The sequence below is a fragment of the Girardinichthys multiradiatus genome, chromosome 1, assembly GCF_021462225.1.
Source record: "Girardinichthys multiradiatus isolate DD_20200921_A chromosome 1, DD_fGirMul_XY1, whole genome shotgun sequence".
Lineage (NCBI taxonomy): Eukaryota > Metazoa > Chordata > Actinopteri > Cyprinodontiformes > Goodeidae > Girardinichthys > Girardinichthys multiradiatus.
This window is the reverse complement of record NC_061794.1, coordinates 24,095,598-24,167,686: the sequence shown is the minus strand read 5'-3', so window position 1 is coordinate 24,167,686 and position 72,089 is coordinate 24,095,598. Positions and strand designations below refer to the sequence as shown.

Here is a 72,089-nt window from a genome sequence, read left to right as displayed (position 1 = left end):
TTATATCACTAGTATGAATTATTATCTAAAATTTTAAATTGCACAGTTCAGATGACTATTTTTAAAGTGACCTTTTAGCTTGTGAAATCACAGTTGGAAAGATACAAACAATGCTAAAACCATAGGTTTCCCAGGGGGTTGTTTGGCTCAGTGGTAGAGCAGGTGCACTATATATGGTGTCTTTAGTCCTCGACACAGCTTTTCCGGGTTTTATTTCTCACTCTGGGCCATTTACTGCATTTGTCTCCCTCAATCTGACCTTCCCCCTCTCAAGCTACTAATGACTAAAGGCCACGAGTTGCATAGAATACTAAAAAAGCCTATTTGGAAACACTGAATAATAATTTACCTTTGTTGTACAAAATATGCATCCTGCATATTCTCTGTTTTGTAGCGATGCAAATTCAAACCTATACAAATACTCTTATTTCATTTTAACGTTGCTCAAGTTAGATCAGAACTTCTGTGCTATAACTCAGTAATTTTCACTGTAATAAACGAGTAGAGCTGACCATGTGGTCACCTTTTAGCCTTCCTTTATTTCACAGAGCACAATATATCACAGAGGTTTAAATTTCACACTGAATGAACAACTGAACTCTTGGGTACATATTTGTGTTCAGATCTCATGCCAGCACAGAGCCGTTTAGTATACACTTGTTACAACTTGCCTCATCAGCATGCAAGTTGTGACCCATCAAGTAATTTTTTGCTTGTGGTAATCTTTTTTTTATTTTTGCTTGTGGTAATCTTGTTGTGGTTAAACAAGCACTTTTAAAACATATGTTCTCTTTTTTGATCGCTGTAATGCAATAACATTATTCTGGCATAATATTTCCATGTTTGTCAGCTTGTCCAGCAGTGGGCAGTATTGTTTGGCGAAAGATTAAAGCTGTTTCTTGTCAGAAGGCCTTTGACTTTAAATCCTGCAGTGAAAGTTTGGGGTGATTTGTGTGGAGTCTAAAGTGAGTAGGATGAATAGGACTGCTCAGCATTTTTCTTAACAGCAGTAAATGTCTTTAAATACCAATGAGATTGGTCTTTACATTATTGCTTTCCCTCAGTAATGCAAAATCGGGTCTTTCCATTTCCTATAACCAGTTTCTGATGTTCCTGGGGCTATCTTGACAACAGGAATCCTTATATGTACATTGGGACCATCTAAAATCCACAAAGAAAGGTCAAGGCTAAGATCTGAACCCAGGACATGCTGTCTGCTTTCAGGGTGTACGTCCCTGGTTGTCAGACCTGTCCATGCTGGCAGACTATTTTCTATACCATGGAGTGGCTGATTTTAATTAATTCTTTTCAGATCTCTTTAAATCCTTTACCAGACTCATAAGATGCTGCACTCCTCTTTTGGAAGGCTTTAAACAACTCTTTTAACCTCTCCATGGTGTTTGCTCTTATTTCAGCTGTCAGGAGCACACCAACCTAAATGTCTGAGGTTTAATCAGGAAAAAACCTCCTTTTAAATGCTGAGTAACAATGTTCTCATCATGTGTGCCTGATGTGATACACCTACTGTATGTATACTACAGCCATTTTAAATGGGAATGAATAAAGTGGTACCCTAACGTATTCCTGACCAGAAATTATTTTTTGTTTACATTTTTACAGAACATTTTAAAAGATTGTTTTTCAATTTTAATTGTTTACCTGAGCTTTTCAGTATTGGCAAAGTAATATTAAATATCCACATGTGCAAATATGTTAGAAAAACACAGGCTTTCATATGGTGTAACTTTTCACATGACTGTAGTAATCTAGTCTGTTAAACATTCAAAAGCTTATTGGAGAAACTATCTTAGAAAGTGTGCATTGAATAGAGCTAAAACAAACCCAAACATGCTGATGTGTTTGAAGCAGAAACAAAATGGGTAATTGTAAAAATTTAGCCAGTTTGACAGGAGCTAAATTTTGATGGCTGGGCGGCTGGGTCAGAGCATTTCCAAATGTCCAGCAAATGTGGAGTGTTCCAATATCAAAAATGGTCCAAGAAGGAGCAGTGGCGAACTGGTGGCAGCGTCATTGATACACTTGGGGAGCAAAGACTGGCCTGTAGGGACTGATCCAACAGCCGAGCTAATGTAGCTCAACTCTTGAAGAAGTTGATGCCACTTCTGATAGAATGAAGTCCAATCCATGCAGGCCCCACCTGGCAATTTACAAGATTTGAAAGATATGCTCTAAGGATTTTGATGCCAGAAAAAAACAGCTCAGGAGTCTAGTGGGGTCTGCGACTCAGTGGGTCAGAGCTATGTTGGCAGCAAAGTACACTAGTGGACAGGTAGTCATAATGGTATGCCTGATCAGTTTATCATGTAGGGCCTCAAAATAGGAGCAGGCCATAATTGGAAATGTCCCGCCACAATAAAGGAAGTGACACACAAGAAGAAAAAACATATAGAATGAGATGAATTTGTTTCTTTTAAGGTGAAAAGGCACACAGGAACTCTGATATGACAATGATTTAATGTGTAGATGCTTCCGTCTGAAGGCTCCCCCTCGGTGACCCTGCAGCCTGCTCTTTGTGTAACTTTGTCCTGCTGTTTCTGACATTGACAGCATATACGGATATAAACCACTGACAGCAATGGTCGATTGGCCCTGTGTAAATGGAGGAGATTTTACAGGATGTTGGAGGATGGAGTGCCGTGAAAGGGAAAACCAAGAACATTTTCCTCCTGTTCCCGTCTGACCGGACAACTTTAGCCTGCGAGAACAAGACATAACTAAAAAAAGAAAAGCTTTATGGAATTACAAAGCAAAAAAGATATTAAGCTGTAATTATTTGGTAAATTGGTAAATTCTTCATACAATAGACACAAGGTGGCTGAACTTTCCATTAGGTCCTTCAAGTGCTACAATATAAGAAATAAAGAAATGATTCAAAATTCATTTAATAAACAAATATTTAAAATGTAAAATTCTTAAAATGTGTTAAAAGCATATGAAATAATTCAGTATTTAAATTCTTCATAGTTCCTGTGCTGCAGAGTACTTTATAACTTGAACTATCACTGCAGCTCTTTAAATAAACCCTAACATTTGCTTGGTTGACCCGAACTTCTGCCCATTTATATTGAAAAGAGCAATGGTACCCCTGCCCACCGACGTAAATGGGTAAGAGTTAAATAAAACACGTTCATGATGTGTTGCACTATGTTCTTATGATTTTATTAGTTAAATAGTGGAATTATTATTCAAGCTTTGTAATAAAATGTTAATGAAATAGATATTTTTATTGACAACATAATAAATAATCTAAGTTGAATTTTACAGGAGCTGGAAATCAGTTAAATTAAGAATCAAATTTATTATCAATCAATATCTATACACTACTAATTAACTAAAACTAAATAAACCAAACAAACAGCACTGATTCTAATCCTCACAAAACGTATTAAAGTTGAATCAGTGACCAGGAAACAAACACTCAAAACTGCAATAATTAAGACTGATTAAGCACCTAAGAATTACCAGGAGCGGCTGGTTGCTAATACTGTATGAAAGGGAACCCAGGTTAAAATAACCTGGCTGAGAGCGCCTCCATGATGTATGGAGAGAAATGTAGTCTATCCAAACTTAGGGAATGGGTAAAAAACTTGTTTCCCCATCCAGGAGAAATCGTTCTGTTTCAGTCTATAGACTGTAGCTCAGCAAAAGAGTTCACTTTCAGGTTGGGGTAATACAGAGGCAGTTGGTCCACCAATCAGAGGCAGACTTGGGGTACCTTGCAGAATAGTTTACATCATGTATGTAATGACATATATAGTTAAGCAGTTAAGCCCTGAATTATTCATACCCCTATTACATTTAAATAGAAATTAATCTTTTATTTTTATCAACATGGTCTTCTGGGGCTGCGAAGTGGTTTCTGCACAGATGTTTTTAAATTCTGGCCTGGGGTCTTTCTGCATGGAGTTTGCAGTGGCCCAATCAGAGTCCGTAACTTGAATCTGTTAGAGAATCTATGAAGGGAGCTAAAGATTAGGGTGATGGCATGAGGTCTTCTACCTCAGACTTGCAAGTTCATCATCACAAGGAGAAACATCTAAAAAGCTAGTCAATATTTTAAGAACGGTTTGGTTGCTATGATTCCAACAATGATTTTTCTATTGATTATTAAGAAAAGTATCAATAATTTGTGGCAGGTAATTTTTTTAATAAAATCTATATGTAAACAGACATTTTTATTTTCAGAAATGAAACTCCTTTTACATTTTTATTATCTTTTGAGAGATGCTTGTCTCATTTCCCATCAGAGGCTAACTTACTGGTGGAATAAAACTAATTTCAAATCTAAATCTGCCAGGGGTATCAATAATGTTGCACTTATCTGAATAGCTGACATTATTTGTGTGTCTTTAAAGATGTAAGCTTCACAACTGTCAGATATAGCAACAATCAATCATGTTAGCAATATTCCACATTCAGCTGTCATCCTGTTATAATGAGCATGTGATAACATCATTGAACAAAACAGGATTGGCAGCTGAACACCATTAATAATCAACAATTAAACGTAAGGTTAAGGGTGAATTATTTTAAAGCTTTCAACATTTCTAAGTCAACAAAATCAGCAAATAAATCTTGATAAAACTATAAAAAAGAGCAATTTCCGCATGTACTGTCAGTCATTCAGTTAACAATTTTAAAATAACACTTTTAGACTCCTTATGCCAAATACAGGGTCTCCTGCAGCATAGGGAAGAGTTTGCTTTGACTAAATCTACGGCTCTACGAGGCCGTTTGGAGTGAGCAGCAAGAACATGTGTGTTTGTTCTTTGCTACATATTTCTAATACATTGAAATAATAATTTGAATTGTTTATTTATTGAATTGTGACACGTTCGGATCCCTATAAAGGTTCAGCTTGATGGGTCACGTTTTATTTATGGATTCACACCACTGAGAAAAAAAAAACTGCTTTGAATTAAATGAGTTGTGGCACAGGTTGAGGTGGGCAGACATCATCATATTCTACTCAGATTCAAAAACCAGGAATCTGACATGACATTACAAAAATCCCCCCGAAGACTGAGAGAAGAGGGTCGGTTTTTGCATAATTTATTGGAAATGCCGTAATCCACCCGTGTGTCCGTGCGTGGAGATATGACTTTGTGTACAAGCCATTGATCATGCCGTGGATCAGAAACTGGAGATTTCACCGCACAGATGCTGATGGAGCTCCACGTCTCAACATGCAGCGCTAAGGAGGAAAAAAATGACGTTTTTCTCCTTTTCCGTATAAAATATTACCAAGAGACGCGGTGCTCGGTTTTTAGCTGACGCTTTTTACCGTGACAGTTAAACAATTGAGTCTTTTTTCTTTCGGCCAAGTTGAAGAGTGGTGCTGGAGGAGATCCCCGTTAACTGCGGATGTCCCTGACCAATTCAAGCGTCTTCCTGCTGAACGAGGTGGGCTGATTTCCTCTTCTCTTAGAGCTTCCAGAAAATTAAGCAGTGAAGGAGATTTCTGCAGTCTTTGACCATTCTACAGTAGCTACAGACATAAATGTGCGGCGATGGTGGGAGCGTCTCTGTGTGGGTGCTGATGTGTAGGTACATGAGACAACCTGGCCTCACCGGGAGTCTTTCACTTCCTAATTTTGACTTTCATTGGGGCTGTCACAATGCCAGCTGAAATTAGGGCCAAATGAGCTGCCTTCATAGTATTTTAACATAAGATATAGAAGAGCGCAACAGATACTTTCACAGAAGTGCGGACACAAGACGAGCAATTTTCATTACACCTATAATATAATAATAATTCAGTCTATGCTATAGCCTGTCAAACTGCCATAAAGCGAATATATTTATAGAATAACATTTAGAGGCATTTTTTGAGCAATTTAGGATGAAAAAAATATGCTAATCCGTCACCCATCTGAGACTTGTGATGATGAGCGCAGAATGAAATTAAAATTGCGCAAACATATGCTTGACTTATTTAAACGCAGAGGTTAATCTTAGGTGACAAAATATTTGTTTCTGTTTCTGTGTGTGAATTTTAGTCAGTTTTTCAGGAGTTTAACTCCATCCAACCCACCCTTTCTGTTAATCGACCGATATAGTTGCTGGCTTCACATGGACCAAATATTTCATAGATAAAAAAAAGGTCGAAAAGAATGGAATTTATTTTGAATAGTAGTCAGAATAATAGTTGTCAGTCACAACAATAGCAACAATTTATTATTATCTCACTTTACATCTGTCTACAAATGAAGACTGCACCTACTGCTTAAATACTGTGAGCTATTACACAATTGCACTGCCTTAAACAACCTTGTTAAATAATTTGATGTGAACAGGACTTAATAAGGTCTGAAGATGGTTGCATCTGCAATCTGAACAGAGAATATGTGAGGGTTTGTTCACTATTCTCTGTGCCCACTGAAGGACAAATAAAATTATAGTGACAAATATATTTTGAATGCAAATACAGAGTTGCAATACTGTTTAGAAATTTTCACCTTAGTGACCTTTTCTTTTTGCAGAATGTCTGTTTGTAACAGCTCACTGTAACAGTGAGGAATAGCTATCACCTCCCTTTCCAGAGTCAACTTCTCATTCTTCTCCGCTCAGAACCTTTGCCAAAATGACGTCAGAATTTCCTCTGTAACATGTAACCTCGATTCTACCATATATTTGATAATTTGTTTTAGTTTTATTTTTGCAGCAACTATTTTGTTGAATAATATTATTATGGATTCACTGTAGGCTGCCCTTTCCATTCAACCTGTGGCACTGCAATACTACCAAAGAACGAAATGATTACAAATACTAGTTGTTGCAGGTGTATCTCTGATCTGCTTACAAACAGTTACACTGTTTTACCTCAGCTCAGACACCATCTGCAGACACGATTAAATGAACATTAAAATATAACGCTGGTAACTGTCAAATCATGAATATTTTCCTACGTATGTGGTGGCTTTGTAAACTTGTCCTGTGTGAATTCCAGAGCTCTTGGGCCCTCAGACCAGAAGGGGGCCCCAAGCAGTCACAATGTTTGCTAATACCTCAGGCTGGCTCTGATTAAATATACTTTTAGCTTTTGAAGAAAGAATAAAAAGAATCACATCATCTGCAGAACAATGTGATGAAACAACAATGCAATAATTAATTAACTGAAAATCCTTTCATCTTAATTACAGTAGGTTGCTTCTTTTTGTGTTTCCTTTGAGACTCGGGGTTTAGTGACTTGCTTCAGTCCCTTAAGTCAGACTTGTCTTTTTTTAACAATCCAAAACAACACCATTCTATTACCTATTCTTGGATATCTGCATTTGATTGGCAGATAGATAGTTGCTATATCTTTTCTAAAATCCAAACACAGATGCTTGAGGTTTGAAAACTAAAGGCTGGTACTGAGATGATGAGATAATCCACCATCTTAGACACCATCAGGGCATCCATCTGCATCTCTGTGAGCTTGTCCCAACAACCCCCCCTCCACCCCCAGAGGGCCTGGACTGTGTTAAAGGTGATGAAAAAGTCACCAAGGATGACCTTACTCTGCTGCCAGCATGCCAGCTTGGAAAAGGTCCATCCTTTGCTTCAGTGTCTTTGTGTTAGGCAAACTGCAGAGTCTCTGCACCACACTCAGTGTGAACAGCTCGCAGAGGTAGAATTAACCTTTACAAATAAAATGAACTCACTGAACTGAATAGTATGTGCAAATATTAGACTACTTTACTTGATTTCCTGCTTTGATGAGATCATGAGGTGCTAAAACCAATCCAGTTTTTTCAGTATTTCCGTCCATCTTGCATTGTATGTAAAACAGAATATTCAGACCTTCAGCTTCATGCTCTCATACAAAAAGTTTATGTTTGTGAATATGTAATCACATATTTTGCATGTTATTACACAATATAATTACTGCATGTAAAATACAAGCTTAATATGTAATATCCTCATTTGAAACACATGGAAAAACGTTTCATGTGTAATTTTGCACTCAAATTTTAATGAATTTTTGTGTAAAAGGACATTGCTAGTGCAGACCATACCTAATAGTAAAGGTGAGATAGAGTAGGAAAAGGGGGGAACTTTTATGTTTTACATTTGGCTGGAGTTCAGGGTAGTTTTGAGAAGAGACTGAACCCTAAGTCGACTACCGATCTGTGAATGGATGTTTAGGTGTTTCTAGAGTGAAGCTGGGTGAGCAAGACTTACATTGGCAATATGCTTTGGGAGGTTAATGTGACAGAAAATGTGTTTTATAAATTCACTCAATTTACTATTTCACATGTTTATGTTTCTTTTATTTAATGAGGGGCATTGCATATTAATCAACATGAGTACATTAGACATGCAAATGTGCCAGATTTAGCCACAAGGGCTAATTTTCACTTGTAGTCCTGTTAATAGTAAAGAAAAAGACAAATGACAAGCATGGAGACACATATAGACAACAGGAGATAACATTTACCAAAGAAAACAAGGTTGGTTAAAATTAAAACAGGTTAGCAATTGTAAGAACATTCTATAAACTCTAAAGAACATCACATGCACAAAAACCAGCACAAAGTAAAATCTAGATATTTGTTAATTCATAAAACATGTTAATCTAGATCATGAGCGCAATTTTGACTATTGAAAAACCACTGTGTGTTAAGGGATATCATACTTGTGCACGATTATAATATCTGAACAGATAATCATCTTGTCCCAGTTCAGAAACCTATATTTACTTAATATTTTACAGATGTTTTAACATGAATTAGATGTTTTATTCAGAATTTTTAAGGTCTTTCTATTCACATTTCTATTGGCTGTATTGTGGTCCTACTCCTTTGGGTGCAGCTCTTCATGCAGTAATTTATGTGAGAAAGAATTGTGGCACTTAGGTATAATTTTGAAGCTTCTGCAGTCAGATTATTTCGAAGATGTCTAAAATTCCATAAATTATATTGATCTTTTTTTAATTTTTTAACATGAGTTTTAAATGAAAGTTGTGATTATAAATATTTATACTCCCGTACTGGTGTTAATGTTTGCCCAGCAACTGTAATGATAGGGTCTTGCTCTATACTTTATGCCCTTTGAAAAAAACATGCAGACAGTTTTACTAACAATTAGATGCAGACTTGATTTTTTTAACCAATGGCAAACTGACACCATTACTGATGACAGTTTCTCTGCAGCCTGTTGGTTTTTGCATGCAAATAAATTGCTGTGTCATCTGCGTATAATTGGCATGTCACATCAGGAGGATAGATATCTAAGTCCTTGGGTTTCACATGGGCCTCACCTTTCATCCCAGGGGTTTCAACAGGAAACTAAAATGGGCTTCATCTTATCTCAGAGGTTTTCCATTTGTTTTCATGATATTCCATAGATTTCACATGGGCTTCCCATGTTATCTTGTGGGTTTTACTGTGTAATTTACTCTCAGAATGTTCCTAAACCATGTTTCCCATGCGTCCAACATGTTGTATTCACATATATCTCATCCAATTTTAACATGTTAAATTTCACATATGGTTATTCACATTTGCAAATAATCAGGTGTTCTGTAATGTTACATTGCCTATTTAAAATTAATCATTTTAAAATCTAGTATATTAAATGCAACAATACTAATTATGGTGGAGTGTCCCTCATACAGCAGTAATATTTGTATTTACAGCCTAAACTTTGCCATGCATCTAAATCAGTATACAGTATTACTGTCATTACTGCATGAATTGCGCTACGTTTGAAGTTCTGCTTGGTGACACAGTCACTTCAGTGGGATCCTGGTCTGTTTACCTCCCGCTTCATGCACTGTGTGCTTCAAACAGGGATCACACTCTGTACCTGCATGTCTGAGCCTATCAAGGGCTGTACATACTCCACGAAAGGGCTTGGCAGCAGTCAGGTATCATCTCCTTCCGCTCAAAAATCAAAAGGCAGCTTCCCCAGTGTCTTAAAATAGCCCCTCATCCATAATTCACCAGCAGCATCTCTGCCCACAGAGGCGCTTCATTCGGGACAGCCTGACAGACATCTGCACTCAATGCTTGGTTGCAGCTCCTAAAGCTCCTGTCTCTCTCTCTCTGTCTCTCTCTCGCTCTGCTCTTCTCCTGCTCAGTGCAAAGCAGAGTGAAGTTTAACTTTCCAAACTTCCTTCATTCATTCATATTTTATTCACATCTTCTGCTCATGCAGAATTTGAGGGGTTGCCTTATCCGTCTACTGCTCTACTTTGTTTTCTTTCTCTCCTCTGCTCCTCTGTTTCCTGCAACATCTTAAATGAATTATGGATCTCAGCCATACTGGAGAATGTCTCATCTTTTAAAGCCATGGTTTTGTGAGGTCACAGCAGTTGTTGATTAATGTTTAGGTATATTATTGCAAGGTGTTTATTAAGTAGATGGCTCAAATTTGAAATTTGAAATCCAGTCGGCTGCATTATTTTGGGAGACCAGACATGTTTTCTATTCACATTCTGTCCTTGTGTCTGTAAGTCAGACTTAGTGAGTAATTTCAATTCTCTACAGTAATCTGGCACCACTGTGGTTTCTGCTTTCCTGGTTCTGCTGCTGTGTCTGCTCCAGGCCTTCCTGGTTCTTGTGCTGCCAGTGATGCTGCTCTCCTAGTGTCTGTCTGCCAGTCACCCTCTTCTAAGGGTGAAGGGATGCATCTGCTGCCTGTGCCAATCCTCCTGTCAGAAAAAGCTGCATCTAGATTGGTAGTTCAGTTCAGTTCCATTTTGGGTAAATTGCTCAGGGTGCAATCAATTCCCAAAGAGCATACAACCTTGTAAATGCAACCAGTGCAAAGGAAAACAAAAGAAAAAACTTGCAAATGATTTGCATTCATTCAGTGACATACTGTATATAAAAATATTACTGTTTTCCTTTATCCCATGTTTCCCTGTATTTACATTTAGTCATTGCGCTTACTTGTGCTTAGCTGGCTCTAGGTTCCTGTTTTTCAAAAGCTTTAGCAATCACCCTCACAGTATGTAAAGCTCTAGGTCTCCTCAGTCTTTGTCAGTTCCACCCGTTATGCTCTTGGACTTCTTGCCTGTTCACTCTGGGATTCATTCTCTTCGTATGCAGTACCAGTTTGTTCCCCTGTGGCTTTTGCTGGTTTTTGTTTTCCTTCAGTGTATCGTCCTGGTTGAGCTAAATTAGCATTTCTATCAAATAATTTTCTGAACCATCCTGCTGGACTCCTGTTGGCCTCCTGCCTGCGTTTGGGACCAGCATCACTCTGAGTAACGACACTGTGGATTTGAGAAAATTCACAATTCAAACTCATGCACACAAATTACTGAAGTGTTGTCTCATGTCATCATTTTTCAAGGTAGAAGAAAAGTTCAAATAAATGTATAGAACCCCAAAATTAATATGAGAATCATGCCAATGATGAGTTGATTTAAATATCTGACAAAAACAGCCACCTGAACCTCTCATGATCGTCTTAAACTGCGTTGTGGTCTGTCAGGATGGAGTCGTGAATAAACTTAGAACACGTTCTGGGTGGACAGCCCTATTGGACAGAAGATAGAGAGTTTACAGCGAGTAGGGGAGTGGAGGAGAAGGGTGGGGAGGATGATGAGCTCCTCAATGACGTAGCAAGAGACTGAGTGCTGAGAGTGGTGGAGAAAAAGAGAGAGAGTGGGGTGTTAAGACAGAGAGAGGGATAGAATGCTTACAAGTATGCTACAGTACATTTCATTGTTACCCAAGAGAGAGCACACCATGACTGACTAGCAGAGAGAGCAGTGAGACGGGGAGAGTCATCTCCTACCTCCATCTGAGTAAGTACTGCTTTCTCCTCTGAATCTGATCTGTTAACTGCTGAGACACCTTCCACATCCAGAAAATACATCTGCACATTCTTTCTGATGGATGCCTGATTAGATGTTTGTGAATTTGCAGAAATTTGTAACATCCTAAACTCTGCTTTTTAAAATTAACACTCAAAGTTAAAGAGATTTTGAAGAAAGTGAAGCATGGCATCATTATGATGATATTTGTCCAAATGTGATGCACAACCAAATTCCTGTCCCTCGGCATTGACATTTCTGTAGAAAGTCTGAGTTGCACTAAAGCAGAAAATGGCATTTAGGCACGGGAGCAGTGGTGGGAAGCTGTGGGTGCACTGGCTCGTGCTTTCTCCGGCAATGGGGGGAAGGAGTGCATTTGGGACTGCTAGGCTTCCTGTGCGAAGTCAATTAAATACTGCATGAGACAGAGCACTAAAAGCCTGTCCCGTGAGGAGCAAAGTGCTTTGTGTGTGCGCGTGTGTGTGTGTGTGTGTGTGCGCGTGCGTGCGTGCGTGTGTGTGTGTGTGTGTATGTGTGTGTATGGTGGTACATAAGTGTGCAAGCTTTGATTAAATTTGATGACCAGCAATGTTGAGAAGATCGAAAAGCCTAAATCCAGCCCTTAGTTCCTGTTCAGAAATTCTTGCAGAATGAAAAAAGTGGGTTTTACACTTGAATTTATGTTCATATGTGTTATAAACTAAGATAAATGACAGATACACCACCATAATCATCTCCAGTTTAATTCAGTTTTCTAACCTAACATCTTTATTTAGAAACTGTGCACGCACAGAAAATGTTTAAGACTCATCTGTAAAAACTGGGATGGTTGAATATGTAGGACGCTATCGCATATTAATAAGGCTGACATTCCCACAGTTAGCTCAGTCAAGATGCACCAATTATGCCCGACTCAAACCCAAAGCCCAAATCAGGTCAGCTCCGAACAAACGTGTGATTTGATAAAGCATTCAATGCAATCCTACGTTCTACTCCAGGTGGACAGCTCTATGTGGGTTGGCTCCAAGCTCTCTGTGCTTTGAAGCAGTTTGGTGAAGTCAGGAAGTCAGGTTGAGGGATCCCCGAGGGAGGAGAAGAGGCTACAAATGCCAAGTGTAGCCGACAAGGCCACGTTTAACAGTGAGTGTGGAAAGAGATCGCTGATCAGGTTTGCTGCATCCTTCTTCTCTGTCAGCCTATCTGAGATAAGAAACATCTCTCCATCATCAAGCCCGCTATTGAGCTGCTTCTGTGACCAGCAGCTTCTTTTACAGGCTTTCAGCTGTTTCTTTTTAATGAAAAAATATATATATTGTGAGTTGTGCAAAAACAGCTTTCCATTCCTCTCCACTGCCGCTACATGCATGCTCAGTATGAGGGATTGCTTCAAAGTCAACGCCAGTGACTGTCCACTGTTTCTACATGCTCATCTTGGAGGAGGGAATGCTGCAAGTCAGTGACTCGATGCAATCTGCTGGGTTTCCTTAGATAGAAAAACGTTTTATCCAATTTGAATAAATAACTGAATCTGACTGCACTGTTCAATGATTAGGATTAATTGTAATGTATGTACCTGACTTTGTGAAGTACCTTGAAACGACGTGTTGTGAATTGGCACTATATAAATAAACTGAATTGAATTGAATTAAAAGGTGAGGACTGAAATAACTAAGAAGTAAAATGGCTGCAGGGAGAGCATATCCTGAAGTTACATTAGAGCAGGAGGAGGGTGGAGCTGCTGAGGACAGTGTGGAGTATCAATCTGGGTGGCTCTGGTATTGATCCACTCTGCCCTACTCTGGTTGCACTCTTGCCTGTGTAGCTCTGAAACATCCACCTCTGTCAGAGATGCTGCCTCAGCTACTGCTGCACACGTGCTGGATTTCAATGTCTTTTCACATGTTTACAAGCTTGAGAAGCAAACTTCTAAAATATGTAGGGAGGAACAAAAGGTGAACATGTTGGGCTTTTTCTGGCATATCCCAATTTTAGTTTTTTTGTTGTTCGGCAAGTGAGAAAACAAGTGTCCTGAGAAGTGTTTGATAGAGGTAATAATCTGCATTGAACCATATAATGATTATCAAAGTTCTAAGTTTTAAGTTTGTGATCTGCCAATGATTGATCAAGCAAGGGCAATTTGGTTGAGGCCTAATGCTTCAGATCTGTTTAGAAGATTCATTAATCTGTTAACCCTTAGTTGTCCGCTGTTACTTCCTTGGAGTAAGTACAATAGTTTGAAATTGCTTGCAGACAATACATTTGGGTGATTCTGGATTGACTTGCAGTTTTTGCAAGATGTTGCTAGAGTTGCGTATTTGTTGGGTCATGTGGTGGTTGTGCTGAAAGGAGCCAGGGAATGCGTTGATAAACAGGTGCCTATAGTGAACCACTACTTATGATTTGAAATGAAAACAACATTTAATCTGAAACTGTCCCATGAGTTGTCATTATGTTATTTTATTTACATCTGCAGAGAGCATGATGAAGTCTCTAGATGTTTTCCTTTTTTCCTATTGGTCAAGACGACCGGTTTGGTAATGAGCAAAAATATGAAGATGCTAATGGTTTCTCTTGTTCAGCAGATTAATTGTTTATGCCTTCATTTTCCCAGTCTATATTTCATTTATGGGAATAAATAAAGATCATCACACAATTTCTTGAGTTCCATGATTTGTTTTCCTCTGTGTGAGAAATAGATAGTTCAGGATTTTTGAAGTGACAACCGAGAAAAGGTTATCAGCAGTTGATATCTAACTTGCTGTAGATAACTCTCTTGTCATTATCATTTAGCATGAATCCAGATTACCTGGTCAAAGAGGATGAAAATAATGAATTTTCAAAGAGGATTTTCAACTGACTTTCATGTAATGTCTGCATAGAATTTCCAGAGTGAAAACACACTAATATCACAAGCAATTTCTTTAGTTTCCGTTAGTTGTCTGGAAATGGTTATGAATTTTTTTATTTATTTATTTTTCTCTTCCTGTTTCGTAAACATGAGAATGACTCGTTCTTCTCAAGAATGTTTCACCTCGTAAAAGTTTCGATTTGTTTTGAAACAAAATCAGTTGTTATTCCATAGATTTTTATTAAACTTAATATGTTAGTCTCAAAGTCATGTAGGTTTTGTAGCTTTAAACCAATTTTATTTAGTAGGAGTGGCAGCAAAAATGGCTCTTTGGATGGTACAGGATGTCCTCCTGAAGTTTAAAGGTTTTATAAAGGTTTTACAAAAACCGCTATGCCGTTTTTCAGATTGGAGTTGTTTTAAGATGACAGAAGTCCACTCGTTTTGGCTCCTTCAGGACTAGCCTCTGGGACCAACTAATCGTTATTTATACTAACTAAAGACACAATCAGACCCATCTAATGCAGGTAGCCTTCAACAGACACCTGCATAGAGGCATGCATAAATCTGCATCTTGTTTTGTGATATATATGTAAAATTTGGGTCACAACAAATTTAGTTTAGAGGAGGATGAACTTGTGCGCAAACATGAACCTTTTATCAGATAACATTTGGAGATTTTTCAGCACTACGATATAAATAGACACACCCCAGAGAGAGATGAAACATGTTTTGTGATGACATGCATGAGCTGTTTAAAAAAAAACGTCCACCTTGCTCACAGTGCACATTTTAAAAGGGGAACCTGCCTTTGCTGCAGAGTTGGTATAAATGTCTCTGTGTTTGTCTGTTCTCATCGAGTTCACACTCAGACGGGCAATCCGGCTTCAGAACGACGGTAGCTGAGCCAACCTCAAATCTGCTTTGCTCCTTCTTGGGGGAATTCGTGGAAACTCAGTGAACTTTGACAATCCTCAGCCATCTTCTCCCCACTGCCAGCCCCCCAGTCTGTGGTGGGAGGAGGAGTGTAAGTAAAGAAGAGGAGAGCTATATTTAGAACCACTGAACAGCAAAGACAAAACACACAAAAAAGGGAAAGAATTCGCCTGCTAATCTGTCATCTTCTGTTCCAATAATTTAGCTTTAGACTCACATTTTTCACTCTTTCAATTTGTCCTTTCTCCCTTATTTTAGCTGAAACTACTTACAATAATTAGCACTGGAAACGTAGATAAATAAAAAACCTCATCACTTGTACTTCAAATCTGTGTTGCTCCACTTTCTGTTTTTCCTTTGTATCCGTCCTATTTTTGCCTCTGCTGGCTACTGTCTGCAGTTTTTCGATGACTGCCTTGTGCATAATGATGCATTAAATGATGAAAATATAGCCACCATATCTTCTCTGATCCAGAGGGATCTGGGAGTTGCAATAATAATGTGCTGCTGCTGTGTGTGTGTGTGCGTGCGTGCGTGCATATGTGTGTGTGTGTGTGTGTGTGTGAGTGCTTGCCTGCTCGCTTCCCTTTAATTTTGAAAAGCCACGCAGAAATGTATCGCCCTGAGATATTTTCTGCTAAGAGCCTGGTTTGAGTGCCCTTACTTCCTAAGTAGCCGAAGTTGAATGAGGGTAAGACTGTGTGCATGAGTGTTTTTTTTTTTCAGCATGGACTCCAAAGCGGAGGGTCTCTCAGTGCCTGAGGCGACCGGACGAGCAGGCGTGCCTGGAACTTTAAGGCTGTTTTCCATAACAGATATCTCTCTGATGGCTTATTAAGACTTCTGATGGACTCTACATGGCTCTTTGCTGACTCACCGCTGCATTTCTGTTTTGTAGGCTCATGCATCACCTTGTTGTCAGTAGGATGTTGCAGGGCAGTCAAAGAGATTGCTCATCCTCTGTCCGTGTTTACGTCTCTTCATGTTATTAAACCCTCCTTATTTTATATTTTACTCAGTAAAACTAACACCCTAACTGTGAAGTGGGTTTACAGATTATTTCTAAAGCATTTTTTTGTTACGCCTCCAACTGCACATTGGTAAAAGGTTTTAAATGCCATTAGGTCTTAACACTGTAGCATCTAAAAGCTCTTTGTTGGTTGTAGTGGATAACAGTGCTGCATTTGACATTACTGATTGATAAATTGGAAAAAAGGATGGGATTTTATGAGACTGTGCTAGATTGGTCTAATTTATTTGGCAGAGGTGAGGTTAGAGATCAGCACCTTAACTTAACTCGCAGAGCTTGCAAAACACCTAGGTGTCATGGTGGAGTCATGCATAAAGTTCTCTGTATAAAAACAATAAAAAAATAAATCAGGCAGTTGCAGCTCATCCAAATTATTGTTGCCTGAGTCCTCACCCAAACCAGGACAGTAAGTATTACATTAATCTTTCAGCCACTGCACCGACCCCGTGTTTGTAAAAGGGTGATGTTTAAATCTTGTTATTGGTCTAGAAAGCAATAAATGTCCCCAGAGCTGCTGGTCAGGTATGAACCATATAGAACCATATAGATTTTACTCTGTGTTCTCAGGACAAGAACTAAACAAGAAGAAGCAGCATTTAGTTTATATCCTATGTAACAAACTCCCTGAAAACCTGAGATGTACATAAACTGTTGGGTCCTTTAAATCAGGATGCACGACATTATCAGTTACCCTTACAGATCAAACATTATTTTATCAGTCAATTCCTATGTTTTGGCTCATTATTTGTTTTCTCTTTTTTTATGTTACACTTCACTTTTTACGTTTTATTTTTTCGCATTTCCTGTTTTAAATGTAATTTTTTTTTCCATATTAAGCACTTTGAATTACATTATATGTCAATGGTTCAATACAGATACAAGCTCGCATTGCCTTCATACAAGCACTTAGCATCTCTACAAATTCTAGTGTAGTTATAGAGATTTGTTTCATATGAAAAATGATTAGACTCAATGTGAACCTCAAGGGTTGTGATGGTTCTGTGAGATCTGAGGCATGGTGGGACAACATGTGTAGCAGAAGCATGAGGAGACTTTCTGACATGTCTGCCTATAAGAAATAGAGAATCCACCACAACATCAACAATATGCAGGAGTGTACACAACAGTGCTGCAGTCAGGGCATCAATTTTCTATGTGAAATTAGTATTGAGGCAGCGCAGCAATAGCTGTAAAGCACTTATTCTGAGCATGCCTCCCTCCCTCACTGTAACCACAGCCGGAGGGGAGGAGGTTTCTGCTGTTTTTCTGTGCCACGGGGAGAGGAGAGCACTGGCAACAGAATCATGTCTGCCTCCGACTCGAGTGCTACAGGACTGATTAACAAGGTACGCTCCTAACGCTGCCTCCTCTTTAAAAAAGAAAATCTCTCTGCATGCAAACTCAACCTTTTCGTCCATGAGTCTTTTAAATGGCTGCTCAGAGACAATCAGGGGACTTCACTGTTGTTTCGGCACATGTGTGCATGGGTTCAGTCACTTTGCCTGCATCTCCCCTCTTCTTTCTCTCTCCTCCCTCCTTTTCTTCACCGAATGTTGACATGCTGCACTGAACACACTGGTTTTTTCATAATAACTGTGTTCAGCATAAACTGTGGCATTAAACTGAGATTGTGACTCAGCGGCTGGCCCATCTGTTGAACATCATAAAATTCGGATAGATATTATGTTTAAAAAGTCCATCCACTCAGCTATAAATGTGTTTTGAGTCAACAATGAGCAGTGTGGTTCCATATCCCCCAGAGGAACAGTACACCTGGACTCAAAGAGATGAATAAAAAGCACAAAAATGTAAATACCACTGTGGTGCAGCTTGAAACATCCTGAAACATTTGCAACCTTCTAGTGTCTAATGTGTAACTCTATTTAGTTAGTTATAGTATTTTGTTTTTGTCTTCTCATTGGATGTCACAAGTGATATATAAGTTTTATTATGTTTATGTGTCAGTTTTGTCCTTTTGGTCACCCTTGACTTATTTTGCTCATTTTCACATTCTTTTGTGACTACAATTTAAATTTATAGCCATTATAATTTTAAATTTTTTTTTATTTTTCAGTTTTGTAATTTTTCAGGTCACGTTTTTATGAAGGGACCTTTTTATTCTATTAAGTCTGACTTAATAGACTCAAGGCACTTCACTTTTGTTGAGACAACATGTGTTTTGAATTGGCGCTATATAAATAAACTGAATTGAATTGAATTAAGTCTCCAGTTTTTCAGTGTTGCAGCTAAGCTGATATGCGTGTTTTCCATGATACAATTGTGGATTTTCAACTGCCACAAAGTCCACTCAAGACTATTATTTTGTCTGCTTCATTACATATATTCCGTCCATGTGTCTAACCACCATTTTATACTTGTTATACTAAAAAATCTTAGTAAAACCTGTTAGATTAAGCACAAACTCATTTAGGGGGAAACATGTAGAGCTGCCTTCCTCACTTGTTTGTGATGTGTATGTGCTGCCCTCTGCTGGTGGTGATCTACAATTGCTGCAGTGTCATCGTCTCGTGTTTCAGTCTCTGGTGGGACTTCCAGTATGTTACTTTGTTTCCTCTGTCAGAGGAAGACCGTGGGTTATTGAGCACAGTAGGTGTCTGTTGTTTTAAAAGAGAATAGTTAGACGTGTTCATTTCTGTGTTCCTGTTATCCCAGCATGAGTGTTTATGGCATAAAATGGTGGAGACAGAGACAGATACTTAATTACAAACCTACCAACACCACAGAAGAAAAAAACTGCATCTGATAAAAGAAATGAGATGGTCTATTTGACATGTACGTGCTTACAACCGAGATCACCTCTAACCTAACATCTAAGGAAGAAAGATCTGTGGTTTAAACTATAGTCCCAAAACCCAGCATATAAAGCATATTGGTAGCTCACTGGAATAAGCCAATATTTTCTTGTGCAGAATATCCCAAGTTTAATAATCTATCAAAACCTTTTGGTTCCTAACGGTCTGAAATGTAAACTAAAGCCCTTAACAGAGTTTACAGCTAAGTGTTCACTTGAAAATAGTTACTGAGATGCTGCTTTACAAATCATTTTAAAGGTTTTTTGCACCAGACACAGACTGTATGATGCCTCCGCATGTTTGGATGTTGCTCTTCATGGAATGCCAAAAGTGGTCAAATCACATGACTTGAAACTTTGACACAATGTTTGCTCATAAACAACCCATTTTTGATGGGTTGTATTTGTTTTGTTTACATGTGAATACTTGATGGGTTTTTAACAGCCAAACAACACATCCACAATGTGTTTTTGACACCAATGGCTTTCCATACTCTTTGCACCCGAATATCAGGATAATGTGCAAAGCTTTTGCCGAATTTCATATGATTCATTGTCCAAAAAAATACTAATTGATAAAGAAAATATGATGGCAAATTAATTTCCTGCCACTCTTGAAAATATTTTTAAAGCTAATTAAAGGGTTTACTGCTATCAGAGTGACCGACTTGTGTGTGGATGCCTTTGCTGCTGAACTGTGAGGTGCAGCCTTCATTACGGAAAGATGACTTGCATGCCAGAATGCCGTACAAAGTCTTCTTCTGAGATGCTGGACCAACTCAAAGAGGTTGGGTGGAACTGAAATGTATAAATTATTTTCAATATGAAATTTGTTTATTATGTCAGTTTAAAAAGGCTTAATGAGAATGAACAATTAATTTGTCTGACTTGAAGACTTGTTGATTTCCACAACTTGGGAAAGAATTTGGAAACCAACTCTAAACAATTACAGGGTCAAAAATTATCAGTTCAAACAAGAGGTGTAACTATATCTATAACAACACAAGTTCCAAATCTCTGTGGATTGAAAGGTTGCCTACCGAAAAGGAGGTTCTTGTTTCAAAATTGAATCTTGCCAGCTGGACTAAAATTTGCACCTGAGATACAGATTGAGCTATTTGGCCACAATGACAAGAAATAGCTTTTAGGGAATCAAGGAGAGGCTTTTAAAACTAAGAATACTGGGCCAACTACCAAGCATGGTGGAGGTAGAGTTATGCTGTGGTTTCTCTGCCAGTGTTAATGACGCACTGAACATTGATGGAATGATTAAGAAGACTATATCCAAGTTCTTCAACAAGTATTTGCACAGGACATTGATCCCAAACACACATCCAAACTGGTTTTGTAGTGGACAAAACGGTCTTCTACAATGGCCTATTCTCTGACATCTGCTCAGTTAAACATTTGTGGTCTATGTTTAAATGTCGGATCTGTATCAGGAAATCAATAGGTTTAAACTAATTCAATAATTTCTGATGGGAGTGATCAAATGTTCAGGGAGAATAACGCTGGGAAACTGTTGATGGTTACAGAAAAAGTGTGGTCTAGGTGAAGCTTCCTATAGGGGACATGATCACACATCCTGTTCATGCAGTGTTGAGCAGATAGGTGAGGTAATTTCATTAAGGTCTTCATGATGTGAACTGTGTCAAAAACAACAAAGCAGACTTTTTTGAGCTTGAATCAGGTTCTTTTTTCTCCGTTGATAGACATTAGGATATCATATATAAATAATTCCTAAGCTCTTTGCCCTAGAGTTTTGTTCAAACTGTTTTTGAGGACTTGTGAAAACTAAAGACATGCGGCTGGGCAGGAAGAGGGAAAAGACAAAAATGGAGGATCAAATAAGCCTGATGCTATTCTGTAAGGCTGCTAATTTCTGGGTATGTGAGGAGTTTTAGAGCATATTGGATGAGCAAACTAATGTTGATGTGGAGGATGAGTGAAGGGAGGTTTGGGTTTTAATGTTTATTCAATATAAACTGACAGTTCTCAGGATTTCTGCATTGTTTGCACAACCATTTTCTATTTTTCTATTGTCCATTCTTTCTTGCATTGAAAAGAAACATTGTTTTCATTAGCAAAGGTTATTCATTGGTTTATATTTAACTATTTACTCATATGCACAAACTTTTGTGGGTATTAGTCATACTTAGAATTTGTGATAGATTTTCTGTACTGAAATAATGTTTTTACACAGTAAAATTACAAAGTGCCAAAAGTTTAATTCATCTATTGTCATGGTGTTTTTATATTCAGCCTTTTTGGTTGCAGACTGGATTTCTTCAACTCATGTTGCATCTGGGTGAAGTGGATAAACAGAGAATGCTGGTTGTTAGTGTTGCGGTACTCATGCGCATTATGTTCTCATGGGAACAGCTGCTTTGGAAAGTTAGCGGAAAGGACAGGCAGGTGCAGGGACAAGTGTAAGATGGGACAGAAATGGAGGATACAGCATGGAGTGAAGTAGCATCTTTGCTACTTGCCTTTTATTATCAGGAGACAGCTCCTCCCAGGTGTTATGCTGAGATGGATTCATCTCCTCCTCCACCTGTGAGAGTTTGATTTGAAAGCTTTTTTACTCTTTCTACTTTTGTCTGTCTTGAGGGTTCAGCCGATTCCTACACTAGTCGACCCTCTGATTCCGACCTGTCCCTGGAGGAAGACCAGGAGGCGTCTCGGCGTGAAGCCGAGCGCCAGGCTCAGCTGCAGCTGGAAAGAGCCAAGGTGAGTGGCAAGAAATCAAAGAGTTTCCTCATATTGATCTTCATTCCTTACAAATCTGTGATACCAGACATCAACTTTCATGCTAAAGTTTCTATGTTGATGGGTCTCATGTATTACTGCGAATACCTTCAAATACTTGTCTTCAACAGTCCAAGCCAGTAGCATTTGCAGTGAAAACCAATGTCAGTTACTGTGGGGCCCTTGATGAAGATTGTCCAGTCCAAGGTGCTGCTATTAACTTTGAAACCAAAGACTTTCTGCACATAAAAGAGGTAAGAAACATTGGGATCTAACATTATATTAATCTATAGTAAATGAATACCCAGCATATATCACTGTTAACCCATTGTGCATTTTCCTTCTCTTCAGAAATACAACAATGACTGGTGGATTGGTCGGCTGGTGAAAGAAGGGGCAGACATCACGTTTATCCCAAGCCCGGTAAAACTGGAGGCCATGAGGATAAAACAAGAACAAAAAGCGGCTGCCAGGTCAGAGCTCACGCAACCCTCATGGATTTATTTGCTGCCACTCTGTATTTCTGAGCTTCTGTGCCCTAATTTTTACCAGCTTCCTCTGCAGCACATGCTCTTTGAAAACTTTGTAAAGATATAAATAGTTATTGCTCATGTGTTGAGCTTATTTTGGAGCTATCTTAATTGCCTCCTGAGGGGATTCATCACGCATTATAAAGTTTTGCATTATGTCGCTCTGCAGGAAAGGAGGGAACGCATCATCGGGAGGTTGGAGGTCCACCCCTCCATCTGCAGGTAAGTAGAACTAAAAGAGCTAGGCTTTGCTTTCTGTCGTCTGAGACGTGGTGCCCTCCATAGGTCAGATTTTCATTAGGTATAGGGGTTGTTCATAGTAGGAAAAAAGCTCATTTTAAAATGAATGTTAAGCTTTTTTTTATTTTCAACAGAAGGCTGCACACTTACCAAAATGTATGTGCAAATCTTCTCAGCTAAACATGGCATCACGCAGACTCCAGAGTTCAACAAATTCTGGAATTAGATGAAGGTGTTTTCCAGGTCTGGGTTAATATGGAAAAAAGATAACACAGTGTGGAAATAATATATGTGAAAAAAACCAGAAACTTATTAAAACGTGTTTGTGTGCTTCAGAGATTTAAAGGAAAGAGGTGAAGTAAGAGTTTGAACTGCAATCCCACATACAGCACAGTCCTCTCAGATCAGCATCCGCAGACACCTTTACTGATACACATCCACATAATGTATTTTAAAAACCTTAAAGAGACAATCAGATCAGAGTCAGATCTTCATGCTGAAACACAAAACTTTCACATAAACTACTAAAAAGCCACTTTTTGAAAGACCATTTTCTAATGGTGACCAATGATCTATGGAACTTCAGTTTTTCCAGTAACATGACAGAAAACTACAGAACCAAATATTTACAGTATAGATCCGTATCACTGATTCTAACTCAAAAATACGCAAATATCAATAGCTAGTAATAATATTAAACCTTAACAGTTCCCTGAGAATAGCCTTATAATCTACTGAGTAACTTACAGGGGCCTGCCCCTTTCCCAACAGTGTTTAGCCTTGACAACTGACAGAGAGTGATCAATGCATTTAACAGAACAGCACCGCAAAGTCCACACCAATAAAATTATCGATTTATTTCCCAAATCTGGGTTCTACCTAAAGAGGAATATTTTGTTTCCTCTGGCCAAACTTAATATCATTATTATCCTGCAAAAGCTAAATCAGCTGGCTTTAACATGGCTGAGTCGTGACTCATTGAATTTCCACTAAAGGTTTCCATCCTCCTCAGGATGGAAAAGCTCTGCTCTCACATTGTGTCAAAAATATAATTCACCCAGAGACATTCTCCCAAGTTCTTATTCACACAGATGCATCCTCCTGTTACTGCTGTCAAATAATCTGCTCTGAAAGAGGATTGAAATCCATATAACCAGTCCTGGACCTAGTACTGAAAACAGAGAATGCGTCGTTCTGTTAGCTATTGGTTTGCCACTTCTGCTAAGTGAAACAACTAAAACTAAATACATTTGTTTCAATACTTGTTTAAGGTAATCAACCTGTCTCAGGCTTCTCCGCTGCTAGTCTGTCAAATAAGGGATCACATAACATGTTGTATGTGTTGCACACTCGAAAATGAAATATAGGTTATACAGACATAGAAAATTTAAAACCCCATTAATATTTAGATCTTTATTAAGAAATCGTTAGATAGTGATATTTAACCTTTTTTTATTTATCCATAAATTAATAAAGAAAGTCGTTATTTACCAGTAAAATCCAAAATCAATCAGCATTCACACTAGTAGTCCAGTCAAGGGATCGGCCCATCACTAAAAGTGAAAAAATGTATACCTTAATTTGGCCTGGTTTGCTTTCACACAGAGATTTTTTAGACCAGACCAAACAAAGTCATGCATATGTAACAGATGGTTGAGAAGAAAAATCTCTGTCTCATCAGTTTTCTGTTGCTACTTTGGTGTTCACATGTAGCTGTGAGCCTGCACCTCTTCACTACTCCACGTTGTCCCACGGGACATTTTCATTTGGATTTGGACTCTTACTTTGTTTTTCCTCTACTGCTTCTTCTTCTACCCAAATGCACAGCTCATATTTTACATCCTCTCTTCCTGCTTTTGGTACACTGGCCATGCATGCATTCACACTGCAACCTCTCCAGGGTCCGGATAAACCATGCCAAGACCAGCAGTTGTACATGTGCCGGGGTACTACTCTCAGATTCCTTTCAGGGTCGGCGATGGGTTCACACTGGTGAGATCCGATACAGAAACTGGACTCTGGCTTGGTTCCAAAGGTTTTGGTGTGAAAGAGCAGTCACTGAACAAAAGATTTCAACAAACATCTGTATTCTAGGTGATAAAAAACTTACATCCTACCACCTAAGTTACAGCTGACCGTAGTTCTTATGACTGAAATAATGTTTGTGAGACTCTTCTTGTAGCCGGCTAACAGTCTCTGACATCAGTTCAGTGTGAATATTTAATAGTTAAGAACCACGGTTTGTCTTTAGGAATTTGACAAAAGGCCACATTAGTTTAGAAAATAATTAAGAACAACAATTTGTACGTCTACACACAACTGGTATGCAATACTTAATTAGATGGGTAAATAAAACATTATTTTAATAAAATAATATTTTAAGAATAAGATTTTTTGAATAACATTTTGGGCAATTAATGTTAATTATCCATCACAGACTCATAGCCTTCATTACTAGACGCTGCTCCAGTGTTCTGTCTGAAGGTCTCAACCAGCTCTTCTCACCAGGGTGTTCACTCACACTCAAACAGTCAGGAGCACACCAAACTAAATGTGCAAGGTTTAAACTGGGAAAATTACCTAAAATGCTGAGTCACCATGTTTCAGTCCTCTTCTCTGATATGTGACAAGTACTGTGTGATTTTAGCCATTTAAGTGGGAATAAATGTGGGGTTGTCAAAGTTGCATTTTTATTACGTTTCACATAAAGTTTTAAAATGTACTTTTTTCTGTTTTTATTGTTTAAACTACTTGAAGTTTTTCAGCATTGTTAAAGTGTAAGTTAAATATGACCAGATTAGTTACAAATCCATCCATCCATCCATCCATCACTTCAATTGAGATCTGGGGACGAATGGGAATAAAAAATGTGTAAGAGCCCTTAGACTCAAATCTGGACTACTTCTGGTATTTGTTTTTTTTCATTTCAACTTTGTAGTCTTCTGATTTTTACATAAAAATATTTTTTAATCCTAATTCTGTTTGTCCTAAAAGCCAAACAGAAGCAGAAACAGGTATGTTTGTCTTTTTCCCTCTTTGTCTCTCTCTATTCTTTAACTTGCAGTCTGTCAATAAATGCATCGCCTTCCAACTTTTACATTTGTAACAAAATATTTCATGGAGTGTGTTTCCTTTCACTTCAACATTTTTGCATTCTCTCACCCTCCACCACCTGTCTGTGTTTGTGACCTGTGCAGACTGAGCATGTTCCTCCCTATGACGTGGTTCCCTCCATGAGGCCAGTGGTGCTGGTGGGCCCTTCACTGAAAGGCTATGAGGTGAGTCGATTACTCAAAGAGTTATCTGGTGTTACCTCAAACACGTGACCACATCCAGTCTGGAAGTGCTTGTAATATCGAGCATGGGTTTAGTCGTGCTTAGAAACTCATGAGGATTGTTTAAATCAGAGAACTAGGGCAGTTTTAAACATCTTGAGACTTTAAAATTACAATGTCAGTGACTCCAAACGATGGAAAAAAGACGCATTTTGTTTTTTCAGCAGTGTTTCTTCTGAAGAACAGAGACTATCCTGTACTATGTACAACACTTACTCTAAAATTCATGCTTCCCTTCATTACAAGCACACTTCATTCAGACAACAACAAATACAAAGCAAAGTTAAAACATGTATATAATTTGTAACTTTGTATTGCAGTATTTGATAGAAAACATAGTGTTTTCAAATATCTGCAGTTTTCTTATTGTGATCTGGACCAACCCATAACATCCTCTAAAGATTATGCATCACATGGGTCTGACTGTAGTTTATAAGCATGATACTTCCAACCCATGTTAGAGTTTGGATGGGAGGTGGCTTGTCTTGAAACAAGAGAAGAGTATCCAGTAGACCTCTTTTAAGCACTGATGGGATCATCCTATGAGTCCTCCTCCAGTCTTGTTTGTCACAGTCTAGTTTTTTATACTAATAATTGCTCTGACTGTAGATGTGAGAAAGGTTATAAGGCTGATACATATTCTGTAAGAACAAATAAATCTGTTATTGACACATCATCTGGGCAGAACTTTGTTCTTATGTGTTCAAAAACTGTGGTGTGGTTGGCCTGTAATCTGAGGAGAGTGGGGTTACTACACTGTTATATCATTATGCTGCTTTGGGAAATCCCTATGAAGACTTCCCAGGAGTTCTGCACTTGATTCCCTCACAAAGTGTAAATCCAGAGGACAAATTGTTGTTTTTTCCGAGTACATACAGGACATTAGTTGAGCAACCTTTTACTTGTAGCAATTTATTGACTTCTAAAGACCAACTCACATAACCTGCCCTACTTGAGTGACATGTTCTCTTGTCTTTCAGCTTAAAAAAGTAAAGTATACTTTCATTGTAAGTTAATTTTATATAATAATATAATTGTTTGGGGTACACCCAAATATATAGGCTTTTATATAAACGTATGTTATGGTTCATACATGAACAACAGAACACCAAAATAACTGTAACCAGACATTTAATTTTGTTTGAGCTGAATCTCTGGGACTGTTCCAGTTTAATCTGGACTGGATTTTCAGATCCAGTGGGATTTTGGTGGCTCTCTTGCACTATCGAAGGAACAGCAATAGTAATGATTGCTGTCGCATATATGACAACCTCTAGGAACAGTTTAACTCAGTATGTCTCCTCATATGAGCTGATTCATTAATATTAGAAATGTATATCATAAACACTCTTACTATGAATGAAACCTTCAAAAACACATTGCTGTCTCTCTTCTGAATCCTTCAGTATGAAACAAGTCTGTGTTTGGAGGCGAGTGGCGTGTTTCTGAGCCTCTGTGTTTTCTCTCTGCCCTGATCTCTCCTCTGTGATCTCAGACACTGCATGCCAAGCTGTCTGTGTTTGTGTGCATGTGTGTGAAATATTTATACATTGCGGTGGCGATGTGCTTTGGGGTTGCTCCAGTGGTGAACACCAGCTTGCCTCCGGCTCCCTCTTTCTCTTGTTCTTGTTCTCTCTGCTTTGTCTCTCTTGTACATATTGCATGCAGCCACTCCTCGATGCTCTTCGACATGGACTCCTTCTTCTCTTTTCTGCACTCCCTCTTGTGGTCATTCTGCTTCTCTGCATCATTGTGAAAGAGCTACATTATTTTAAAATCAGTATCCATCAATATTTGTATAGCTGCTGGAAAATAAACAGTACAAACATGTACCACATATTGATGTTGCCTTAGAAGAATCCTGAATGAATGAATTTTGAAACATTTCTATTTTTTATCTACAGTATTTGTGGTTTACCTAACTTAGCTGAAACGTTCAGTCTTTGTATGAGTGATTTAATTATCCATAACACGTCACTGCTAAAACTAGCGGAGCTTGACAAGTTTCCTGAGATTCAAGATGAGCACAATACCTGCAAGTAAAACTCAGTGCTAAACTCAAACAAAATTTCTAAACAAAAGTAACATGAAACAATACAATCGTAAGTTACATTTTCCTCTCTCTGCAGTCAGTAGAGAGCTTTAGATTTGGGACCAGTGTTTGGGTTCATCTAGTTGCAAGATGGAAATAGCATTTGCTAATCAATGCGCTCAATGTCCAAAATAACCTACTATCAGCACACCAAGCATTTGTCTGCAATTTGTACTTTTAAGCACCGCAGGGACATGTTTGCATATGAAGGTAGAAAAGTACTATAATGTCTGAGGAGGATTTAATGAGATACAAAATGCAAATGTTGGTAAATGTTTTTTACTGCAGGTATCACTGCTTTAAATGTGTAGTAGTCATGTTCGGTTTTGAGCTCAGGGTTGGTAAGAAGACCTCCAAATTTTCAACATCAAGTTCCAACTTCACAGAACCTTTTTGTTCATTTTTCTAATTTGGAAATAGTAAAGATTAACTTCAGAGTAAACTGAAAAAGTCCACATCCTATTACACTGCTGTTTTAAAATATTAGTATGATAGTACTTTGTCATGTTTTTCTTGATGGGACCAAAATGCAGACAGGAATACGGGAGGATGGTGGTGGTGAGAATTTAATGAACACAACAAGTAAACTTACAGAGAACACAAAGGAAATCACACAAGAACCAGGGTAAGAAAGAAACTAAGGAGTTTAAATACTGTGGAGATGTGATTGTGATAACTAGAAGAACAATCAACACTAAGTAAACAGAGCTAACTATAGAAAATACAGAAATATGTCAAAATACAAGACCGAAAATACAGAACTCAGAAAAAAAGAGTAAATCAGACAGACAGACGGATGTTCTAAAACATTTCTCATTTAATAAATCATGTCATATATCTATATCCGCAGAGATCTTTCAAATGCTGCAAAGGAGTGGTTCTCAAAAATCATACAATAAGTACCACTCTGTAAATACTAGGGTTTCCACACTGACAAATTCAGAGGTTTACATTTTATGTGGGGAGAGTCAGAGATTTCTCACCAACCCCAACCTCAAAATCCAAGGTGGCCGCCTAACATGCAAAACCTTCTAATAACCAGAGTAAAAACTGTGTGTTTACCCTTTTGATGATTTGCGTCTCATTTAATCTTTCAGACACACAAAATAGAAAATTATTTTGTTGTATGAAAGGCAGACATATACATTTAGCTCATATTAATTGATTTACACTCACCGGCCACTTTATTAGGTACACTTTGCTAGTATCGGGTTGGACCCCCTTTTGCCTTCAGAACTGCCTTAATCCTTCATGGCACAGATTCAACAAGGTACTGGAAACGTTCCTCAAAGAGTTTGGTCCATATTGACATGATAGCATCACACAGATGCTGTAAATCTTTCGGTTGCATCCATGATGCAAATCTCCCATTCCACCACATCCCAAAGTTGCTCTATTGGATTGAGATCTGGTGACTGTGGAGGCCATTTGAGTCCAGTGAACTCATTGTCATGTTCAAGAAACCAGTCTGAGATGATTCGTGTTTTATGTTATCCTGCTGGAAGTAACCATCAGGAGATGGGTACACTGTGGTCATAAAGGGATGGACATGGTCAGCAACAATACTCAGGTAGGCTGTGGCGTTGACACGATGCTCAATTGGTACTAAGGGGCCCAAAGTGTGCCAAGAAAATATCCCCCACACCATTACACCACCACCACCAGCCTGAACTGTTGATACAAGGCAGGATGGATCCATGCTTTCATGTTGTTGACGCCAAATTCTGACCCTACCATCCGAATGTCGCAGCAGAAATCGAGACTCATCAGACCAGGCAACATTTTTCCCAATCTTCTATTGTCCAATTTTGGTGAGCCTGTGTGAATTGTAGCCTCAGTTTCCTGTTCTTAACTGACAGGAGTGGCACCCAGTGTGGTCTTCTGCTGCTGTAGCCCATCCACCTACAGGTTCGACGTGTTGTGCGTTCAGAGATGCTCTTCTGCATGCCTTGGTTGTAACAATTTGAGTTACTGTTGCCTTTCTATCAGCTCGAACCTGTCTGGCCATTCTTCTCTTACCTCTGGCATCAACAAGGCATTTGCGCCCACAGAACTGCCACTTACTGGATATTTTCTCTTTTTCGGACCATTCTCTGTAAACCCTAGAGATGGTAGTGCATGAAAATCCCAGTAGATCAGCAGTTTCTGAAATACTCAGACCAGCCTGTCTGGCACCAACAACCATGCCACGTTCAAAGTCACTTAAATCACCTTTCTTCCTCATTCTGATGCTCAGTTTGAACTGCAGCAGATCGTCTTGACCATGTCTACATGTCTAAATGCATTGAGTTGCTGCCATGTGTTGAGAAGTTGGACAGGTGTACCTAATAAAGTGGCTGGTGAGTGTAGAAGCCCACATTGCTAAAAGTATCTCACCATGGTTACTGAGTACATCAACTGGAAGATCCAACTGGTTTTTGAACTTTGACCCAGAACATGGTTTAGTTGGGCAGATGTAATTTTTGTGTCTGGGTAGATGTCCTTGTTCTTTTTAGTACCACAGCCTTGGGGCGGCCCAGGGACCCCCAGTGGTGCTTGTATCACAGTTATAGAAAATAATAACAGTTTTTATTTGAACAGACCTACTCACTTAACATAAAAAAACAACATTGAGGAATGTACTTACAGTGCTGTGCAAAACTATTTTGACCATTTACAGATAGTTTGCGCTTTTGTGTCACACCTTAATATTTCAAATCATCAAACAAATGTCAATATAAGACAAAGATAACCTGAGTAAATATAATTAAATTAAATTTATTAAGTGAAAAAGGCTATCCCAACCAAACTGTCCATGTGTGAAAAGTAATTGACCTCCTAAACCCAATAATGTGTTGTACCACCATGGTAACAACTGTCATTAAGCATTTGAGGAAACTGTGGAGAAATTGTAGTCCCTTTTCTGTGCAATTGTTTTTAAGTTTAGCTACATTAGAGGTTTCTTTTCAATAAACAGGGTTTTTAAGTTTATCCCAAACCATCTTAATTTTAAGTCCTGACTTTGACTAGGCCACCCCAAAACCTTATTTTTTTAACCATTCAAAGATGGACTTACTGGTATGATTTTGATCATTGTCCTGCTTTAACCACAGCTGAGCTAAAGGTTGCTAAACAATGTCTGGATATCCCCCTTCTGGATTTTCTGGTAATGAGCAGAATTCATGGTTCCATTCCACTACTGGGAAGGTTCACTGCTGTTTCTTGAGTTCTCCATTTTTGGATAATGGCTCTCACTCTGGTTTGCTAAAGTCCCAAAGCCTTGTCCCAAAGTCCCACAAGACTGATGTTAAACACTTTTGGTTACAGTCATGTTTTAAATGAACTGATAGATGTCAACAACTGTTTTTCTCATCTGTTCATGCATTTCTTGAGTTTGGAGACTGACATGTCCCTTCTTGAGATATTTTGGTCTACTTCTTGTTGTCAAACAGGTTCTATTTAAGTGATCTGTTGATTCTACATGTCTGCCTGTAATCAGGCCTTGGTATGGCTAGAGAATCTGAACCAAAAAAAGTGGTTAATCACAGTTAATTCAGGATTAATCAAGGGGTCAAATATTCTATGACAAAGAGGCAGGTTGGTTTGGATAGATTTTTTTATTCTTAATATATAAAATCATGATTTGAAAACTATTTTTTGGCCATATTTGGCTGATTTAAAAATTAGTTTGATGCTCTGGAACATTAAGTGTGTCAAGAAAGAAAAACGGAATACATCTCTAAGCCGTCAACTATATGTTTTAATGGCACTTAACAAAACAGGGGAAGATATAATAAACCCTGTCCTGAAATGTTATTATTACATTTATTTTCAAACTTCTTTGCACTTTGTGTCTCTTAGGTGACCGACATGATGCAGAAAGCCTTGTTTGACTTCCTAAAGCACAGATTTGACGGCAGGTGAGCATGGCTGTCTCTGCTCCTCTCCACAGAAACACTGTGCCTGAGTTCATTGTGATATTCTGCCTATCACATTTCATGGCGGGTAGGATACAGCATAATGGGAAATTATTTTTAGCTCACTGAGAGTACAGTTTCACTCCTTTCAAATGGAACAGCCGTGGATATGATGTGATAAGATGCTCCTTCTTTAGGATCACTATTACACGGGTGACCGCTGATCTGTCTCTGGCGAAGCGGTCGGTACTGAACAAGAAGGCCATTATGGAGAGATCCAACACGCGCTCCAGTCTGGGTTAGTGATGAGAAAAGCTGTCTTGACTCTTTCGGAGCTGAATACAGATCAATAGGAGCTAAGAATAGATACCTCCACTGTCTCTTGAGTTAAAAATAAACTGTTGCATATTTTGTTTGGTATGCTCTCAGCTGAGGTCCAGAGCGAGATAGAGAGGATCTTTGAGTTGGCGAAGTCTCTTCAGCTGGTTGTCCTGGATGCAGATACTATCAACCATCCAGCCCAGCTCCTCAAAACGTCTCTGGCTCCCATCATCGTCTATGTTAAAGTCTCCTCCCCCAAAGTACAGTAATGTCTAAATTAGGTTAATTGAAAACATCATAAATAAAAATAATCAAGCCAGTTGACTGCTTTTTTCCTTTTTAAAAACAGACTGATTATTGTCATCCTTTAAATGAAAAAAGAGCATAAACATGTTTTGATTATTTTTATTTATCAGGTTAAAAAGGTCAAATATTTGATGGTTTAATTTCCAGTTTTACATTAAATGGGGTTCAGTTTTCACTCTGTTTATTGTGTAAGACTTTTATTGATTTACATTCTTTTAGACAGTTTGTTAATGAAGAGTTGTTTGCTCACGCCACAGCACTGCAGGTGAAATATTTCTGAACCTTTCAGGCTAAAGATGAAGTCAAGTACTGAAATTAAACTAAGCGAATGTATGCAATGAGGAAAACATTTTCTAAAAGCTTTGATTTATCCTACAGGTTCTTCAGAGGCTGATAAAGTCTCGAGGGAAGTCCCAAAGCAAGCACCTCAATGTCCAGATGATGGCCGGGGACAAGCTGGCTCAATGTCCTCCTGTATGCCCCTCCTAGTCCCTGTGCCTGATGTGAAATAGGATTCAGAAAGTTATGATGGAAAAAACTGAAGCTGAATTTTATTTAGAACTATTTTGTAACATTTGTGTTTTTGGTCTTTCAGGAGATGTTTGATGTAATCCTGGATGAGAATCAGCTTGAAGAGGCATGCGACCACCTGACCGAGTACCTGGAAATTTACTGGCGAGCTACACACCTCCCCTGTTCTGCCCCAATCAACCCCTTACAGGACCAAAATCTGGTCACGCCACCATCAGCTAACTCCAGCCAGCAGGTAGAAACACACAACCAATCAGAATTTTATACTTGCCCTTAAGTTCTATTAATTAGTTTCAACTTCTCTCCTTTTTGTGTCCAAAATAGTTTTCAGAGACTCAAGAGTTGATAGAATGATTCCAGTCACAGATGTAGGTGAGCAGAAATGTTTTAGTTTGTTTGAATCAAAGCATGTCCGTATTTATCAGGTCTTTATTATTACCTTATTTAACCAGGAAAGACACATTGAGATCTAAAACGTTATTTTCTTTAGTTTGCTACTGCTTCCTCTTCAAGGAATAGTAGGGATTTTTTCTGAAGATGGGTCCTGTGTAGTTGTAATCAGCAGTTGTAATCAGTGGACAGCTTTCTGAATAACCTCAGTTTGGAGAAACATAGAAGTTGCCATCATATAGTTGATCTAGTCAAAGGTGGGCCTGTTCTACATTGGATTTATGCCAAGTAAAAACACAGTCAGTAAACCTTTACATCACAATTACTTTATATTCAACTGATATTTAAAAGAGGTCTGTGTTAACTTGCAATGCAGACCATGTTGATCTCTGGTTAGTGTTTGCAAGAGCAATGCATAGAAAACATCCATCCATCTATTGTCTATATTGGTTCATCCTTACATGGTCACGGGGGGCTGGTGCCTATCTCCAGCGACAGGCAGGTTACACAATGGACAGGTCGCTGGTCCATCACAGGGCAACACAGAGACAAACATTTAATCTAAGGGGAATTTAGAGACACCGGTTATCATAGAAGTCAGGCAAAACATTCACAGGGAGAACATGCAAACTCCAAACAGAAAGAGCCTGGGCTGTGATTTAAATTTCAGGACCTTCTGGACAGAGGAACAACTATCTGATAGAAAGAAAATGAATGTGCAAAAAATCTATGCAATTAAAACTTTGTACGTCCTTATTTAGTTTTACACTGCATTAATTTTACATTTGTGTTTCCCATAGAATGGTACTGATAATGGAATGGGAAGTAACACAGTCTTTAGTGCAATTCATAAAAGAAATATGTGTAATCTATCTTCCTTAGAAACTGCAAAAAACTTTATCAGAGTTAGAGCAATGATTACAATCAGTAGCACTAAACCCCACAATTAACTAGTACAGTTTTTACAATATATACTCAGGGTGGGGAACGTTTATGTTTTGGTGATCCACAGCAGACATTTAATGTACATTTCTAAATCAGTTTACAAATGTTAAAACTTTATTATCATGGTAATTAATAACTCAATTTTGAGGAACACAAAAGGTTTAACTTGAAAGCAAAACTAAGATAAAATATTTTGAAACATGAGAAACCCTTTTGCACACTTTCAGGAGGAAGAACAGTCACCATCAACCACAATGAGATCATCAAGATCATTGAGCAAAGGATGCCATTGCTCCCTAAACTGGGACGGGTGAAGTGAATTCCAAAGTTTACTGTGACTTTTAGTGCAAATGTTTTGCAAATGTTGTTAAGAACCAGGGCTTTTGTGCTATGGAGCACGCTTTGGGTACATATCCCAGCTTAAAGATATTTCACTTAGGTGGACATCCTCCAACTCAATAAGACAAAATTAAGTCACTGCATCCTATGGGTGCAAAAATCTATTTATTATTGCATCATAGCCTTCTGGATTGTAATTTAATTACATTTTTGAGTACCTAAAGATTCCCACCTATAATATATAAAGTTGTGATGAATGTCTTTATGTATTGTGAATGTGAAGGAGAACTCAGAATGGCTGTTATGAACATCTGGTCAAGATCAGAATCAGAATCAGCTTTATTGCCAAGTTCGTGCATACAAACAAGGAATTTGCCTCCGGTACACTTTGCTCTTTTGTTCTGTTTTTGCATTACAGAATATACAAATTTACAATTTACAATTTACAATTTACAATGTACAATATACATATATCTAATAAAAAAGGTGCATTTGCAACATCTGTTTGCTGTTGTTTTGTACTCTATTGAATGTTAATCAGAGAAACAGCCTGGGGGAAGAAAATGTCTCTGTGGCGGCTGGTTTTAGCGAACAGTGCTCTGTAGCGGCGGCCTGAAGGTAAAGCTCTGAACAGTTTATGTGTAGGGTGTGTGGGGTCGGCAGAGATTTTAGCAGCTCTTTTCCTGACCCTAGACCTGTATAAGTCCTGGATGGAGGGAAGGTCAGCTCTGATTATTCTCTCTGCAGTCCTGATTATTCGTTGCAGTCTGGACCTGTCCTGTTTGGTGGATGAGCCAAACTACACTGAGATGGATGAAGACAGGACAGACTGAATGATGGCAGTGTAGAAGATGACCAGCAACTCCTGTGGAAGGTTGAACTTCTTGAGTTGCCTCAGGAAGTACAGTCTCTGCTGGATGAAGTGTAGACCTAAGTTAACAGCATCATCTGCCGACCTGTTTGCTCGGTAGGCAAACTGCAGGGGGTCCAGCAGGGGACCTGTGATGTCTTTCAGGTGCTTCAACACCAGCCGCTCAAAGGATTTAATGATCACAGACGTCAGGGCTACAGGCCTGTAGTCATTTAATCCTACGATGGTGGGTTTCTTGGGAACCGGGATGATGGTGGATCGTTTGAGGCAGGAGGGGACCTCACATTTCTCCAGTGACTTGTTGAAGATTCTTGTGAAGATCGGAGCGAGTTGATGTGCGCAGGCTTTCAGACATGATGGGGAGACATTATCAGGTCCTCCAGCTTTCTTTGTTTTCATGCGCTGAAAGAGCCTGTTTACCTCTTCCTCTGAGATCTTTATTGCAGGTAGAGGATCTGATGGTGGGGGGTTGGTTGCTTTATGGGAGGAATTTGTTCTTGAATGGGATGTAGAGGAAATGATTTGAGGTGTGAATGGCTTCTTGTCATGTCTGCAGTAGAAGCCATTCAGACGGTTGGCCAGAAGACGACTCTGTTCAGGATGGGTGGAGGGGCTCTTGTAGGCAGTCACGTTTCTCAGACCGGTCCATACAGCTGAAGTGTCACCAGTAGAAAGGCTGTTCTTAAGCTTCTCACTGTAGCTTCTCTTGGCTGTTTTGATCTCTTTTGTTAGTCTGTTCCTGGCCTGCCTGTGCCGCGCCCAATCTCCACTGCTGTGAGCTTCTTCCTTTTCCCTGCGCAGATTCCTGAGGTGTGGAGTGAACCATGGCTTATTGTTCTCAAAGGTGCAGAAGGTCTTGGTCTGCACACACATGTCCTCACAGAAACTGATGTATGATGTCGCCACATCAGTTAGTTGGTTTAAGTCAGTGGCTGAGGTTTCAAAAACAGTCCAGTCTGTGCATTCAAAGCAGGCCTGTAGCATCAGCTTTGATTCCTCAGTCCACTTCTTAACAGTGTGAACCTTGGGTTTAGAAGCTCTTAGTTTCTGTCTGTAGGTTGGGATGAGGTGGATTAGATAATGATCCGAAAAACCCAGAGCAGCCCTGGTAACAGCATGATATGAGTCCTTTAAAGCTGTGTAACAATGGTCCAGTGTGTTTTTGTCTCTGGTGGGACACTTAATATGCTGTCTGTATTTGGGGAGTTCATGGGAGAGGTTTGCGCTGTTAAAATCTCCCAGTATTATGATGAAAGAGTCCATGCTTTAACTAGAATAGATTGTGGAGGATTTTTTCCACTCGCTGTATGCAAGACTATGTGTTCTCTAACTGTTGGTGTTTCACTTTACAGTATGTGGTACAAAGGATATGGGATCCTGGGAAGAGTGGGGCGTTTGAGTGTCTCCTGAAGTTAACTCCTGGTTCATGAGAGCCATCATGTTAATAGTTTTGGTGCAAATTAGCTTTGCTAATGAAGTGAGAAAAGCCTGTAACTGTCCTTGTCAGGCTGTATCTAGATGGCTGTGCTGCTGTCAACAGACCTTGGTCAGCAAGAGCTTTTTAAGGAACTGAAAGCTTTTAATTATCTCTTGGAAGGCAGATGTTTTTCTCATCCTTGTGGGAAGCTGGAACCAGCTTTAGTAAAAAGTTTCATATGTTGCCTTCACCAAGTAGAGCTGAAGCTGGAAAGCAGGAGAGGGAGGGTGTGGTATCCTTTCCCTAATGAAAAACAATTCAAAGAACGCTAAAGAAGGAAGGTGAAGTGTCTTTTTCCCAGCGGGTACAGATGTGGAAGAGAAAAAGGTGTTAACACAGATCCTTATTTTGTGTTCAGATGCTTGGAGGTCTGGCCATATGAAAAGTAAGAGGTTCCACTATAAATGTTGCACACAAATGTTAGCCTATGAATGTGCAACAGATGCAAAGTAACAGCAGTAACAGTTGATATGAAAAGACAAAAAATGTTTAGGGCAGGAGTTGTTTTAAGATGGCTCAAATCTGCTTTGCAACTGTATCCCAATGGTCTTGATCTAAACTGAGGTCATTAAAGTTAAACACTGCCTGCAGGTAAGATACTACATATTGATTCCCTCTCCACAAAACCCTACTCAAAGCTATTTGCTTTGAAATAAAAAATACAATTTTCAGCTCCAAAAGTTACTTTATGAAACTTTTTTTTTTATAAAATGTTATTTAACAGAAACTTTGCATAAAATTAAAGTATTTAATGACTAGGAAGAGGTGTAACAAACATAGGTTGGTGTTCTGTTTGGATTTAGTGCAAAAGAAAAATTTCAAATGTTCTCATTCAATCATTGTTCAGTGCATACACGTAAGAATCAGCAAAAAAGGAATAGGTGAAAAGCAAATACAACATAAAGCTTAAAGAATATTTCTAAATACAGATGTGTGTTTGTTCCCTTTTCTGCAGAAGCAGCCTGTGCTGTCGGCTGGGGTCACAACAGTACAGACATGAAGAACAGGGACCACCAGGGGACAGCAGCAGTCCTCTCATCAAAGCCAGCCTCTACATTCTCCACATCTGGTGCAGAAAAAAGAGCAGGGTTCTTGAAAAGGGTGAAAGAGCAGAAGTTTGGTGAGCTGGGACAAGAGAAGAAATATATGACACAAGGAGGAAGATGTCACCAACTCCTCACTGCTGTCCCAGGGGCCAGATGTTCCTGCTTCTACTGTCAAGTGATAACTCAGGCCCACTTTCTGCAGCAGCAAAAGCACTGGTTACAGAAATCGGTGGAAAAGTGCTGTCACTGTTCACCTCCTGATCACCAATCCTCCTATGAGATCCTTCCTCCTATCCAGACAGTAGAAAAATGACCCTAATATCCTTTAGAGATGAGCCAGCCCATGTGTGTCTACAGTTGTCTGAAGCACACAAAAGCTGATTCATCTCTCACTGGAGATACATCACACCTCTATGGGGTTAAAGTAAAGTCCATAGTACCGTTGGCACAAAGAAGCTGCTTGCACAATGACCATGTTTGCAGTGCAGGGCTCGTAGGGTTTAATGTTGGATACACATCGCTTCTCTCTCTGGCGAGGAGGTGCGGAGAGTGACAGAAAATCAATTCTGTACGTCTTCCATGTCTGCAGCTTTAAGTGAGCTGTCATTTCAAATGTTTAACTAAAATGCTTCCTTAAAAGTATGATTGCTTCTGTCAGAGTCATCGCAGTGTAACATTTGCATGGAGACTAGGAAAATAATCAATTTCATCTTTCTTTTTCTCTTTCTTTTTTATTCTTTCTGTCTGCTGCTTTACCAAAACAGTCTTTACAACTATCTGTAACTCATATCCTGGCTCTCGGTATACCCCAATGCATATCTTAACATATAGCTTTTATGCAAATAATTTGTAACAAGCACAGATAGCGCACAGTCTCTATACATCTTTGCCACTGGTGTGAATGTAAGTTAAATCTGATCTGTTGGCTGAGGAAAAAGTCCTTAAGGTAAAAATGTGCAGATGGTTGGAGATCATTCCTTAACAATTTTTTGTTAAAGAAAAAGTTACACTCCTGACAGATATAACATAATTACAACTTTGCTACATTTAGCTTTTGTTGTTAAAGTATTTATCCAGTAAAATTATTCACACTGCATTTGCCTAAAATAAATTATATTTATACAACAATGAAAGTCACCAAAAAACGTATGAAGTATTACTATTTTATTTATTAAATACTTATTTCTGCCACAGCTTTATATTCGCAGAATGCTTGTGATGGTTCTTGATACAATATGGCTCACCACCCAGGGTAGCATCTTAACACGGCCACCAGGAGCACTTGTGATGACGTTTTCTGTCATTTCTGACTCAAATGTGTTTTGCATACGCAGCATGTTTGGGAAGTGGGCATGTCCTTGTGTTGTGCTGGGGCTCCTGTTTGGTGCTAAGGAGGCCTAACGCGTTGGGGGATGCTTTCTCAGGGTGCCATTCATGCCAGAACCACCAATGGTTGTAGCATAACATGCTACCAACAGATTTATTCATATTTACTAAATGCTTAGGTTATTTTACTCCCAAAAAGATAGTTTATGTTAATTTTAATATATAATGCATCACTGAACTGGGAGAGAAGGTTTGTGAATTTTCTATATTTCTGCATAAATTAAAGCATTATCATATTTTTGCACAAGTCCAAAAAAGAGAAGCATATTACCAAATTATTGCAAATATAATTATTATTGAGGAAAAACATCACTTGCTACCTTGCTGGGACTGATAAACCATATTTGAAGCTTTCAAATTTGCACAGAACAGAATAGTTGCATTTATCTGTTTTTTGATAATGCACTCTTTTATTAATAAAGTAGGAATATAATAAAATCTGACCTTGACAACATGTTTGAGAAGAAGATCCGCAAGGCCCTTGAAAAGGGTTGTCCCGGTCAACATGTGTTTGTCCCTTACACCTATCCGAGTCTTTGGAGAACAGCTTTTTGCTGATACCTAGAGTCCTAATGCAATACTTACTTCAAATCCATGTATGCGCTTGAAAATTCAGGAGCTTTAAGGTGCAGTAAAAAAAAAAAAAAAAACATTCCATCGGAACTGAAAATATTACGTTCATGTCGCTGCAGTTTCTGCCTCTCCTGACAGTGACAGATGTATTGTCACAACTGGGGTTTCTTCAGTTCAGCGTTGCTCTTCTAAAGATACATCTGCCTCAAAACATCTAGCTACAGTCTTCATGAAACTCACATCCGGCAGCTGCTGACAATGTTTTTTAGCACCACTTGGCTAAAGTCCAATTCGACTTAATCGTGATCTAATAAAATTTACTAGAAAATGTTTTTTTTCTTGCTTCATAAACTGAAACAAGCTGGAAGGACTCCGACTAAACCTTTATGATTTAACTAGTTAAAATGTACTCTTTTCAGCAAACTAACGTCTGCATTCCTATGAATGTGCCCCAGAGACATCATAGCAGATGTTAGTTTATGCGATCTGTATGACTGCTGTGCTGGCATGTCCCACAATCAAAGCAAAAGGAGCATAATATAGCATTTAAGGATGGCAATGATACACAGAAAACAATCACACGATAAACAACAAAATTTTATATATACAGTGCCTTGCGAAAGTATTCGGCCCCCTTGAACTTTTCAACCTTTTGCCACATTTCAGGCTTCAAACATAAAGATATAAAATTCAAATTTTTGTGAAGAATCAACAACAAGTGGGACACAATCATGAAGTGGATTGAAATTTATTGGATGTGTCAAACTTTTTTAACAAATAAAAAACTGAAAAGTGGGGCGTGCAATATTATTCAGCCCCTTTACTTTCAGTGCAGCAAACTCACTCCAGACGTTCAGTGAGGATCTCTGAATGATCCAATGTTGTCCCAAATGACTGATGATGATAAATAGAATCCACCTGTATGTAATCAAGTCTCCGTATAAATGCACCTGCTCTGTGATAGTCTCAAGGTTTTGTTCAAAGAGCAGAGAGCATCATGAAGACCAAGGAACACACCAGGCAGGTCCGAGATACTGTTGTGGAGATGTTTAAAGCCGGATTTGGATACAAAAAGATTTCCCAAGCTTTAAACATCCCAAGGAGCACTGTGCAAGCAATCATATTGAAATGGAAGGAGTATCAGACCACTGCAAATCTACCAAGACCCGGCTGTCCCTCTAAATGTTCATCTCGAACAAGGAGAAGACTGATCAGAGATGCAGCCAAGAGGCCCATGATCACTCTGGATGAACTGCAGAGATCTACAGCTGAGGTGGGAGAGTCTGTCCATAGGACAACAATCAGTCGTACACTGCACAAATCTGGCCTTTATGGGAGAGTGGCAAGAAGAAAGCCATTTCTCAAAGATATCCATAAAAAGTCTCGTTTAAAGTTTGCCACAAGCCACCTGGGAGACACACCAAACATGTGGAAGAAGGTGCTCTGGTCAGATGAAAGCAAAATCGAACTGTTTGGCCACAATGCAAAACGATATGTTTGGCGTAAAAGCAACACAGCTCATCACCCTGAACACAACATCCCCACTGTCAAACATGGTGGTGGCAGCATCATGGTCTGGGCCTGCTTTTCGTCAGCAGGGACAGGGAAGATGGTCAAAATTGATTGGAAGATGGATGGGGCCAAATACAGGACCATTCTGGAAGAAAACCTGTTGGAGTCTGCAAGAGACCTGAGACTGGGACGGAGATTTATCTTCCAACAAGACAATGATCCAAAACATAAAGCCAAATCTACAATGGAATGGTTGACAAATAAATGCATCCAGGTGTTGGAATGGCCAAGTCAAAGTCCAGACCTGAATCCAATTGAGAATCTGTAGAAAGAGCTGAAGACTGCTGTTCACGAACGCTCTCCATCCAACCTCACTGAGCTCGAGCTGTTTTGCAAGGAAGAATGGGCAAGAATTTCAGTGCCTCGATGTGCAAAACTGATAGAGACAAACCTCAAGCGACTTGCAGCTGTAATTGCAGCAAAGGGTGGCACTACAAAGTACTAACGCAAGGGGGCCGAATAATATTGCACGCCCCACTTTTCAGTTTTTTATTTGTTAAAAAGGTTTGACACATCCAATAAATTTCATTCCACTTCACGATTGTGTCCCACTTGTTGATTCTTCACAAAAAATTAGAATTTTATATCTTTATGTTTGAAGCCTGACATGTGGCGAGAGGTTGAAAAGTTCAAGGGGGCCGAATACTTTCACAAGGCACTGTATATAGTCACACAAATATCATTATCCTCCCAACTGCTTGTTTCAGCCTCTGTGTCACATTACTGATGGCTGATGGATCATCAAAGTCGTATTCTGGCTCAGACTTATAAGGCTAAACCGCTGCAGCAGGAATGCTTCCTCTGTCTTAGTTGTACTCCTCACATAAAAGGTCCGTCTGACCGGATCAAAATGCTTCAGAATCCATGTCTAAACATGTTAGAGGTCTTTCATCCAGCATAATGTTTAATAAAGTCAACTAATTAAGATCTCTGTTTCAGCCTTGGGGTTCATAATTAGTCTAGCTGTGTAGTATCTGTCTGTGAAAGCCCCTCAGGTGACCCCGGATCTTACTACGCAGAAACACTAGTTGTTAATTTAGCACATGTTTTAAAAACTTTATACCTAGGTAAAAACTGTATTGCAAAGTCATACAGTTTTTCATCATGATGTTTATTTTATAAATAACTGTACAGTTGTTCAAAAGGAAATGTACCTCTGACCATTTTGCTTTGAACGGTGTAAAACTGAATGAGGAGCGTTTTAGCTGCACAGAAAAAGTCACACCAGAAAGACAGAGGACCTCAGCAGCCAAGGCAGTCTCTCTTTCACTATAAACGTCGATAAGAGTAAAAAACAGATCTGTTAGATCAAGAAAACAATGTGCATGGTCTATAATGCATTTCTTCAAGCTGAAAATGAAAATAGGGCCTGATTTTTTTTAAACTGCCATTGCAAATTGTGTCAACATGACTCGATGTGGTTGCAGACATGCTTAGAGACAATAGTGCAGGAACATGTATCAAGATTTGAGTTTATTCATTGACTGATCATTCAATAATGCCTTGTTTGGCACCCTCATCTGATACCTGGCACTAGACCAGGACATCCCTATTTAAAATATAATAAAAGTGTAGGTTCATACTTTATACTAATAAAAACATTCCTTTTGGACTCTTAAATGCAATACGGCAGACTTTTTGTCCTTATAAATTTAATGACTGTATAGTTTGTTTTTTATTTAAAATGTGTTTCTCCTTTTAGTTATTGTGGGAACATTTGAGTATGTCTTTTGTCATATTTTAAAAAGAAATCCCTGTTCTTTAAAAAGATTTTATTGTTTCATAATCTTCAGTTATTATAAACCAAACTATAAAAGAAATAACACTTTAATACTTAACTACAGTACACTTGTCCATTGAAATTTAATTATTAGTTATTCTATTTTTCAAGCAAGTCCAACAACAATGACTGAAAAATAACAAACACTAAACTCACCCAATGACTTTTTTCCTTTGTACATATGAGACTTTAAAGTTCCTTGTCATTTTTTGAAGTGTTTAGTATATGTGACATCTGAAGACATATTGTAGTAGGCCATCTTGTGGACTCCCTGTCTGAAATTGCAAGCTATGCAACGATACAGTCTGCAGTCTGTCTCTAATTTGCCTCGTTTAACAACTCATACGGTCCTTAACTTCCTACATCTCAACACAACTGCTTCAAAATTATTAAAAAACAATATTCAGCTGAACTCATGTAAATAACCTATTGTATGTGCATGACATATTGTACTCCTGTTGCATCACAAGGGCTGCAAGGATCATCCTCACATAAGTGAATCAACATGACCAACATAACCACTTACATATGCATTATGAATGATAAGCTGTAAAATACTGTAAATGATTAGTACCAAATTCCATTGAAAAGCTGCAAACTCTGACTGACAAAAGTCTTTTTTTTTTGTTCTTTGTTTCGTTTTTTGTTTTTTCACAGAACACAGCTCAGAAAGCATGGGTTTATATGTGATGTCCTCTCTTTTTAAAATGATCCAGGACCACTTGCAAAGATCTCTAAGATGCTAACTACTGATAGCTTCCACCTGATGAAACACCAAGAGCACAGGACCTTCTTTGGATAAATCCTGAAATAAACAACATCCTTGATAGTTTGAGTTTTATTGCAGAAGATTTCTATGGAAACTAAACAATTTTTCCCATGTCAAAAGCACAATATTTTATTATTATTTAATATTGTGTTTCACTGGCCTAAATTCTGGATGCAATACAAAGTTTGGTATTAATGAGATACATGCTGGGACTATCAAGATGTCTCCTCAGTTGGGGTGGGGTATAATTGCACTACTATTGTTTATATGTATGCTTTTTGATGCAATAAATGCACTAACGTTACGCTGTACATACCTCCAAGTGTGGTAGCATTATTTCTCCTGGTTTTCTGACAAGACCAAAGCTGTCCAACATTGTTTGACAATGAAATGTGCTTGGTGTGTTTCTGTCAACTGCACACGAGAAAGAGGAGGTAAATAAAAATGTTTAAATAACGTTATTTTGTGTTGTGTATTTCTTTCAACAGAGAAATTCACATATCCACCAACAGGAGGCATGTTAGTGCACAGGTTTATGAGGCTGGGAAGTAGTCATGTGAAGCTACATTACACAGATGGACAAAATTGTTGGTACCCCTCGTTAATGAAAGAAAAACTCACAGTGGTCACAGAAATAACTTGAATCAGACAAAGGTAATAAAGAATAAAAATTCTATGAAAATGAACAAATGAAAGTCAGACATTGCTTGTCGAACATGCTTCAACAGAAATATTTTAAAAATAAACTCATGAAACAGGCCTGGAAAAAAATTATGGTACCCCTGAAAATAATGTGACCAAAGGGCCATGTTAAATTAAGGTGTGTCCATTAATCAGCATCACAGGTGTCTACATTCTTGTAATCAGTCAGTGGGTCTATATATAGGGCTACAGGTAGTCACTGTGCTGTTTGGTGACATGGTTTGTACCACACTCAACATGGACCAGAGGGAGCAAAAGAAAGATTTGTCTCAGGAGATGAGAAAGTAAATTATAGACAAGCATGTTAAAGGTAAAGGTTATAAGACCATCTCCAAGCAGCTTCATGTTCCTGTGACTACAGTTGCACATATGTTTCAGAAGTTTAAGATCCATGGGTCTGTACCCAACCTCCCTGGACATGGTCGCAGGAGGAAAATTGATGACAAAACAAAGAGACAGATAATACGAACGGTAACTCAAGAGCCCAGAAAAACTTCTAGAGAGATTAAAGGTAAATTTCAAGCTCAAGGAACATCAGTGTCAGATCGCACCATCCGACATTGTTTGAGGCAAAGTAGATTTAATGGGAGACGACAAAGAAGAACACCATTGTTGAAAACAAATCATAAAAAAGCCAGACTGGAATTTGCCAAACTACATGTTGACAAGCCACAAAGCTTCTGGGAGAATGTCCTACGGACAGATGAGACAAAAACTGAACTTTTTGGGAAGGCACATCAGCTCTATGTTCGCAGATGGAAAGATGAAGCATATGACGAAAAGAACACTGTCCCTACTGTGAAACATAGAGGAGGCTCTGTTATGTTCTGGGGCTGCTTTGCTGCATCTGGCACAGGGTGCCTTGAATCTGTGCAAGGTATAATGAAATCTCAAGACTATCAAGGGATTCTAGAGAGAAATGTGCTGCCCAGTGTCAGAAAGCTTGGTCTCAGACACAGGTCATGGGTCTTGCAACAGGATAATGACCCAAAACACACACCTAAAAACACCCAAGAATGGCTAAGAGGAAAACATTGGTACCATCATTTTTGTCCAGGCCTGTTTCATTAGTTTATTTTTAAAATAATTGTGTTAAAGCATTTTTGAAAAGCAATGTCTGACTTTCATTTGTTCATTTTCATAGATTTGTTTGTCATTATTACCTTATCAGATTCCAGTTATTTCTGTGACCATATTGGGTTTTTCTTTCATTAACCAAGGGGTACCAACAATTTTGTCCACGTGTGTATATCCCTTCTGGCCTGAGAACACCTTAGAATCCCCCAGGATGAGCTGGACAGCATTGTTGGGGAGAGGGATGTTCTGTGTATCTCTTCTGTAACCTCAACCCACGACCAGATCTCGGATGGATGGATGGATGGATGGATGGATGGATGGATGGATGGAAAGGACATTGCATCTGTTTCAGTACAACTATCTTGTGGTAGCATGGTTCAAAAAGACACGTCGTGTTAAATGTTAACTTGATTGTTAGCTTGATTTTCCTCAAGGGCCCAATCTTTCATAAAGAGTAATTATGTAAATCTAAAAATCAATGACCAAATCATCAAAAAATCTTAGAAGTCAAATTTCTTGGTGTCATGCTGAAATCTCCTTTAAAATTTTGAACCATGTCAAGTTACATATGCATATTTGCACAACATTAGTCTAATATAGGAGATTATTCAGTCCCATGCTACGAATATTATCGTGCATTTAATGATTCTCTTTTTTGTGAAATATCTTGGTGCCTAGTAGAAAACTGTTATTTTATTTGTACAAAAAATATGTTAAAGTGTATCACTGAGGTGGATTAGGAACCCTGGTTTTCTCCCTCACAGTCTAAAATCAACCATAGGTTCATTGGAGATTTCAGAATTGACCTTCTGACTGATTGTGTGTGTGCAGGGTCATGTGTCTCTGTGATGGTCACGCTCGAAGGTGTCACTGTATGCCTGATTATTATTCATAGCCACCTGCCTCTCTGTCCCATCAGAGGGACTCTGGTGCTCCCACATGTATTTATGATGCAGTAAGTTTACAGGGGTCAGAAAGAGTTCAATGATTATATTTTTTACAGTAAAAAAATAAAAGGACCAATGGTTTCCTATGACATAAACATGTCTGAATATGGCATACTTCATATGGTTGATAAAACATAGTAAAATACAATTTAGTGGAGGGTTATATCAGTATGTTGCTAAATCTTAAAGTCAAAACAAAATATTTAAACTTTTCTGTACAGCTTAGTGTAAAGAAACAAACTTGTTTGGGTATGAGAAGCCCAGATGTGGGTATTGATTGAAATGATTTGCAGCATCATTACGATTTTCTGTATGGTTTCCTACCAGACGGAGGTTTAACAACAGGAATAGAAACAGGTCTCAGCACCGGAGATCTGAAGAAAGGGGCTGTTTGTATACAAAATCAAATTGCTTCTTTCCACCGGGACAAAAGGGCAATAATTATTGCTGACATCAGTATGTAAATTATCTGGGGGGCAGTCCAACATCAGGGAGGGAACCTAATTGATTGTATCTTTTAATCTATATAACACCACATTGTTTCAATACAGTAAAAATCTTCAGGGTGTCAAGTTCCTGGATGTGCTCAAGTGTGAGAACATTTGACTCTGTTCACACCACCCCCATGTTTTCAACATATTAGCATCACAGTGATAAATCAGCCCGCTGATAACGGTCACCAGCTTCTTAGATCTTAACCTATAGGATATAAGAGGAACTGAGCTGAGGCCAACAGGAGACTTTTTGAAATTGAACATGATTATCATAAATTTAAAAATCAATAGAAGATTTTTTCAGTGATACTTTCTAATACTGACCAAAAAATAAAGCTGATGTGGATGGAAAGTTATTGCTTTTAATAAGAAGAAGGCTAGCTTGATTCAAAGTGCAAATTAAACCAATCATCCCTCTGCTGATCGGTCCATCTGGCCCAATGTTGGTCCACAATTGATCCAGCCACTTAAGTCGTTTAAACCAATCAATTTGAAACATTCCAGGTGACAGGTCAGTGTTGTGTCTGTCTATGGTCATCTCATAATTTTTTCTTAAAGTGTAATGTTTGTAAAGAGATAAGTGTATTAGCACAGGTAAAACAAAATGTTTTTTTAATCCAGAAAATCAGTGCAGATGTTTGAATACATTCAATTTTGCTAGACTTCAATCAGTATTTCTAAATAAAATTCTCTAAGTTTAATTGCTAAAAGGAAGTTCAATGAATGTACATAAACTCGTACCCAGTGCTTATACTTGCTAGCATACTAGTAAGGCTTCTTAACTCTCAGGCAGTCATTGGCCATGAACAGTACATCTTAGCTTTTGGTTTGCAGGTTGGCAAAGTTTTAACCCAACTTTGTTAGAACAGATATTAAAAGTTTATTTTGTCTTTCCTTGCATTTTATCCCTTAATTCCAAAATACTGAGGACAAACCAGACCAGTAAAACAATGTTAATAATCTCATCTTGCTAGCTATCGCACATGCTAGCATGCTAAACTAGCTAAAGCTGGAAACAAACCTAAATTCTTGCTCTAACACAAACTTTCTCAACCACAAGTCTTATGACAGTTCTTACCTTTTATAAAGTGTATATATTATTTTATTATAACCCTTATTATACAAAAATTTGCCTTATCGTTCTCCACTGGACATGACAAAACAGAATAATTGTTGATTGAACCAACATCTTGAGGTAATTTCTAATCAGAATGTTTAGGTAAGTTTTGGTACACAAATAACTATAAATGCATTATAAGTTTTTTCCAGAATTTTCATTTGATTTTTCCCAGAATGGCATTAAGACTCAAATGAAAGAATTATAACACTGTAAAAAGGAGGGGTTTTTTTCTGTTTTTTTTTTAAACAGTTTTATTTATAGCATATCTGTCATATCTACAGGGCTGCGTGCAGGTTGGCAAGTGTGTGAGCCTCTCTAACTCCTCTGATTGCAGAGTGGGACCGGCAGATGTGCCCTCACACTTGGAGCTCATCAAGCCTAATCAGGAGGAGCTTAAAGAGGAGCGGATTCCCTGAGACAGATGCCAGATTGTTTCGATCCATGAGTGGTAATCAGGCCTACTACTTCTCAGCTCCTGCAGTCCTTGACGTTCTAAGCGTATCCCTTGTTGTCTCCCCTCCAGGAAACCAGTTTACTAGTTTGTGCTCTGTTCCTGGATTACAGTCCTCTGCCTCCTTGCTCTCAGAGTTTGTTGAAGAACCAACCTCAATACTTCTGTGAATCTCCTCACTGCTCCCCTGGTTGCTCCTCTATTTCATTCTGTCAGAACCCCTTCAACTATCCTCTGTTACTCACCTGCCTGTCCACTCTCCATCGCTCCATTGCCCCATCATGTCTCCACCTGAAAGAAAGAACAAAAGAAATAATTTCCAACAAGCACCATTCACCACCACTTGCCTATCTCGGCATCTTTGGGTATTCTCACCTTCCCCATTGGAACTCCACCTCCTCCATCTCTCAAGCAAGTTAACCATCTCATCCATTTCTTTCCATCATGTCCCAACAATATCATACTTCTTATAACAACTGTCCTCTTCTCCTCAGTGCCTCCTCCATTTCTTCTGTGAATCCAGAAGAACCATTCATTCATTCACTTGTATGTAAAAACTGTCGAAAATTCTCTTTGGTGTCTGAAATTGTTGCCTGCATGAGGGTCTCAAGCCAAAAAAAAAACATGACCATATCATTTTGTACATTTAATGCTTGATAATGGTCACATTCTAATTATCTGAAATGGATAGTTTAGTATTTTTGAAAAAAAGCTATATTTAAAGGTTATTAGCAGGTAGCATCCGAACAGTCACTTTAATGTTATGGAAATTCAACAATTAATGCACATTACATTTATATTTAGAAACATAAATAATCAAATATAATTCAAAATACATTATAGTGTATAAAAAACATTTCCTTTTTGGCTAAAAGAGGGGTAATATTTCTAGAAATAATGAAAATTCAGAACAAAATTCTTAAAACATTTCAGAAAAATAGCTTGATAAACCCTGACTGAATGATGTGCATGTTTGTTGTTATCGTCAGATTATTACTGAGCGCAGTGAAGTGATGTTAGAGATTCTGCGGACTGGTGAGCTCCTATTGGTTGCTGCTCGCCCGTATAAAGAGCCGCAGTGGCAAATTCAATCAGATCAACTGCGGGCAGCCACCAACAGACAGAAGCTGAGGCGCTTTATCATACTGGGACTATATCTGGCCTGTCCTATTGCTTGATTTTTTATTTGATTTAGTTTATCACATATTTCTTCTGGACAAAACTCTGGAGCGCGTTCGTCATCATGAAGGAAAGGAGAAATGCGCAACCGCTGGTGGTGAGATGTAAACTGGTTCTTGTGGGAGATGTTCAATGCGGAAAAACGGCGATGTTGCAAGTGCTGGCCAAGGACTGCTACCCAGAGGTATATCTGCTTTGATGTGACCCATAATTGCAAAAACATATGACCGGATTTCTTGCACAAGAGGATAATTTGTTAATTTATGAGAAATCTAAGTGTTTTGAAAAATAAACAAAAAAAGAGAAACGTAGGAGGAAAAAAATTCAGTGCGCTGTTCCAGACGATGACAGTGTGCACGCGCATTTACTAAAATAGGGCTTTTTTTATTTATTTTGATGCTCATTGACTGTAATAAAATTGTTCGCACAAGCTTTATATTGCCTTCCAAATTGAGATTAACCCTTTATACTGTCTCATTTTATGAGCTATTTAGATTTGATTATTTATTTATGCAACTGCAGTAATCGCAGTCTGAAACATACAAAAATAATAAATAAACATACGTTATGTTTTCTTTCTACATTCTCTTGTGAGTTGCACTAAATAAACTTCCACTGCGTGCAGCTGAGTGACTGACACCATCCTACTAATTGTATCCTGTTGCTAATTACTCCCCAGACCTATGTGCCCACGGTGTTTGAAAACTACACAGCCTGTCTGGAGCTGGAGGAGCAGCGAGTGGAGCTGAGTCTGTGGGACACCTCAGGTAACTGATCGCCTTGTCCCATGAGGTCTGTGACCTTCAGTTCTGCCTGCAGCACAGAAGGATGTGCAACAGGGCACTGACCAATACCTTTAATGAGCTTCTGTGGCAGACAAGTTATTCCCCTTGGCCATGTCACTCTTTGGAATAAAGGAGATTAAAATAGAAATTGGTGTTCCTAACAGACCTAAAGGCTACCGGGTACAGTTCTAGCAAAAGCATACATGCGTGGATTTCAAAATTCTTTCAAATAAAATCTAAATAAGTGTGGCATGCATTTGTATTCATCTGCCTTAATTCAGACGCCCCTAAATAAAATCCAGTCCAACCTTTCCACACTGCACTCCACACTGGAGAAGACGGTGCTCTGACCAGATGAGACAATGCCCAATACTCTGTGTGAAAGAACACTGCACAACACTCTATACACCTGCTGAAACAAGTGCATGGTGGTGGTAGAATCATGCTGTGGGGATGCTTTTCTTCATAAATGAACTTTGGACCTGGAAGAAACCCTTTCAGAGGCTGCAAAAGGACTTGAACATATAACAAGAGCTACAATAAAATTATTTAGATCCAAGTGCATTAATGTATTAGGATGGCTCAGTAAAAGCCTAGACCTAAGGACAACAGAGTTTTAAGGCATTAAATGTTTGTCCACAGATGCTCTCCATCCACTTTGACTTAGTTTAAACTATTATTACGTAATAAGGGAAAGCAAATGTTTCAGTCACTATGTATGCAAAGTTAGTCATACCACAAAAGACTTGCAGCTGTACTTGCAGCAAAAGGTGTTTCTACAAAGTACTGAATACAAATGTAAGCCACACCTTTAACATTTTTATTTAGAAAAAAAGGAAAATCATACCATTTTCCTTCCACTCCATAATTATACACTAGTTTCTGTTATCACAAAATTCTAAGAACTACATTGAAGCCCTGATGTTTGTGGTTGTAACATGACGAAATGGGAAAAAAGTTACAGGGGAATGCATACTTATGCCAAACTGCATGCTTTCCCTTGGTTTGAAGGTACACTGAATTTCCTCTTGACCATTTTCCTTTGTGGCTTGGTATTGAAATGACAGATTTACTGGCACGTTTCATGCGCAGAATGAAAAACACAGATTATTCCAGTTCACTTGGTTTTAATGTGGACTTTGGGCATCATATGTTTGTTTACATCACAAGCATGAAAAAGAGGGTCAATGTGTCTTTGTAGATTTCCCTAGAGATCTGCTGCTCAGTGTGTTGACCTGAATCCTGTAAGCATGGGTCTGCAGCACCTGTTAGAGTCAGTCTCCCCTTCTGCTCATTGCTCAATACTTTCTCTGTTCAGTGTTCATCTCTCACCATCCGTGCTTATATCTGCGCCATTACTGGGTCAGCGTGACGAAGCAAATCCCATGATTGAAAGCGTGTTTACGTGTGTTTTTGCATGTCATGCACATTGGTGTATAAGAAATCTTTTATATAACACACCCACTTGTACAAGCTAATATTTTTACTCTCTCACTGAGTAAAAAGACAATAAATAAACACATAAACAGTGAGAAAAATGCAATGGGTCTGGGCCAGTGTAATTCCTGCCCCAGACCAAATGCCATCTTTTAATCCCTGACAGTGGACCTTTGGTCTGGCGGGTAGGAATGGGCCTGGTGCCCAGGGATGATGAGCCAGCAGAGAGGCGTCCTGTTTAGCAGGAAGGTTTTCTGGAGCAGACAGAGAGGAGGGAGCAGAGAAACTGTGATGACCTGCATTCTTCTCCATGCTGCTTGGGTCAGCCACTCAAACAGCACCATACAGAGGATTAAGACTATTTATGGTAGAACACATCTTCTAACTGACCCATCCATCCATTCATTCATCCATCTATCCATCCTTGCAGATCCAGGAATGGTTTCATTTATACTGACGATGCTTTGACAGTTTTCAGATTTTATCATCTATATGTTTCACAAATCATCAATCAACCTAGATCTGAAGTTGGCTTTCAATTCAGAAGTGATAAAAGGATATTCCACAGGTTTTTTGGCCTCTAGCCTAATTAAGATCAGGACTTTTTCAGAATCTGTACTTCTTAGACTTGTCAAATTAGCACAAAAAAGCACCGTTTGTGATCTTTTAGTTCTTCAAGCTGTTTTTTATTTAAGCAATAGCATTTTTAATGCTTTGTTTGTTGGCATCTAAACCACACTACTTGAAAAGCTATAGGTCCAGTTGTGCTGAACCCAAAAAAGCAGCAAGAATGCATTTAGCGTTGGGTTCTCAGTCAGATGATCAAAAATGTAAATATTTATGTTTAAAAGTGGAATTCAATTTGCAATGTGAAAAGTCAAAGACAAATAATGTGATTAAAATGGTAATAGATCTGAGAGAAAATTTAGAAAATAGAATAAAGTCTGGAAGCTTCACATTTTTTCATATTGTAGTTTCCTTACTTATGCAGACCTGCAAATTCCAGGTTTTTCTAACAAAGCCTTTGACAAGTTAGCACTATAAAATCTAAACAAAGGAATTAAGTCTTACAAGCTGACCATGAACACAAATCTTTCATCTTGGTACACATATATTGTGTTTTACTGACAACTTAACATCAGTCCTATCAGGCTCCAGGTGATGGATGAGAGACTAGAGGAATATTTGTTAGTCTCAGTGTACAGTCTCTGCTTTTTTTTATTGTAATATACTCTAATTACACAAAGTTGTGCTGCTGTGGCCCCTCCACAGTGAGAGCATCTCCTCATTATCCCAGCTCCCCTTCATCGATTAGCCCGACCTCATCACCGGCCCCACACGGCGGCAGCTCCTTCTCTCAGCTCCACCATGGATTTACAGGCTAAAATCAATCCTCCGGTTTTAATCAGCCTGATCTGATTGGATGTACAGGGAAGAGAGAGGAGGAGCAGAAAGCAAACACTGTCCAGTGGCTGTAACTTATTAATACTTAATAATTAATCTCATTATTAGTGGTGTTAGTAACTAATTTATTTCAGGTTCAGTGATCCTGCTGATTAGGCCTTTGGGTTTGTAAGAATTTAGTGTAATCTAATCTCTTACTATTGTATAAAATTGAGATTGATGCTCTCGATTTTGACTACTATTATTTTCAGTCTAATTCAAAAAGAGGAAATGTAATTGCCCAATTGTTTAACAGTAACTTCTAAAGACTGTTCAGCTTGCATTGTTACTAGCTTCTTTAGACCTTCAGTCATCCATCCATCCTTCTGCTTATCAGAGATCAGATTGCAGAGGTAACAGTTCCAGCAGGGAAACCGAGATACCTATATCCCAAGTGCCAATTTCCAGCATAATCCCAAGGTGTTCCCAGGCCGATAGGGACAATACAGTCCCTCCAGTGTGTTCTGAGTCTCCTCTCAGTGGGATGGGCCTGGAAAATCTCCTGAGGTATGACACCAAGAAGCATCCTGATCAGATACTTAAACATTCTTAGATTACCTCATTTGATGCTAAAGGATAAAATTACATGGGAGTGACACTAACACCCGATGAAACCTTGCTCTGTTGTAGCAGCCTGAAAGAACGGCAGATATGCCCCAGTACAAAATATCTTTCCTTTCTAAAAGTTTCTCACATATTTTAAACCTTCATCTGAAACACCTCACTGATGCTGAAAATAGCTAACTTTGATTCTTCTACACTCAGTAACAACTTACGCATTGAAGAGTGTCGTGGTTAGCGTGGTGCATGGATTCAGTCATCAGAAAAAGGTTTGACTTTTTGTTTTTATGTTACAGCTAGTTTTTTTTCCATTCAAGTCTAAAAGCTAGTAAATTATCTGACTCCGCTGTCCAAAAATGATTTTTCTATGCGTCTCTTGTTATTGTGCTCTTCTCATCACCTTAAATCTAATTTATTTAATTATTCTATGACTCAGACCCCAACTATGCAACTAATGCATATACCTGGCCAGCAGATGGTTATTACGCAGACGTTAAGAATATCAAAATTCAAAAGAAGATGCAGAGCAAAGCTAAACTGTGCTAGGCTAAATAATGTCTCAAAAGCAATTCTAATTTTTGAGTTTTTTTACATTAGCCTTTCCTCTCAATTAATAACCTCTTTGATATTCCAAATTTAATAAAAACTACGTCTGGACAAATAGAGGCAGATGTGCAAAAACCATAACAAATGGCTCCACAATAGTTGTGGTTTCTAGCATAGACATGTGATAATGGGCATGTGAAAAGTGGGTCACTACATCACAGTTTTTCATTTTCTCTGGATATCCAATTCACACAACAACTAAGTTCCAAAAAATCACCACTTTCAAAAGAGTTATTAAAAATATCAGTTTTTCTCGCCATCTCCCTATTTGCATTTAGACTGGAGGTGCAAACACAGTAAGAATTATCTGATTTGATGTAGACCGCGACTCACTTGAAATAATCCACAAAAGGGCCACACAATACATCAAATCTCAATTATCATAGCAATATCAATGTGTGCAATATCGCAATTGCAAAGGACTGATATGCAGCAATATTTGAAAATAAACCTCACAGAGTGGTGGGGACACTGTGTGATGGAAAAGAAACAGAAGTGTGAGAAAAATGTGAGTTAATCATAATATTATCATCACACTTTTTACCAATAGTATCTCAATAAAACATTTTTCCTAATATCATGCAGTCCTTATCCTTTATGACTTCAGTATTAACTGTTAAAGGTAAAATTAAATCCTGAGGAGCAAAGTTGTTTTCTCTGTCGACCTGCAGAAACCCCGGCAGACGTGAAACTATAAAATAACCATTTGAGGCAGCTTTGTGTGTTTCTCCATTCAACTGTGAATTAATGTCAGTAGTTATCAGCTGCAGAAGCGCCACAGCTTCCAGTCGGCTGACCGTTGTAGAAGAAGCTGGTGTAGCACTTAAACCCCCCAAAATCTGAGTCATCCCAACCCTGGATCATTAGTCTGTCTGGCCCATGCATTCTGATAGTGAGACAAGGAGCGCTAATGATGAAAATGGACTTTGTCGCTGACTTGATTGAACACACAAGTGCTCTCACAGTCGCTCATGCACACAGAGGAGATACTCCCTTCCCCCACCTGTGGGCTCCAACAAACATCTTCTGGGCCCATAAAGTCCACCCCCTCCTCCTTCTTCTTTGGCCTTGAGCCCTGGGTGCTGCACCATTAAATGAAGTTGATCTCAGCAACAAGAGTTGCAATCTTTTCTTAATTTGCCATTCCTCAGTTGGTCTGCTTCACTCTGCATGTCTCAAGCCTCAGAAATTCTCCATCTGTTGTAAAGGATGGCTGTTAAGAAACAAGAGGAGAGGAAACATTTGGCCTTGCTTATCACTGCATGGGCATTGATTTGACAATCCAAACCATTCCTCAGTTTATAGCAGCAGAGATCTAAAACGGGGAGGTTGAAACATCCTACTTGATCTTTTATCTCTCTCTCCTATGTTGGCAGAATAACTTATTCATCAGCTTTAGATGCAAGGGCTCTTGGGCTCCCCTGGTGCAGCCCTCTATTGATTGCTGCATTTAGATCAGGGGTTGTTTAATGCAGAATCACATCCTGTTTCCTGGCTGTGAGATAACCTCTTACTGGAGGAGGAGGAGATTTTTAGAGCACCCTGCAGACTCTCCTACATGACAGATAAGAAACACTGAAACACACCCTCATCCTCTTGCTGTGGTTAATTGTTCTGATTCAAATGTGTTGATTTTCTCAGCCATTAAATGCAAACTTTTGTTTCTGATCCTTTGTGACCCTTAGTTTGAATAGATATCGTTGTAGCACAAACATTTATAAAAACGGCGTCACAATATTTTTTTTTCCTAGGTTAAATGTTGCATAAAAGCAACAATATACCGTTGGGCTGGACTCTCCCTTCTCTGTGTCTGCTCACATGGTTTTCTTCCTGCCCCCTTTCACTCCTTGTGCTTTTGGAATTTCCTAAATAAAACTGCAAAGATGCTCCTCTTGTCAATACCGGCAAAATTACCACACATTAACTGATTGTGCTGCGGCCTGGTAACAATAGACCCAAAAGCCAGTACATGTCTGTAGCCTGGTAGTTGGGGTCTCCTGTGATAAGATATTTAAAGAGGCTTCAAAATAATTTAAAATCAGCCTTTACAAATGAGTCTGGAGCTGGAGGATATTCAAAACAACTGTGGGCATACCCAGTTCAGGCTGTCCAAGCTAGTTTCTCCTAAAAGCAGACTGCAAGATGCAAAAAGTAGCCTGAAAAAATCCTAAAATGTCATCTAAGGAACCTACAGCAGGCTCATGCTACTGTTGAAATGAAAGTACATGTTTCTAAAATCAGAAAGAGAGTATGCAAGTTTAACTTTCACAGAAGGTGTGCACAAAGGAAAATGTTTACCTTCCAAGAAAAATGCAAAAGCCAAAGTTTTGTACTGACATTGTAGACAAAGGACTTCTGGAATATTGTTCCTTGGAAAGATCAGTCTAAAACTGAATTATCTTGACACCGAACAGGGGACATGTCTGGCGTAAAACAAATTCATCATTAAAGGAAATTAACTTCATGCCAGTGGTGAAGCATGGTGGTGGGGTTGTCCCAGTTTGAAGATATTTTTCTGCATCAGAGCGTGACCAGCCCAAGATCCTAGAATCCACCATGAATTCTGAGGTTTATCTAAGAGAGCTGGGGGAAAATGTGTGACATTCTGTACAAAACTTAAAGGTGAAGCAGAACTGGAACCTATAACATGACAATGACCCAAAACATTCTGCACAGTAAATACACCAAGGACTGGCTGATATTTTAATAGCTGGTCCTGGGCCTAGTCAAAGCTCAGATCTTGATGCCATTGAGATGCTGTGGGGTGACTTGAAACAGGCTGTAGTTGCAAGAAACCCATGAAACATTTTGAAGCTGAAAGCGAAGAGTGGAGCAAACTTAGACAGATGTCAGAGACTGTTAATTGGCTACTACAAGCATCTCACAAAAAAATCTTTTCAATCAAAGGGGTAAAACTAACTGTTAAGGGGTAGGGTGTCCCAACTTTTTCTTCCTCAAGCAAAATGCCCATTTTTCTTGATATGTTTTGTGCAATGAGTAAAACAGGTTTAATTGTTCACTTTTACTTGTACATAAAGGAATTTCTTTATCTGATATAAATAAATAAAAAGATTAAACAGTGATGTATAAGCATTTCTTTGGAAAAAAATATTAAACTGGGTCTCTTTTTCAATTGACTGTATTGAAAGCATTTTTATTTCTAAAGCATGTTCTTTGTTATTTTCCAACAGTGTTTACATTCTTCAGGACACTGGTTCCTGGGGAGTTTCATCACAGCTTGTCATTATTCCACTCACAGCGCCCTGCAGCTGGCAAATTCACTCTCAACCTTTGATAATGTGAGGGATCATTAAATATTCATTAAACCGCTTCACATGCGCTCATCCATGTTTGTCTGTGTTTTAAATGTTTTTTTTCGATGTTCCTCTGTATAAAACAATCAGGATGGTTGTGTAATATCTAATGAGTGATTACACATGCTGCTTCCCTTATCTGCGGCTATAAAAGAAGCTCTGAATCCCTTTTGGGATCCGTGTGGAGACTGAAGTAAACATTTTAATCCCCCTGAGCAGCCTCTTCTTCTGTTTCATCAGATAACAGATTGGGCTCACCTCTGGATGCAGCCAAATTTAGATAGTGAGTCTGTGTGTAATCAGGTGTGTCTTCTTTTATCTGCCGGATGTGTGTGTCTCAGTTTGAGTTGCAGAGAAGGAATGTCCCCAACAGTAGGTGGGTGGGTTGATTTTTCTGGTCTGAAGTGATTGACTGGCAGCTAGGGCGAGCCTTTATGGAGAGGTGGGAGGAGGAGGAAGAGGAGGAATGGCTGATGTAGTTGGTGGATTCTGAGGTTGTTGCTGTGGAAACAGAGGGACTGGAGGTACTGCTTGCCGAGCATAGGATTTTTGGGGGGTGGGTGGCTTACTTAAGGATTCTGAGCATGAGTGGGAGCGTCTGCCTGCCCCGAACCCCACCGTTCCACTTGCATAATGTAGTGCAAGGAAAGATCAATGAGGATTTAGTGACCGATTGTCATCTTCTCCTACCTCTGAAATGCCAGCAGAGGATACAGGAGCAAGGAAAACAGCAGCTTCAGGAACAGAAAAGTGAAGATAAGCAAGAGGAAGTGATGGTAGTTACACATAATCCCTACAGCTGTTTTCTGAGTTTTTCTTTCTATACCTACACTTTGTAAATGCAACATTTAATGGCTCAGCAGCAAATGTTTATACATTTTATATAGCAACATTGACAGTCATGATATACACTATCTCACAACAGTGAGTACTCCTCTTGTTGGATTTTTGTAAAAAAATACAATAATATTTTTTTACTAGACAACTCTGAAGATATGACACTTTGAAACAATGTAAGGTAACCTGTGTGCATCTCATGTAACTGTGTAAATTTGCAAAATAACTCAACACGCAGACCAGATTTCTGCTTTTTAACCACATTAACAGTGTTTTCATCTCCCTCCCCTAAGGTTCTCCATACTATGATAATGTGAGGCCCCTGTGCTACAGTGACTCAGATGCAGTCCTGTTGTGTTTTGATATCAGTCGCCCAGACACAATGGACAGCAGTCTCAAAAAGGTAATTTCTTTTTTTATTGTGTTTACAGTCATCATGTATACTCTCGCCAAAGAAGCCAACATTTATCCATTTGTGTCCACAGTGGAAAAGTGAAATCCTGGACTTCTGCCCAAGCACGCGAATCCTGCTGATTGGCTGTAAGATAGACCTACGTACAGACGTGTGCACACTCATGGAGCTGTCCAACCTGAAACAGAGTCCAGTTACCTATGAGCAGGTGGGGAACAACAAGATGCTTGTTTTTCAGTAAACCTGAACTGAAACTGGTGGCAGATATTAGAACCAGATGTTTTCCTTTTATATATGTTAGTGTGAAGTTTTTATGAAAGACATTAAAGTCATAGTTGCGCCTTCAGACCTTCCAAAAAGTTCCACTTTTATCTCATTAGTCCAAATAATATTTTCCCAAGTCTTTCTAATTATCAAGCTGTTTTTTGGGAAAGCTAAATCAGGCTTTAGGGTATTTTTTGATCAGGAGGGGATTTTGATTTGGAAATTACCCATGGATATAATTCGTGCTCAGTCTCTTTCTTATTGTTGAATTATGAAGGTTGACCCTAACTAAGGCAAGCAATGGCTGCAGGTTTTGAATATTGTTATGGGTTCTTTGGATGTACTCTTGGATGATGCACGCTTGGAGTAATTTTGGCAGGTCATCCACTCCTGGGACGGTTCTCCACTGTCTAATATTCTCTCAATTTGTGGATAATGGTTTTCACTGTGATTCATTTTATTCCCAAAGGCTTAGAAATGGTTTTGTAACCCTTTACAGGCTGCTAGATGTCTAAGACTTTGTTTCTTATCTGTTCTTGTGTTTTTTAACATTGAGGCATAATGTGCTTACTTCATGTTGTCAGGCAGGTGTCATTTCAGGTATTTTTTCATTCTAGGTCTGGCAGCAATTAGGCCTGTATGTGACAAATGAAATGATTCACAGCTACACAAAAAGGTTAATCACAGTTAATCAGGGGGCAATTACCTTTGGAAAACATTTTTCTCTTTATAAATTAAATCATAATCAAAACTGCCTGTTTGATTTTACTCAGATTTTTTTTGTCTGGTCATAAAATTGGTTTAAAGAACTGATATATATAGGTGGGACAACAAGGAAACTTTTAAGATGGAAATACTTTTCCATAGCACTCTATGTGGTAAAGTGTTTGACTTGCATTTTGGTGCAAGATGTTAATAACAGTGTATTTCATGGCATAATTTACTGCAGGGCTCTGCTATGGCCAAGCAGCTTGGTGCGGAAGCTTATCTGGAGTGCTCAGCCTTCACCTCGGAGAAAAGCATTCACAGTGTGTTTCGCACAGCAGCGATGGCCTGCATCAACAAGCTGCAGCCCCTCCCAAAGTCCAGCCCAACCCGCCGCCTCTCTAAAAGACTCCTCCATCTGCCTAGCAAGTCTGACCTTCTCTCCTCTACCTTCAAGAAGGAAAAGACCAAGAGCTGCTCAGTGATGTGAAGGAGGGGAGGAGGGGGTTCAGGTCCTCGTACACAACTCCCAGCCCCAGCCTATTTGGTCTCGGGGAAGGGGGGTGGGCATGATGGTTTTATCAGGGCTCTCCTGCTGAATCCTTCCTCACCCCCCCGAAAACCAAACAAATCCTCAGAAGAGGCGGACACCTAGCTGTCCGCTCTCTCCTGAACCTTTAAGCACGCATCCATTTAAATTTTTTTCTGCTTTCGGAACAAAACAGTATCAGTAAAGGTTCGGGTCCATTTAACTATCTTTATTGTTCCACCTGTAAACAAGCTAGAACAGTGTCCCATCTGATTTTACTATCTACTGGCACATATTGATTTTATCTGATATGGAAGTGTGCAATGTTTAATCTTGTGACATCAATGCCTCTCAGAAAAACTCAATAGATATTTTTCTAAGTACTTAAATAAATCTAGCATGAAACTGTCAGGAACTAGCAAAAATCCCATACATCCCTTTCTAAGTGTGGTGTGTGAGGTGTCACCTGTTTTACCCTTTCTGATGAACGAACTTTACGTACAGGGAGAACAGAGACAGAACCCACAGGGAGCTGTCCCTACCATCTCGGCGTTGATGTGAATGAGTGATGGCAGTGCTGCTGTGCAGGCAGGAGTCCAGCCTTCATCCACCTGCATGGGCTGAAGATTGGTGGCTGAGTAGCTCTGAACGGCACTGCTCCACGAGCTTTCATTGGAGCAAGTAGCAAAGGCTGGTGAGACTCTATAGTTGTAAAAATAACTGCAGAAATAAGATGAGAAAAAGTGTGTGGAAGACTCCCATTCACTGCAGGAGTCCCTATTTCTGCTAATGTATCAGAAATAGAAATGTAAAGAGGCTTTTGTTTAGATCAGCAGCATAAACACACAAGCTTCAAGCTGTGAAGATGTTGGGTGTTATTTATGAGGTTGTGCTTGACTACTTCAAGGGTTCAAGACAGGTTTTAAAAATGTAAGATCTTTGCTGCTTGGGCAGAATGACTATTAATGTTAAAAATATGTTTTATTTTATTGAATATTATTCATAAACAATTTGTAGCATTGCAGTGTTGACAGTTTTTTAAACTGAATGCAGTTTGAAAAACAATGCCTTTCATTTCGTGTTCCCCGAAGGTCAGTGAGATTTACCTATACTGTAAAAATGCCTGTGGATTTGCATTAATCTAATGTAGCACTCCAAATGAAACTATTCTTCCAAGACAACCATAGTTTATGTTTTGCACACATGAATCTCTCGACCTCCAATAAGCATTGTTCACTGTAGACAGGAACAACAGCGGAACAAAAATTGGACGCTTTTCGTCGCCAGCTTAAACCTTCGGCTTCATGGTCATGTGCCTGTACAGCTGTGAGTTCTGTGCTTCTGACCATAAAGCAATAATGATTGAAGTGCTTGTGATACAAGGTGTGGCAATAAAGATGCAGCTTTGTGATTACTGTTGTGCTGTAAGTGGTCGGTTGGCAGATTGACTGAAAACAACTCTGCTGTACAAACTGGCTGCTGATCTCTGTCTGCCCGTTCTTCTGTGCAGTCGCTGGTTTTTAGAACAACCAGTGATGATGAAAACAGAGAAAAAACAGAGGTGTAAAAGGGAACATGTTTTTTTTAGCTGAAAATGCTTGATTTGCTGATGTAGGGTTTGCAGCACCTTGCAAAAGTATCCACACTGCCTAAACTTTTTTGTATTCTTGCAAATGAAGATACTTTGATCTAAACCAATCTAATTAACCTCTGAAAGTATTACTGGCCTGCTAGAAAGTGAACCTGTTCTCCAATCCTAAAGCTTTCGCAGCCTATTACTGCATAATGCTGCCACCTCTTTTTTACAATGGAGATGTTGTGCTCAGGGTGATGTGCAGTGTTATATTTAGCTTGCCACACATAGTGCATGCAGAAAATAGCTTAATATAGTGGATCAACTAGATTGGCCAAAATAATAAATACCGACACATAAAAATTAATATAAATTGAGCTATTTTCATCTTCCAAAGTTAAGCCCTTATCTGAGCCACGAGTGGTGGCTGCAAAGTTGAGTTGCACTACAAATGTGGTAATGCCCTTTGTGATCTTGTCTACTGCTTTGCTGCACAGAAAATCAACACTTTTCATTTATTATTTAATTTTTACAAATAACCTTATGCCTTCTCAGAAGTTTGGGGACAGTATCCAGTTTGAAACTTTAGCATTGTGATAACCGTAGTGTCCCTAACTTTGGAGGTCTTCTTATGAGTTTCCTTCAACAATCTTTCGCCTTGTCATTCTTCAGGAAAGACCAGAATAGTGGAGGACATGATTAATAGTTGTCCAGTCTACAGATTCACCCACCTGAGCTTTGGATCTCTGCAGCTCCTCCAGGGTTACCAATAGCAACTTGGACGCTGCTCTGATTAACGTTTCCCTTGCCTGGCCTGTCAGGTAATATGGACAGTGTTTTGCAGGAGTTTCAAAGCTTGAGGTATTGTTTAAGAAACTAAACCTTCACAACTTTCTCCCTGAACACTCTGTTGAGTATTTTGGTCTTCATTATGCTGTTTTTTCACTAATGTTCACAAATCTCTGAGGTCTTCAAAGAACAGCTAGATTTATACCAAGATTAAATTAGTCACAAGGGACCTTTTTTTTAATAATTAGATGATTCCTGAAGGTTATCGTTTGCACTGGATTTTATTTACGGATATTAGAGTAAATGGGGTCGAATACAAATGCAGGTCACCCTATCAGATTTTACCCAGAAACAAAAGTGAAAAACAAGCATCCTTTCCCTTCCACTTCTGTCTTATGCACTACTCTGCATTGGTCGATTGCATTAATTTAAATAAAATACATGGCAAAATGTGAAAAAAAGCTAGAAGGCCATGAATACTTTTGCAAGGCCCTATGACTGCGCTGCTTGAGTGAGCTGACAATTACACACTTGAAAAATTAGATATACTTCAAAAGTGAACAATTTTTAATTAAGGGCTAGGGTGGGATGAAAAATGAATAAAATAAAGTGGGACTGAGGGGAACAAGTGATCAAACTGCACAGGCTGGTCCTGTCCAAAGAAAGCTATTTTTCCATTCTTCTTTTATGTGTATTTTTCACTATTTAACGCATGATGTGAGTTCTCATGTTTTATTGGAAATATCTTTCTGACTTGGCTGTTGTGTCTTAAAGGTGCTCTGGACTTCCACTGGGTTTAAAAGAGCTTAAAGTGCTTAAATTTGCCCAAATCCCTGGCTATTGGCTTGCAACAGTTCAGACCATGGCTCTGCCATCAGTTGTGTGGAGAGATTGGTTTGAGAAACAGACAAACATTCCCACATCTATTACTATCCCATTATTGAACTGTTTATGACCAAGCTTTCACATAAAAAAAGAAGCATTAGCTGATATTTTTGTCTGATGCAAAGTGTTTTTGATGATGGGTTGTTCAGGCGACTCAGTGGCCATGTCAGTTATTATGCAGCCTTTGTGTTGTAGTCAGTGTGTGGTACAAAAGGTGCAGTCAAACTCCTAAGCATGTCTTATTATACTTGTATGATTGTATATACAGACTCCTTTTTTAGAGTTATAAATTTATTGTTCCTGATGTTAGTATTTATTTGGTGGCTTTCTTTGCCTTTTTTCTGTGACATGTACGTTTGTTTTAAATCTGTTTTTGAAATGAAATCTTTTTTATTTCACTTATGTTTATTGCTGTGTTAAATAAAGCTTGTCCTGGAACACTTTGCTCCTGTCTGTTTTTTGTTTTTTTGTTTTCTGTTTTTGTTTCAACTGAAGGGTTTCAGTGAAATTAAACACCTTGCATTGAGATTGCTTCTTATCAGTCTCAGTCCTCTTAAATCCTCAAACATGCAAGAGGACCTTATATCATTCTAAAGCAAATTTAAATGAGCATGCATGGGGGATTAGTGTCATTTTTCATTTCTTCAATGCTGATATGCTTAAGGAGCTGTAATCACTGATTGACCTTTTTTAAAAACACAATAACACGAAAAGAGGCATAGTACTGTTTTAAAAAATAGATAGACAGATCCTTATTTCAAAGGACTGCTGCCTATATCTATCTTCAAACACTTCACATCTGGCCACCACCATGCTGCAGATGTGTACAAGCATGGCCGGTAGCCACATGAACCTGGCTGTGGTGCCAGCAGGCCAATCAGCACATGTTGCTTCACACTGTACTGAGCCTGTGCAGTGAGAGGAAATCTGAAAGGCAGACAACAGTGATTGGCTGGCAGAAGGGTCTCCTTTACAGTTTTTTAATCCAGCTGTTTTTCTGAAAATGCACACATTCACAGACCCCAAAAATGACCTTTTAACTTGCCCACAAGCTTTTTTCTGTCTATGAAACATTCACATAAGAATGATGCAATCAAGGCAATTGTTGGCTCTGCCTCCTGAGCCAAAGCCACTGGTGGTTTTCACATGACTGGTCCTCTGGGCAAGAAACATTCAGAGTTCCAATATGAACGCAGAAGCATCTGTTGTGCAGATCTGAAAGGACATCTTTTTTTTCACATGGAGCTAACATGCTAGCAACTGCTCAGAAAAGGCCCATGGGAAAAGTGAAATGTTTTAGCCACCCAAAACAGTAAAAACTCAAACATGGCAAAGTAGATTGAATGCTGTTTGGTGGCCTTTCACAACAAACGTGATACAATGATCTATGTTTATTGTATCTCTGCCTATCAAATTAACATGAAATAAAAAGAAAACAAATAGGAGGTGCATAATATTAATGACAATCATGAAAACATTAGTTTGCAAAAATGTAACTGAATGGGGTCCCCTCTTATACAGTAAAGCCCAAAATTATTCACACATCTGGGAAATGTTGGTCTAATAAATTAGAATATGTGTTCCTATTAGTCTCATTTGTCAGATTAAAAGTACTTTGTAAACATAACTTTTAAGCAGTTATTAAATATATTTTTCATTAAGCCTACATTTTTGTATTGTTTTTATTGGTCTGTTATATTCTAATGTAGCTATAAGCAAAAAATCCTAATTAACAGAAGAGGTTTGAAAACATCAGTCTGTGTGTCTCATTTGTTTCACTCAGTGAATTGAGTTAATAAAATAAATGAACTTTTCAGTACTCTAATTTATTGAATAGCACATACTGTATGTATATGTACACCTCACCAAAAATACAACTTAAGGATTTTTTGCATAATCCAACCTCAAATTTCAAGCTGTACAAAAACAGTTCTCCCCACTTGTGAGCCCCCCTTATGATTTCTATGAAATAAATGCAACTGAAGCATTAGTTATTCAGAGTCTTAAGAATCCAACTTTATAAATGATTTACTGTTTCTCTAAAGTATAAATATGATACAGAGAAGCCCATTTCTCTTAACAACTCTTCAAAATGAGAAATACAAGAGAACATGGCATTTAGGTTAGGCAGATATCAGAAAATGGCCACAGAATAATTGTTACCTTAACCTGCACATATCTACACGCAGATCAATAACTAAAAGTTTAGAACAGCTTGATCTGCAACAACAAGGGTTCATAAGAACCCATAACTGTCTTTCATCCCCACACAGAGAGCAGGATGGTATTTGAGGTTTAACAATGTCTCCAAAATTTACTGTTAAAGAACTGAACAATTATTTCTATAGATGCTGACATTGTTGACATCCACATGCACAAACAAAAACAGTGGCCGTGAGCACACACAAGAGGGCCGCATACACAGCTCGTCTTAGTAAATTAGGACATCAACATCTGGACCGGTGCAGAGAACTGAGTTAACCACTCAGCTGTAGTTTGTACCTGGAGGGCTCTGCTGAGGAAAAGCGGCATCAGGACATAGTTAAGTGCTCTTTAAGCACCGCTCCTACCACTGTGTTAGCCATCCACAGCCACCTCAAAGACAAAAGCCAGAAAGCCAATTTATGGGAATTTACACCACACTGGATTATTCCTGACTCTACTCTGTTTCATTTTATCAGATAATAAATCCACATCATAATTTCATTCACAGCCTTAGCAACATCATTCCCAATTTCAGATATTTAAATCTAGTTGAGAAAACGTACTACAAATAAAAAGGATTCACCAACAAGCTGTCACATTGTACAGCCAACAGACTGAGAACTGAGCAGCTTCACACTAAGACAGGACAGTTCTGCTGCAGGTTTGGGTTGCAAAAGGCCATCTACAGGGAATTATGCAGCCCTGACAACCTTCAGTGGTGCTGTGTAACATTGACATCATGTTCTTGGCTCCCAAATATTGCCCTGCACAGACATAACCACATGTTTTCCAGCAGTAACCTGTCACTTTATATTTCCTGTTTGCACACACAGAGATGAAAAAACTGCCATATTGTTTAAAAAAATGTTTACAGTCCACAAAAGCAAAATCTGCATATATTATCCACCTACAGCTATCTGCGCAGATATATGTGCTAATCTTTGATTGCTGATGAAGTGTGATGGGGTGTCAGATCCTGCAGCGTGTGCTCCGTCTCTCTGTGTCTCCCTCTCAGTTACTTACAGGCATACCAACACCAGATCATCTGCCTCTGCCGCAGTGCAGGGAAACGGACGGAAAATCCAAACCCATCAACTTCCTGCTAGCATGTTTACTCACAGTTTAACAGGATATGATCCTTTTCAGTCTAATACTTCAAGCACTAAACAGATTGTCTAAATCTTTAATGTTAACATATTATATTTGATTGCAATTTTTAAATATTTTTTAAATTTTTTGCTTTGCTTCTGGCATTATTGTTGAGTGACGTGTAAAATTGCTCACTGCTTTGATTCAAACTGAAACATCTTGACAAACTGTTTGTACTTTTACAAAAGTAAAAAAATCAGATCAATTCAACCTTTAGTTTGAGTATATTTATTCAGCGGGAAGCAAATCTATCTACCTTACCAAAAACGTTTTCTAAAAAATTGGCAAAATGATTGGCACCAGTGCTGTCGATATGTTGTACAACCCCCATGGGCTGTTAGTACAGCACTTTATCTTCTCCCATAACATTTTACAAGCTTGGAGCACACACTAAACTTTAAACATTCATCTCTAGATCACCTAAAGTCTTGGATCTTTTCTTATGTTCTCTTCAGCTCACTCCACAGGTGTTGTACAGAATTTACTAGACCCAGTGATGACCAGCATTCACTTTTGGCGCAGGGCACCAGATTTTTTATTAAAATGTAGTAGGAAGAGAAACAGCCTCACAGCATTATAGATCCTCTGTCACACCTAATAAATGTGAATGACATTATTTGCCTCATTCATCCTTTATTTAACACCGATCCCACCAGGGTCGTTTGTTACTGAAAAGAAAAAAAGTCTTGTCCCTGGACTGCCTCCCAAACAACCTGCTGGTATGTAGCTTGCATCCCATTGACATTATTGAGACTAGGAGACCCCAAGATGCTAATGTTTGTTGCAGGACATCAATAATAATCTTTGGAGATGTTTTTTCTTTCTTTTTTTTTACCTTCTTGCTCATTGTGCATAGTAGAAGTCCCTTTCCATTCTTGCTTTTCACACAGTTCTACTTGTTTTAAACTTTCCAATTATTCTTCTGACTACTAATATGACCATGTTAAGGCAAAAGGCTAATTTGTATTATCGTTTTTGTTCCTGAACCACCTGAGTTGGATGGCATGCTCTCTTGTCTTTCCAATTTTAAAGAGTGTCTAAAGAAATTGGGATTTGTGTCACATTGTGCTTTTACCCTAGGGAAACAGAAAGTCATGGATTACTATTTCTAAGTGACTTAAAAAGTTGAAGTATTAGTAAAAAGAAATAAATAAATAGATGACATTTTCATTATCCACAACTCTAATTTAAATTCACTGATGATAATAATAATAATAATAATAATGATAATAATGATAATAATGCACAAACCTAAGATGATGAATGTGTTATAAGCATCATGATTATCATCATGATGCTTGAGGATATTTGAATGCTCATTTTCATCCATTCAGCAAACACAGATGCCAGATTCACAATACCTCCCATCTCAAATGACTGTAGAGGCATAATTTTTTCAGGCTCAAATAATCATCTGAAGGTGACCACCAGTCAGTCATAGGCTTTCTCTGGTGATTCCAGTTCATGCTGTGAGGGTTAAGAGTGATCTTAACAAGACCCTCCTGTTCCTGTCCAGGAGGCTCCATCTAATGTTCTCCAGCAATGCGACAAGACCCAGGTGGTCCACCTCATTTTCCCAAGTTCCTCAAAGGGGCACAGGAAGGTCTGCCTCATGTTCCCAGATCTCCAAAGGTATCTCTACATGAGGCTCAGAAGGATCCATCCCATCTTCCCAGGTTCTCCAAGCAGGCCCACAGGGAGTCCGTCTAATCTTCCCAAGTTCGCCACATGAGCCTAAGGTGTGTCTGTCTCATCTTCTGAAATTCTCTGAGGGGGCCCAAGTGGGTTTGCCTCAGGTTCCTGTTACTGAGTTAGGAGGCATTCTGTTCATTGCACTGACCTGATCCTTGTCTTCCGCAGCAGTCATCCTCTGTATTTTGGACTCAAGCTTTCTGTCATTGGAGTAGCTGTGTTCCACTCATACACAACCTGGTTCCTATGTTCAGTTCCTCCTTAGTTTTACATCACTGTCATGCAAAACCCTATACAGATAAAAAAAAACTTTTAAAAGCCTTTTTTACTCAAAGTAGATAATTTAAAAACAGTTTTCTTTATCTTAGAGCTTTGTTTTTATCATTTTCCTAAACTCTTATTTGTAATTTGTAAAGCCAAATGTCATACCCTGAAACAAGAAAACAAAGAGATTATGAGAACTCACCATTATAAATCAACCACTATTGTGTCTTTGTCTTGTTTTTACAATTACATGAATATTTTTATTTATGTATCACTTTTCAGTAAGGAGGAAAAGATAAAATCAAAATGTCCAAATTGTATGCAAAAATATTCTATTAACATTTCTGGGTAATATATTTTTTTCCATCAAGTCACACACACACACACACACACACACACACACACACACACACACACACACACACACAAACACGTATGGCAGAAACATGCTTTGTGTCCCTCTTCTTGATCACTGGGGCAACCACACACAATAGTCAAGATTTGCTCTGCTTGGTGTGCTGCACCCAATGTGACACTGCTTTGTGCATGAGTGGGTTAGGGGGGAGGACTGAGCTGTACCCTTAACACACACAGATGCACACACTGTGGATTTGGCTACAGGCCACAATAATGGCACAAGCCAAAATAACATGAGAGATCCCATCCATTGGCTGGAAGCACCATCCCCTCAGCAGCACCAGAGGAGAAATGAGCTCGGTTCAACTCTTTGTCCTTCATTCTGATTAAAATGTCAGATTAGGTCAGCTGTAGCTGACTAAGTGCAGAGCAGTAATACTTACTCTGTAAGCACACCACAATGTGTCCGCTGTGTTTACTCAATGGTTAGCAGCACAAGTGCAATCTTAAGTTGTACAAATTTGGCGGAAAATTGTATTGCATAACTCAGAGAAAGCAGTCTTTAGTAGGCATGAGCATTCCTCAAAAATAGTATATCCATCAAAGATCAGTGTAAGAGTCCAAGTGTTCTGAAGTTCCCTTACAGCTATCAGAGAAGTATCCATGCAAGTGAAAAATGGGAGGCAGACAAAAGGAGGGCAAGCCTTTCCTGCAAGCTGCACTCTGATAATTTTTTCTCTGCCACTTCTTTTAAGGGAACATCCATGGCTACAGGCAAGTATGTGATTTGAGTGGTCCAAGAGAGACTTTGGTTTGTGGGCAGCTAATTCCGGGACTAAAGAGCCCTCCCACTGAGCCTTAATTCTCCTGCTCTTACTTGAAAGGATGCCATAGAGGCATGTTGGGCAAAAACATTGATGAAGAGATAGAATGTTACTAAGGTCTAACAGAGACAGTGAAAACATCCTCACCAGCTGTATCTCCTCGGAATTTTACTTCCAGCTCACTAGCATTTTAAAGACACGATGTGTTCCTTTCCTTCTGCACCACTATGGACACTGCAATGATGAAGAAGCAGGTTGGATCTGTGGGATAATACTGTCCAGAGAAATTACATTGATCCTTAATGACAAGTGAGCAGTAAAATCGCAATGAATTCTAGCAGAAGATAGGATATTCTACCATGTACGGGCTCAAAGGGGGAAATGAAGCATGCAAGTGCAGATTGCATAAGTCATGCACCACAGGATGTTTGTATGATCCTAGATGCAGTGAAAGTACGATATTTAAAGGATTAATGAGAACAATATCTCTCATGTAAAGTCTTTTGATGAGGTGAACATCAGCAATTGCATGCCTTAGATCTGTCATCAAGAGCATATTCATGATATAAGTCTTATGGACAGATCAGAGCATCACAATTACTTTTCGAAGACATGGTTATAAATTGTGAAAGTTGAGGACCCAAATGCAGACAAGAAGCAGGTAGGATTATAGTCAAGTGAGCAAAGCAGTTGAAACCAGACTCCAGGACAGAGACATTTCTGGAGACATGTCCTGTAGTCTGATTAAACTAAAATTACTCAATGTGTTGCTGCAGGTGGGAAAGGTGCACTTCACAAAACAGATGGCATCAAAATATTAAATATTAAAGCAACAAAATATTAAAGCAACATCTCGAGACATCAGACTAGAAGTTGAAGCTTGCGTATAAATAGTTCTAATAAACATAAAATGATGCTAAGTATACTGCCAGATTACTTTCA

The 72,089-nt window shown here is 38.8% G+C and overlaps 2 protein-coding genes across 2 annotated transcripts; both read left to right on the top strand.

Moving 5' to 3' along the window:
- Positions 1 to 22,285: 22,285 nt before the first annotated feature.
- On the top strand, positions 22,286 to 41,086 carry cacnb3b (calcium channel, voltage-dependent, beta 3b). The gene is made up of 12 exons (XM_047376108.1): positions 22,286 to 22,401; positions 22,499 to 22,620; positions 22,847 to 22,899; positions 25,912 to 25,931; positions 26,115 to 26,195; positions 32,185 to 32,243; positions 32,438 to 32,538; positions 32,670 to 32,821; positions 33,246 to 33,341; positions 33,463 to 33,633; positions 33,723 to 33,766; positions 38,376 to 41,086. The coding sequence occupies exons 2-11, from the start codon at positions 22,586 to 22,588 to the stop codon at positions 33,750 to 33,752; spliced, it is 798 nt and encodes a 265-aa protein (XP_047232064.1). The 5' UTR covers positions 22,286 to 22,401; positions 22,499 to 22,585; the 3' UTR covers positions 33,753 to 33,766; positions 38,376 to 41,086.
- A 9,327-nt stretch (positions 41,087 to 50,413) lies between these two features.
- Positions 50,414 to 65,100, top strand: rnd1b (Rho family GTPase 1b). The gene is made up of 5 exons (XM_047378271.1): positions 50,414 to 50,700; positions 51,196 to 51,283; positions 59,793 to 59,902; positions 59,985 to 60,119; positions 61,125 to 65,100. The coding sequence occupies exons 1-5, from the start codon at positions 50,581 to 50,583 to the stop codon at positions 61,368 to 61,370; spliced, it is 699 nt and encodes a 232-aa protein (XP_047234227.1). The 5' UTR covers positions 50,414 to 50,580; the 3' UTR covers positions 61,371 to 65,100.
- Positions 65,101 to 72,089: the final 6,989 nt, after the last annotated feature.

Excerpts from the sequence above, each read along its gene's own strand:
- cacnb3b (XM_047376108.1), top strand. The coding sequence starts at position 22,586 with ATGAGGATAAAACAAGAACAAAAAGCGGCTGCCAG. Across the intron at positions 25,932-26,114 it reads CCAAACAGAAGCAGAAACAG|ACTGAGCATGTTCCTCCCTA; the intron begins GTATGTTTGTCT and ends TGACCTGTGCAG. Across the intron at positions 33,342-33,462 it reads AGCTGGCTCAATGTCCTCCT|GAGATGTTTGATGTAATCCT; the intron begins GTATGCCCCTCC and ends TTGGTCTTTCAG.
- rnd1b (XM_047378271.1), top strand. The coding sequence starts at position 50,581 with ATGAAGGAAAGGAGAAATGCGCAACCGCTGGTGGTGAGATGTAAACTG. Across the intron at positions 59,903-59,984 it reads TGGACAGCAGTCTCAAAAAG|TGGAAAAGTGAAATCCTGGA; the intron begins GTAATTTCTTTT and ends TTGTGTCCACAG. Across the intron at positions 60,120-61,124 it reads GTCCAGTTACCTATGAGCAG|GGCTCTGCTATGGCCAAGCA; the intron begins GTGGGGAACAAC and ends AATTTACTGCAG.